The sequence below is a fragment of the Tenrec ecaudatus genome, chromosome 3 (genome assembly GCF_050624435.1).
Source record: "Tenrec ecaudatus isolate mTenEca1 chromosome 3, mTenEca1.hap1, whole genome shotgun sequence".
NCBI classification, from domain to species: Eukaryota; Metazoa; Chordata; class Mammalia; order Afrosoricida; family Tenrecidae; genus Tenrec; species Tenrec ecaudatus.
Window position 1 is genome coordinate 58293027 of NC_134532.1, and position 72089 is coordinate 58365115.

Below are 72089 nucleotides of genomic sequence, written 5' to 3' on the forward strand. Positions count from 1 at the left end.
AGCCTTGACAAGAGTGAAGCCATTATGAGCTGACAGAAGGCACCATGTAAAGTAAATAAAGTAGCTATGAACTGTAAATGAACTAGCTGATATAGGGGAGGTAGGCTGTGCAGATGTGCCCAAGGGAATGTCCCAAAGGATATGGATGCTCAGAAGATTCGCGAGAGCGACCAGAGCAGTCTTTGTTCAACTAAGAATGACTAACTGCAACACCCTGCTTCTCTACTCTGCCTGCTTGCACACCTGCACATTGCAAAAGTATAAAAACCTTTGGACAATTAGACTGGGGCTGCTCAGGAAAAAAAAACTTTTTCTGTTGAACTTGCCAGCGGTCGGAGTAGTTTTCTTTCTGGGAATGGAGAGTGGCTACAACATTTCGAGGTGCACCGAGATCCAATTGCCACTGTCTGGGCTTGCTTAGAAAGGAAACCTCCTTAACAGGAGTGCTCTCCCCAGAACTACGGATTTCTGATTTCTCTAGGCCAGGGGTCCTTAAACTCTTTAAACAGGGACCAGTTCACTGTCCCTCTGATCAGTTGGAGGGCCGAACTATCGTTTCAATAAAACTATGAACAAATTCCTATGCTTCCTGCACATACCTTATTTTGAAGTTTAAAAAAAAAAACACAAACAAACGGGGCACAAACACTCGGCGGACAGGATCAAGGTCCTCGGCTATCCGCATGTGGCTCACAGGCTATTGTTTGAGGACCCCTGCTCTAGGCGCTCACAAAGAGAATGTAGTTTCAGCCCTAAAGCCTGGAGTCTCCGCAATTTGTTTAAAGGTGATTGGACAGAAGGAGTTCCTGATTTGCCCATGCAAGACTCGTTTTCCCTTCCCCTATTTCTCAGAGTTCATAGTTAAGTTTATGGGGAACCAGGACATCCCTATCTGATCCCTAAAATTGATGCGTGGAATGACATTGCCACTAATAAGCCAGCATAAACAAAAGACTTACTTCCTCCTGCAACAGAAAGGGTTCTTGTTTCAAGATTTCAGGAAACATGGCAGGACCAGAAAAAAAATAGACCCAAGGTCCTAAAACCACTAAGGTGGAGGCTGCCCTTCCCCAACCCCTCCCCATACCACTCCGTCTCGGCTTTATTCCTTTTTGCAGGAGGACTCTGGGAGTGGAAGAACTAGCTTACGACCCTTCATTATCACTGCCACCCTGTCAGGTGCATGGGGCTGGAGAGAGAGAAATACTCATAACTCCTTTCTGAGTCCACACCCCAACATACACTAGGGCTGGTATGGGATCTCGACCGCCCCACCCCTCAAGAAGGATGATTCGGCAGCAGCCATTCTACACTCAAGGCAAGCAGCCCCAACACCTGGGGAAGACCCCTGAGTCCCTTTTTGGGTATATATCCCCTTGTATTCCAGTGATTTGTATAATTGGAATCAACAAAATCCCTTTTTCTGACAAAGCAGGTCTGATTCCTTGATAGAAACGGTTTTCCATATGCATTAGCCCACCTCCAGAAATTGCCAGCAACTTCTCCAGGTGCTGTTCACAACACAGGTACAGTAGCCCTGCCAGAGAGAGGCCCAGTAAGCAGTCAATGGACATGATGGTCAGACAGCAGGCACTCCCCATGTGAGGGAAACTCTTTTTGCCACTGCATGAAAAATGTGAGATCCAAACTCCTTGCAAAGCACAGAAGGCCTAACCAGGTATCACCAGTTTCTCTTGCAGGCCCTCAGTGGAACAGCTAGAAAACCTATGAATTTATCTAAGGTCAGTGAGAATTTTCAGGCTCTTACAAGAGAATGTCTGCGTGCCTTTTTAGAGTGACTGATGGAAGCCTACGGGCTTTATATCCCTAACGGCCTGGAGGCCCCGAGAACAGGAGGGCAATAAGTATTGCCTTTATTACTCAGTCTGCCTCAGACATGAAAAAGAAGTGGGAAGGGTTTGACGGGAAAAATCTTAGTGATTTGGTACAAGTGGCTCAGCGGGTGTGTAACAACAGAGATGATCCTACCACGACAGAGACAAAGAAACTAGTTAAAATACTAGTAATTGCCATGAGAGACCCCAGAGACTCAGGAAAAGGAGAGCATGGCCCACTTACGGAGAGACTGACCTGTGGGCACCGCCAAGCCATGGGGCAGGATCAATGTGCCTACTGCAGGAAAGAAGGACATTGGAAAAAACAGTGCCTTGAATACCCCAGGAGAAGCAGACAACCCTCCAATAGAGAGGACGGGCCTCATCCACACCTAGAAAATCCCAAGCAAGAGACAATAATGCTTGAAGAAGCTGAATGAAGGTGTCAGTGCTCTGTTTCACTTGGTCCCCAGGATCCCAGGCTAACTGTCCAAGTAGGAGGCCAGCCAGTCAATTTCTTAGTGGACACAGGGATTACCTTCTCAGGTTCAGAAAAGAGTACAGGCAAATTGTCAAAAGGAAAGATTTGAATTACTGTCAGCATATGATTGCTTCCAAAAATAACTCACACCAGAAGATTTGCATGGAGGTTAGGTGGGTTTCTCAAGACATCATGATAAAAAATATCTGTCTGCCCTTTGTCCCAGTTAGCCATATGATTTTTATGGCACTGGCCCCTGGCTTGGCTGTTGAGCCATGGAAACTGTTTTTGCAGGACGTGAGGCGGTGGCCTGTGGCCATCAGTGGAAGGACAAAATCTCCACAGTGGTCTTCCTGTTTCAATTTGGAGCCACCTATATCACCTCTCGGACATTATTGTTGTCCTGGGCTCAGAATCGCCACCCCAGGTCTAGAAGGCACCTAACAGATCCACACTATTTGAATCAGGCTCTGGTTAGCCCCTATCGATCACTTGGTGACATGGGAGTCTGGACAATGGAGTACCTTTACTTTTCGGATCAGAAAACTAACTCACAAAAACACAGGTGTTGACCCAGAGGCACACAACTGGTTAAAAACAAAGCCAAACTTACAACCATTTTCTGGAGCCAGAGTTCTGAGCCCCTCGTGGCTGTGCCCAGCCGAGCAGTCCCTCTCTCCTGGACACACCAAAGATCTGAGCAGATATTCCCCACAACCCCTCCCAAAGATTTTATTTCAGAGGATAGCATTGAATTTGCATCTCCTGGACAGAGACATTATCTGATCAGAGCACACAGAGATGAAGGGGAGAAGGGGAGAGTGGAGCACATCCTGTCCCACCAGACCTTGAGGATGATGTTCCCACTCAGAGAAGTCAGTTCACATAGAAGACCACATGGCCAGCCCCACGACGAGACACAACGTCCCTCAAAGACCCATAGCCCTAGAGGGGACAACACTGGAGACACAGTGTGGGAATTACCCCCAAACTGATCTCGCTACACCGAGGCATAACACTAAGGGGGTACAGCAGAAGAGCAAGTAAAAGGAGCAGCAAGATCCCAAGGAAATGCTAAAGGTGGACTTTAGGGTCAGGGTTTGGTGCCCCAAAAGACTGGACTAGAAAACACTTCTAAAGGCCAACACATAGTCCTTAAACTATCTATGAGCTTTTCTATCTTGTTGACCTTTGTTTTCTTTTATTGTAATTGGATTTTTGTTGTTTTGTTTATTTTGCTGCTTGGTTTTGTTCTTTCTTGTTTTTGTGCATGTTATTGCCTCTACAGGTCTGTCTAAATAAGATAGGCTGAACGAACAATCTGGAGGAGAAAAAAAAACGGAACTAGCACATCCTGGAGGACATGCGAGAGAGGGAGGTGGGAAGAAAGGTAGTGGTGTTAAGAATTCCAGAGACAAGGGAACAAAAAGTGATGGAATTCGGTGGTGAGGGGGATGCAGGAGGCCTGGTAGGGCGTGATCAAGGGTAATGTAACCAAGAGGAATTACTGAAACCCAAAGGAAGACTGAGCATGACAGTGGGCACAAGAGGAAAATCAAAGGGTATAGAAGAGTGAGCTGGGAAGCAAGGGCCAGTTATAGATGTCTAAATAAAGGCATGTACATATATTTACAAAGGGGCATGGGGAAATAGATCTATGTCCATATGTTTATAGATTTAGTATTAAGGTAGCAGATGGACATAGGGCCTCCGCTCAAGGACTCGTTCATTGCAAGAACATTGTTCTATTAAATTGGCATTAAACGATGCTCACCTTCCCTACACCATCACTGACCACAAAGCGGCTGCATAAGCAAATGTGATGAAGAAAGCCGATGGTGTCCAGCTACCAAAAGATATAGCGTGTGGGGTCTTAAAGGCTTGAAGGTAAAGAAGCAACCATCTAGCTCAGAAGCAACAGAGCCCACATGGAGGAAGCAAACCAGCCTGTGTGATCACAAAGTTTCAAAGGGATAAGGCAACAGGCATCATGAGAACAAAAAAATCTTATCATGGAGAATGAGAGGGGACGGCCGGGTATAGACCCAAAACCTATTTGCAGTGCACTGGACATCCCCTTACAGAAGGATCTCAGAGAGGAGATAAAAGAATACAGGGTATGAGACAGCAAAGAAAAACACAACTTTCCTCAAGTTCTTTTTTTTTTTTGTTTTTTTTGCGCACCCCGCGGGCGCCCAGTGCCGCCCCCTCCCCGGTCCCGCGGCGGCGGCGGCGGCTCGGGGCCGGGGGGGGGCGCCAGGGGAGGGGGCAGACACCAGGGGCAGCGGTGGCGGCGGCGGCTCCCAGCGCCATCTTGGGCTGATCGATGAATTGAACAAAGAGGATCAATTTCCGATCAAGCGAGTTATCAATGGGGGCCGGGGAGTGAGAGGGACTTGTCCCCGAGTCGGCCCCGCTTTCCCCGGCACCCCCCTCCTCCCCTCCGCCGCGGCCCCCCGGCCGCGAGGCAGCCCGGCGCCCCCGGGGAGGCCGCGACCGCCCGCAGCCCCCACCCCCGAGCGAGAGGCCGAGAGAGGAGAAGCCTGACCTGCAGCTGCTGTAAATCAAAGCGCTTCCAATATTGAAACATCGATCACACATTGGCCGCCATCTTGAGACATATTGAGATGGAGTGAGAGGCTGATAGAGAGGGGGCTGGAGTTCAGGAGCCCCCAGGAGGCAGCAGGCGGGTGGCGCCAAAACCCGGCCTGGAGCCGGCCGCCGCCGCCGCCACAGAGGAGCGCGGACTCCTCCTCACGGCACCACTGCCGCCAGGGCAAGCCGAGCCGGCCCCCGCCCCCCCGCCAGCGGCCGAACGAGCGACCCGCCCGCGACCCCCGCCCCTCCCAAACCCCAGCCCCGGCCGGCGGCCGCCCAGCTTGGCGCGGCCCGGCCCCGAGGGGGCGCTGGAGGGCGGCGAGAGGGCAGCCCCGCGGCCCCCCGAGGCCCAGTCCAGGCTCACCTGGCGCGGGGGGGGGGCGCGGAGTGAGGGGGCCCTGGCGGCGGCGGAGCGCAGCCCCCCCGCCCGCCTCTACGCCCGGGCGCTGGGTGCCGGCGACGCGCCGGGGGTCGTCGGTCGTCCTGCTGGGCGCCCGCCCGCCCGCGGAGCCACCGCGACCACCTGCCTGAGCCCAGACCCCCGCACGGCGCAGGCCTCAGCGCACCCGCGCGTGTGCCCGAAGCCTTGACCGTGGGCGGCGGCCCCTCCAACCGGGGCCTCAAGGACCCAGCATCCCAGAGCGCCCTTGCTGGGGGAGGGCAGGGGCGTGGGGAGGCATCAGCCCCTGACCCTCTAGAACTTGCACCCGCCAGCGTCCCACGCCGGGGCCCCAGAGTCCCCGCTCAACACCACCCGGTGACCCAGGGCCCCCGAGCTGTCGCCGCCGACTTGGCACTTAGGAGACATGCTCTCTGGAGGCGGTTGAGGCTTGTCTTGTGGCCAATAATCATCTCCTACGCCTTCCTTTCCAGTCACTAATTTGATGTCTTCACTTAAAGAAATGCCCATAAGTTGAGGTTTCAGAGGAGAGCTCCTTGAGCTCCCCAGACAACAAGGGGGCCGAGTGTCACCGTCATTATCCTGAGCTGGGAGGGAACACTAGTGTTCCGGAGGCTGGGAATCCGTCACTGCCTGCCCACAGCACAGACAGAGCAGGTGCTGGTTATAATTGTTTCTAGACGTCCTGCCATGCTCAGTTGAACGTCAAAGCCATAAACGTTGCCTGACTACAATCAAACTGGAGTACGCAGACATTTCTGCATCATTGCCGGGTGGAAATACACTGAGTGGAGTTGGATGAGATGGCAGCAAGTGCTTAAGGAGGGGGTGCTGTGGGAATACCAACAAGATGACTGAGAGTCTCCGTTTCCTTCTCTCGTCTGCTTTGTGTTTTCTTTCAGGACCAGAAGAAATGATGCATATGTAAGGAAAAAAACTTTTCATTTCCAGAGGAGTTTTCCACCCCACAATCTACCCGCAGCCTCCTTTGAGCAAGCCAGTAAAAGCTTTTTTTTTTTTTTTTTTTTTTAACCTGCCTTCTCACTATGACAATTTCCGGAGCTGCTATGTGGCTGTGTTTAAAAGTCCCCCTCGGGATCCAGAGTGCAATCCATATCACAAAGGCATCCTCCCAGTCCCAAATAGCAATGTGACCTCATTTCAGAAGGTTGTTCTTGTTTCCATAGACCCAGAATGGAGTTTAAGCTGTTGATCCTGACTGTGGTTGTCGACTCAGCCTCTCATGGGCACCTCATGGGCAGTGGAGCAAACTGTGCCAATCTGTGCTACCATCAGGACTGGGAGAGGAAGCCAACAGTAGTGGGCCATAGGTCAATGTGTGGATGGGGATGATCAGGTCTTTCTTCATTATTCTGTTTCAGTCTGGAAACACCACTGAAGCCTCAGTGTCGTAGCAACACACAAACCTTCACTGACAGTCTGGGGCACATTGGCTGCAAATCAAACCCGGGTCTTCCCGGTGAAAGACGATGAGAGGTCTACCACTGAAGCACCGTGGCCCTCACCTCAAACCAGGGCAGTCATTTCCGGAGCTCAAACCAGACCACAATGCAGGATGACTGAGATTGCCACCAGAATCTGATACTGATGCAGAAAAAAACCTAACTACCATTTTATTGACTCCCAATAGGACAAAGATCTGCCCCTTTGGGGTTTTGAGACTTTAAATCCTTACAGCAGGGGTCGCAACCTGTGGGTCGCGACCCCTTTGGGGATCAAATAACCCTTTAACAGGGGTCATCCAATTCATAACGATAGCAAAATTACAGTTATAAAGTAGCAATGAAAATAATTTTATGGTTGCAGGTGACCACAACATGAACTGTATTAAAGGGTGGCGGCATTCAGAAGGTTGAGAACCATTGCCTTACAGAAATAGACAACCTCATATTTCTCCCACGGACGGGCTAGTCAGTTCAAACCCCTGACCTTGCGATTAGCAGGTTAATGCATAGTCCACTACACCACCAGGGCTCCTAATGATATAATAAGAGATACTATTGTTAGATCTCTCGTGGGAGAAATATACCTCAGTCCTTGGCTTCGCGAGAGAAAAATTCACTCCACAGCCTGGATTGTGATCCAAGTGAGTTTTTTGAGAGAAGAAGTTTCAGGTTTACACAGGCACCTCAGGGCCCCTCACCCCTGCACAGCTTGCCTAGAAGCTGCTGGAGAGAAAGTCACTACGTGGGCTCCAGGATCCTGCCTTTTCTTTCTTTTCTTTTTTTTTGAAATCGTTTTATTAGGGGCTCATACAATTCTTATCACAATCCATACATACATCAATTGTGTAAAGCACATTGTACACTCACTGCCCTCATTATTCTCAAAACATTTGCCTCCACATAAGCCCTTGGCATCAATCAAGTCCTCATTTTTACCCCTTCCTCCCCGCTCCCCCATCCCTCAAGAAACCTTGATAATTTGTGAGTGGTGATATTGGGAGGGTAGCGGGAGGGTGGATTGGAAAGAGGGAACCGATTACAAGTATCTACATGTGACCTCCTCCCTGGGGGACGGACAACAGAAAAGTGGGTGAAGGGAGACATCGGAGAGGTCAAGATCCTGCCTTTTCAATTCCTCCATAGGGAGGCATGGTTGATGGTCCTGGTCAACCCCATTGGCTGGATTGAATTCACCTGGCCCAGATGGGCCAATCCAGGTGTAACACCCACCTAGGTTTACCACCCCTTCCTGGCCGGAAGTTTGAACCTGAGCATATGTAAAGGATGACCCAGTCCCTATGCTAAGCTACCTAACAGTATTTGCAAGATGCCGAGCAATGTTCTAAGCTTTTTGTATATAATAATTCAATTATTTCACTTAAGAAGCCTATGTGTGGACTCTATTCTTGCCTCATTTTACAGATGAAAAATCAGTGGCACAGGATGATAAAGTCATGAGCCTATGACCACACAGTGAGGAAGTGGAAAGGAGAGATTTGAACCCAGGCTGCAGAGCCCATGCCTTGGGTGCCTACAGCGCCACATAGGACACAGGAAAGCATGGAGCAGACTCGGCATAAGACCTTAGGGAGTTGGGAGGACTGTGCATGCATGTATATGCTAGGACTGCATGAGAGTAGCTGCTACTCAGATCCAGAAGAGAATACAAGGCTATTGCAAAAATTATTTTTGCCAAAAGAGGGTGGAATTCTGCATCTTGTGCGAAATCCCCCAACCTGCACATGGCACAGCTACTTCAGAAGGTTCCCAACAATGTGTGCTGTGCGGCAAACCAAACTGAGCTCAGGGGGAGCTGGTCTGTGGGTTTTGTTAGCCAGAAGGTGAGCAGTTTGAACTCACCAGCCACCACTCCAAGGGAGAAAGAGGAGGCTTTCTGCTCCCATGGACTTACAGTCTTTGAAGTGGCAGAGAGCATTTCCAAGCGGCCTATGATTAGGATCTAGGAGGGTGAGGGTGGATGGAGTTGGTTGAGACCTGGCTTCAGGGCATTTCCCAGAAGGGCTTCCTGCAGTGACTCTGCCTTCAGGAATGTCTGGTGACCCTGAGGGCAGCAAAGTCCTAAGCACACTCAGGCAGTGGTTCTCAACCTTCCTAATACAGGTCCTCTTGTTGTGGTGACCCCCTGACCATTAAATGATTTTCTTGCTACTTCATCACTGTAATTTTGCTACAGTTATGAATTGGACGAGCCCTGTGAAAGGGTCATATGACTCCCAAAGGGGTCGCAACCCACAGGGTGAGAACCACTGCACTAAGGGTTCCCCTTCCGGGCAGCTCTACCAGTGTCTGATGTGCATAGTTCTGTGAGGTGAGAGAAATGAACTTAGTGTCTGCTTCTGGTGACAGTTGATGTGGGTGGGCTTTCTCCCTATGTCAAATCCCTCTCAAGCCATTTGTCACCACAACAGAGGGAGCCACACACATAAAGCAAGAAGAGGAGGCAGCATAGCAGGACGGTAAGCAGAACAAAGATTGAATAAGCACAATTCACTTCAATCATGAATCGGGTGCCCTTGAGATGTGAGGAAGACCCCAGTCTAGTGACATTAGATCAGGTTTAGGGATTGAGTGACGGGACCCTCTTGGCTCCCCTCAGCCCCTATCTTGCTTTCCCATTGACCCTGCCCCTTACATCGTGATTGGTCCTTATTCCAGCATGATGGTTGGTTTCATAATCACAACATGTGGGAATGTGTTAGTCGATAGGTTATACAGGCACAGTCTCTGGAATGGGTAAGTGAGGAGGTGTGACTGGTGACATGACTGGTGGAATGGATCATGTGAAGTGATTTGAGATCGTTGTTCAGACCTGATAGGTCATCCAGGCCTCTAGTTGATCCTCGCAGTACTCTAGTTTAAGGAAACAGAATGTTAGGCATTTAAGTCATATTTGAGCTTAAATTTTGAGCAATAGGCTGTGGCTCACAGTGAGAGTCTATGTGGAGACCCTAAATCCATTTTGAGGGGCCACACATTCAGCCACCATTGAGTTCTTTCCTACTGCTGACTGGCAGTAGAAAGCTTGTCCATCAGGCAGTGGGCTTGCGTCCAATCCCCGGGCCAGACTCAGCGATATACGGTCGTGTGCACATCCCAATGAAGGTCCCGCTCATGCTCTCACAGGCCCTCCCGCAACTCCATGAATTGATCCGTCTTCAGGGACAGTTTTGTGACAAAGGTGTTTGTTTTCCATGTCTCATTTAAGCTTTCAGGAGCTCAGGTGGTGATGCTGGATAGTGTTGGACTATTAACAGCAAGGTCGCTGGTTCAAAGCCACTAGTCATTCCACAGGAGAAAGATGAGGTTATTGCTTCCTGTAAAGGTAGCAACTTCAGGATCCCTACACAGAGTCACTATGAGTCAGAGTCAGCAGGACAGAATGGGTGTCATTTTATTTAAGTAACTGTGGCTGTGGGTCCTTCCGACACCATTGTGGCCTCATGCGGATGCTCTCCTTCATCCAGAACAGCGGTTTGTGCCTTTTTCTTGTGTAAAACATAGCAAAGGAGTTCCTAATAAAATATAGTTGAATTGGGAGTCTTTTTTCCCTCAAACAAAGTAAATCCATAAATAGAAATGAGACTATGGTGCTAATAACCAGTTGGAGAGTTGAGAGAGCTGAACTCTCAATCCTGGTAGAAACCCATTGTGACTTTAAAAACTTGCTCAAGGTCATCCATAGCCTATGAGGTTGAGTTGAGCAGACACAAAACAGATGTGTTGGGGAGTAATTGTGTACATTAAGTAAACAATTTATCTTTCTAAAGATTCTGTCTAAAACTTACTTTAAATAGTAAGTTTTCCCCTGGGCTAGGGAAAGGTCAGGGAGCTTAACCCCCTAGTATCCACCCCCTCTCAGCATTCATCATGTTAGGCCAGAGGAGCCAAATCACACCCACTACCCAGGGAGCACTGCTTCCAAAAGCCCATTGCCTGTGCCGGGGCAGAGGGCAGGTACCCGGACCAGAAATGCTGACGGAGTGGAACCAGCGGGCTCAGCCCCCAGCTTCCTGAGAGAGCAGCTGTGATGGTTCACTTTTGGACAAATGTCAATGCATGACTTGGGCAGCACGAAAAGCAGATGTGCAGAGGTTGTTCGCTGTATTCCAGAAGTTCACACACTCCCCGCAGGCTCTTTGGCTCAATGGCAGGAAGCCGTTCGTGGCTTCCACCTTCAATCCCAAAAGGCCACTGCCGTCCAGTGGATTCCAACCACAGTGACCCTATATGGAGTTTTCAAGACTGTAAATCTTCATGGGAGCCAGCAGTCTCATTGTCCCCCTTGGGACAGGGAGCTAGCAGCCCGTTTCACCTCCAGGACCCCTTCCTCTCTAATTCTGGATCCAGTCCCTCCAAATATCCTGCCCTGCCCTTATCTAGGCTTCTTAAATGCGTTCCATGCTGCTTATGTTAGTCTGGGTGCCTTAGCAAAACAAATCCACAGAAACGCGTATGTATAAGAGAGAGTTTTATGTAAAGGGTGAGTGCACATCAGGAAAACATGCCCGCATTTGCTTATGCACCCGCTTTGTCTTCAGCGATCATGTCGAGATAGGCTGGTGGCTTCTTCCATGTGGGCTTTGTTGTTTCTTAGCTAGATGGCCCCTTGTTTATCTTCCAGTCTTTAAGACCCTGGACACTATATCTTTTGATAGCCGGGCCCAGGGTGCTTAACCACTACACCACAAGGGTTCATTAGCATGTGACTTATCTCCTGCCATTCACATTAGATGCTCAAAATAGCAGGAAACCAGGTTTCTCCTTTGTGGCCACACCAGATACTGACAGAACCAAGAACAGAGAAATGCTTAGTTATATATCTTGACTATCATTAGCATATTATATGCCTGGCAATCTGTAAGCCTTCGCTCCCCTGACCTCTCACAGCCTCGGTAAAATGAAGCTAATAAAAGTAGTGCTCTCACAAGCTTGGTAGGAGATTAAACAACTCACATAAGGGTACACAGCCTATCAACGTGGAGGCGAGATGAGGCAGTGTGTGGCTGCTGAACCCACACCCTTCACAACACCTCCATTAAAATGACTGAGGATGATGTTCCCAATCAGAGAAGCCAATCCACAGAGAAGACCACATGGGCAGCCCCACGATAGAAACGTCCCTCAAAGACCCTTAGCCTTAGAGGGGACAACACTGGACACACAGTGTGGGAACTGCGCCCGAACAGATCCTGCCACTTCGATGCATGACACTAAGAGAGTGCAGCGGAAGAGTAAGAAAACGGAACATCAAAGTCCCCGGGGAATGCCAAAGGTGGACTTTGTGGTCAGGGTTCGGTGCCCCCACAGACTGGACTGGAAAACACTCCTAAAGTTCACCACACAGTCCTTGTACTTTTCTTTCTGGTTAGTGTTGTTTTCTTTTAGTGTCATTGGATTTGGGTTGGGTTTTGTTTTCATTTTTGTTTGTTTTTTTTTCTTTTTGCTGCTTGGTTTAGCTCAGTCTTGTTTTGTGCATGTTATTACCTTTACAGGTCTGTCTAATTAAGAGAGGCTGGATGAACAATCTGGAGGAGTAAACATGTGACCGGCCCTTTCCATTGGGCATGGGAGTGAGCACGGTGGCGCGAAAGGAAGTGGTGTAAAGAAACCCAGAGACAAGGGTACAACAAGTGATGGAAAACGGTAGTGAGGGGGATGTAGGAGGCCTGGTAGGGCGTGATCAAAGGTAATGTAACCAAGAGGAATTACTGAAACCCAAAGGAAGACTGAGCATGTCAGTGGGCACAAGAGGAAAATCAAAGAGTATAGAAGAGTGAGCTGGGAAGCAAGGGCCAGTTATAGACGTCTAAATAAAGGCATGTACATATGTACATATATTTACAAAGGGGCATGGGGAAATAGATCTATGTCCATATGTTTATAGATTTAGTATTAAGGTAGCAGATGGACATAGGGCCTCCGCTCAAGGACTCCCTCATTGCAATAACACTGTTCTATTAAATTGGCATTCTAAGATGCTCACCTTCCCTACACAATCACTGACCACAAAGCGGCTGCATAAGCAAATGTGGTGAAGAAAGCCGATGGTGTCCAGCTACCTAAAGATATAGCGTGTGGGGTCTTAAAGGCCTGAGGGTAAAGAAACAGCCATCTGGCTCTGAAGCAACAGAGCCCACATGGAGAAAGCATACCAGCCTGTGTGATCACAAAGTTTTAAAGGGATAAGGCAACAGGCATCATGAGAACAAAAAAATCTTATCATGGAGAATGAGAGGGGACTGCCGGGTATAGACCCAAAACCTATTTGCAGTGCACTGGACATCCCCTTACAGAAGGATCTCAGAGTGGAGATTAAAGAATACAGGGTATGAGACAGCAAAGATGAAACACAACTTTCCTCTAGTTCTTAATGCTTTCTCTTGCCCCACTATCATGATCCCAGTTCTACCATACTAATCTGGCCAAACTAGAGAAGGTATTCTAGTACCGATAGGAATTTCAAACACGGGGGATCCAGAGTGGATGGGCCCTTTACCAGTGTTATGAGTGGAGATACTGGGAGGGTGGAGGAAGGGCAGGATGGAAAGTGAGAACCGATTACAAGGATCTTCATTGACCTCAAAAGAAAGGTGGGTGAAAATATGACAAAAGAATTAGTACATTTCCAAGGATTGATGAGGGATGGGTGGCGGGCATTGAGGGGGGAAAAATGAGGAGCTGAGGCCAGGGGCTTGGGTGGAGAGTGGATATTTTGTGAATAAGGAGGGCAATTAATGTACAGATGGGCTTCAAACAGATGATGTATTTATGGATTGTGGTTAGTGTTGTAGGAGCCACTAATGAAAAGATCATAAAAGAAACAAAAATAATCTTGGCAGAGGGCTCATGCAAGGATGATCTCAGGCTGGATTAGACCAGTCAAAACAGCTACTGGAGTCGCCTCACCCTGTGTCTATTACTGAGTCAGCCATGATGCTTAGGACCCACAGCCCCAGCAGCTGGCCAGAGAGGGAGGTGGATCTCTGAGGCCATTCCACAGGGGGAATGGTCCTCTGTCCTGCAGGGCCCACCCTCCTTTGTAAGCATGCTGCCTGGGGCAAGGCTTTCATGGAGTCCACACCATGGGAGCTCTACTACTCATGGGGGATTGGCAGGAAGCCTCTGCTCATGCGCACACACCACCAACTAGCTGGAGGATCTCCGTGAACAAAGCCTGAGGCAGACAACAAGCCCACTAACTGATGCTGTAAGAGATACAATCAGCATCCAGAAACCTGCAACTGGGAGTAAGAGGCAGCATACCTTGGTCCCAGCCCCTCCCACTCTAATCTACAAGGAGTGACATTGCAAAGCAGAGGGTTTTCATAAAGCACTTCCAGGACTGTGGAATGAGCAGCCTCGTTTGTGGACATGGATACTCTGTGATCCAGACGTACTACCTCCTCCCTTACAGTCAGCTGAGACAAAAACCCTTGCAAGCAGAAAGCCATGCATCTGAACAGTATCCACCAGCCACTCATGTGCAGCACAGCTGCCTCCAAAGAGCCTTCCTGAGTGAGAGAGAAATCATGCAGAAGCCTGGTCTGCACTCAAGAGAGTTTTATGAGCGTTAGGGAGGCGTGGTGGGCAAGTCTGGCCGACCCCAGTGGCTGAATTGAATTTACATGGCCTAGATTGGTCAATCCAGGTACAGGAACCACCCAGGTGACCTCCCCTTCATGGCCAGAAATCTGGACCTCTGAGCATGCACAGGGTGCCTCTCCTAACTGGGCTCTTATCTTGGCCCTATGGGCATGCATAACGGATGCCCCAGTCCCTAGTATAGCTACCTAACATTTGCCCCCCTGAAGAGATATGGACCCAAATCTTTGGGGGTACTGGGCGACGACATCTCTAGCTGCTTCCTGCTGGCAAAAGGGGCGAGGTTGGGCTTTGGGTCCATACCCTTCCTACACTGCTGGGAGGGGTTGTCCATTGAGGGCAACTTTATCCAGGATGGATAAGGTTGAGGTGGTCCAGGAGATGGTAGTCGTGGACCTGGCACACTTGGTTCAGAAGCTTTAATCACCCGATAACTTCTGAGAAAAACAAACGGTCTAAAAGGTGAACAGTTTGACTACGACAAGGCTAAGCTTGTGAGGTGGCAGTGGCCTTGAAATTAGGTGAGTGTCACAGGAAACAAAAATAATCTTAGGATTACCAGACATGTGTGTTTGTTCATTGCAAGTACAGGAAGAGGGATAAAAGCATTCACACTTTCCCCTAGGAGGGCACAGGTTTGGGCACTACTAGGTGCAGTCGGATCACTGATTCATTTATGATGCTAAGGTGTTGGACCCGCTGATAAGACCCATCCTTCTTTTTAACCCTATAACGCTTCAATTTTAATTTTGGGAAAAAATTTTCTTTTTGTTGTGGACTTTCATAGTTATAAATATATATATATGTATTAATATATACATTTTTTAATGTTATGAAAACATCATGCTTCGCGTTATAGAGTTAAATGGAAATAATGGGCTAGTGCAGGACGAGTCAAAAGTGACCAAAATAGAGTAACTGCCTAAGTCATTTTGAATTTTCTTGGGTTCAATTGGAGTAAAGGCTTGTAAATTACCCGGGGTCCAAATTCCCATGGTGCCTCCTACAATGGGTAGAATGTTCAGGGATGTTTCAGGGCTGGGAGATTAATAACCCCTAAGTCCAGGATACCTTAGGGCAGGGGTCCTTAAACTGTTTACCCAGGGGGCCAGTTCACTATCCCTCAGGCCTTTTGAAGGAAAGACTATAGTTTAAAAAAACAAATATTACGAACAAATTCATGTGCACACTGCACATCTTGATTTGAAGTTCAAAAAAATAATAAATGGGGCACATACACCCGGCAGAAAGGATCAACGTCCTCGGCTGTCTGCATGTGGCCCACAGGTTGTAGTTTGAGGACCCCTGCCCTCGGCATTCACCAAGAGGATGTGGTTTCAACCCAAAAGCTTGGAGACTCTACAATTTGTTTAAAAGTGATGGGGCAGAAGGAGTCCCTGATTGACCCACGCAAGACTAGTTTTCCCATCCCCTGTTACTAAGAGTTCATAGTTATGGTTAAAGGGAAACAGGATATCCCGATCTGATCCCGTTACTTCAAGTGTGGGCTGACATTGCCACTAAGAAGCCTGCAAATATAAAAGACTTACTCCCTCCCGCAAAGAAAGGGCCCTTGTTTCCAAGGTTTCAGGAAACATGGAAGGACCGGAAAAACAAACGGTCCAAGTTCCCAAAACCACATAGGTGGAGGCCATCCCTCCCCATCACCCTCCCCCACCCTCCCCTCCCCCATCCCTCCCCCACCCCTCCCCTCCCCTGCCCTCCCCATCACTCTCCCCTAATCGGCTTTATCCCATTTTGCAGGAGAACTCTGGGAGTGGGAGAGCTGGCTTCAAACCCTTTCTTTCAACCCCCGCCCTATAAGGTTTCTAGGGTCCAGAAATAGAAAACTTCTAACAGGCCCTTATTGAGTCACTCCCTCCCCCACCGGCCCCCCAAACTCACCCCCACCCCTAACAAGCAGCCCCCCACACACACTAGTACTGGTATGACTTCCATACTCATCAGCCCACCTGGAATGCTTGCCAACAACTTCTCCAGGTGCTGTTCACAACGGAGGAGGGTAGCCCTTCCAGACAGAGGCCCAGTAAGCAGTCAGTGAACCTGATGGTCAGCGAGCGGGCACTCCCCACTTGAGAGAAACTCTTTTGGCCACTACACCAACAATGTGGGATCTCAATTCCTAGCAAGGCCCAGAGGACTTTACCAGGTATCAACCATTGCTCTTACATGACCCTCGGCAGAAGAGCTAGGAAACCTATGAATTTATCTAAGGTCAGTGAGAATTTTCAGGTTCCTATAAGAGAATATCCGCCTGCCTTTCTAGAGTGGCTGAGGGAAGCCTACGGGCTTTATACCCCTAACGGCCCGGAGGCACTGAAAACAGGAGGGCAATAAGTATTGCCTTTATTACTCAGTCAGTCTGCCTCAGACATGACAAAGAAGTGGGAAGGGTTTGAAGGGAAAAATCTTAGCGATTTGGTACAAGTGGCTCATTGAGTGTATAACAACAGAGATGACCCTAGCACGACAGAGACAAAGAAGCTAGCTAAAATAATCGTAATTGACATGAGATACCCCAGAGACTCAGGAAAAGGAGAGCATGGCCCACTCACGGAGAGACTAACCTGTGGGCACCGCCAAGCCATGGGGAAGGACCAATGTGCCTACTGCAGGAAAGAAGGACACTGGAAAAATCAGTGCCTTGAAAACCCCAGGAGAGGTGCACGACCCTCCACTAGAGTGGATGGGCCTCATCTGCAAGTAGAAAGACCCAAGCAAGAGACAATAATGCTTGAAGAAGCTCAATGAAGGGGTCAGGGCTCTGTTTCACTTCGCCGCCAAAAGCCCAGGCTAACTCTCCAAGTAGGAGGCCAGGCAGTAAATTTCTTGGTGGACACAGGGGCCACCTTGTCAGGTTCAGAAAGGAATATGGGCACATTTTCAAGAAGAAAGATGTGAATTACTGTGAGCCTATGATTCCTTCCACAGATAACTCACACCAGAAGGTTTGCATGGAGGGTAGGTGGGTTTCCCAAGACAACAAAATAACAAATATCTATCAGCCCTTTGGCCCAGTTAGCCACCTGGTTATGATATCACTGGCTTCTGGCTCAGCTGCTGAGCCAGTGAAGCAGTTATAGCAGGAGAAGACTAGGTGGCCAGTGGCCATCAACGGAAGGAAGAAATCTCCACAGAGGGCTTCCTGTTTCAATATGGAGCCACGTATGTTACCTGCTGGACACCATCTCTATCCTGAGCTCATAATTGCCATCGCAGGTCTAGAATGCGGCACGCAGGTACACACTATATGAAACAGTCTCTGATTAACCCCTCTCGATAACTTGCTGACATAGGAGTCTGGATAATCCTGTACATTTACTTTGCAGATTTGAAAACTCACTCAAAAACACACGGGAGTTGACCGAGACACACACAACTGGTTAACAACAAAGTCATATTCACAACCAGCGTCTGGACCAAGAGCACGGTGCCCCACAGAACTGTGCCCATCGAGCAGTCAATATCTCCTGGACTCTCAAAAGATCTGAGCTGATACCCACCCCCCCACCCCCACATCCTTGCAGCCCCAAAAGATTGTATTTCACAGGATGGCACCGGATCTGCAGCTCGCGGTGAGGGACATATCTGATCAGAGAACACAGGGCCGGACAAGGGGGAGGAGGGGAGAATGGAGCACATCCTGGCCCAATACACCTTGAGGATGATGTTCCCAATCAGAGAAGCCAATCCACAGAGAAGACCACATGGGCAGCCCCACGATGAGAAACGTCCCTCAAAGACCCATAGCCTTAGAGGGGACAACACTGGACACACAGTGTGGGAACTGCGCCCGAACTGATCCTGCCACTTCGATGCATGACACTAAGAGAGTGCAGCGGAAGAGTAAGAAAACGGAGCATCAAAGTCCCCGGGGAATGCCAAAGGTGGACTTTGTGGTCAGGGTTCGGTGCCCCCACAGACTGGACTGGAAAACACTCCTAAAGTTCACCACACAGTCCTTGTACTTTTCTTTCTGGTTAGTGTTGTTTTCTTTTAGTGTCATTGGATTTGGGTTGGGTTTTGTTTTCATTTTTGTTTGTTTTTTTTTTCTTTTTGCTGCTTGGTTTAGCTCAGTCTTGTTTTGTGCATGTTATTACCTTTACAGGTCTGTCTAATTAAGAGAGGCTGGATGAACAATCTGGAGGAGTAAACATGTGACCGGCCCTTTCCATTGGGCATGGGAGTGAGCACGGTGGGGGGAAAGGAAGTGGTGTAAAGAAACCCAGAGACAAGGGTACAACAAGTGATGGAAAACGGTAGTGAGGGGGATGTAGGAGGCCTGGTAGGGCGTGATCAAAGGTAATGTAACCAAGAGGAATTACTGAAACCCAAAGGAAGACTGAGCATGTCAGTGGGCACAAGAGGAAAATCAAAGAGTATAGAAGAGTGAGCTGGGAAGCAAGGGCCAGTTATAGACGTCTAAATAAAGGCATGTACATATGTACATATATTTACAAAGGGGCATGGGGAAATAGATCTATGTCCATATGTTTATAGATTTAGTGTTAAGGTAGCAGATGGACATAGGGCCTCCGCTCAAGGACTCCCTCATTGCAATAACACTGTTCTATTAAATTGGCATTCTAAGATGCTCACCTTCCCTACACAATCACTGACCACAAAGCGGCTGCATAAGCAAATGTGGTGAAGAAAGCCGATGGTGTCCAGCTACCTAAAGATATAGCGTGTGCGGTCTTAAAGGCCTGAGGGTAAAGAAACAGCCATCTGGCTCTGAAGCAACAGAGCCCACATGGAGAAAGCATACCAGCCTGTGTGATCACAAAGTTTTAAAGGGATAAGGCAACAGGCATCATGAGAACAAAAAAATCTTATCATGGAGAATGAGAGGGGACTGCCGGGTATAGACCCAAAACCTATTTGCAGTGCACTGGACATCCCCTTACAGAAGGATCTCAGAGTGGAGATTAAAGAATACAGGGTATGAGACAGCAAAGATGAAACACAACTTTCCTCTAGTTCTTAATGCTTTCTCTTGCCCCACTATCATGATCCCAGTTCTACCATACTAATCTGGCCAAACTAGAGAAGGTATTCTAGTACCGATAGGAATTTCAAACACGGGGGATCCAGAGTGGATGGGCCCTTTACCAGTGTTATGAGTGGAGATACTGGGAGGGTGGAGGAAGGGCAGGATGGAAAGTGGGAACCGATTACAAGGATCTTCATTGACCTCAAAAGAAAGGTGGGTGAAAATATGACAAAAGAATTAGTACATTTCCAAGGATTGATGAGGGATGGGTGGCGGGCATTGAGGGGGGAAAAATGAGGAGCTGAGGCCAGGGGCTTGGGTGGAGAGTGGATATTTTGTGAATAAGGAGGGCAATTAATGTACAGATGGGCTTCAAACAGATGATGTATTTATGGATTGTGGTTAGTGTTGTAGGAGCCACTAATGAAAAGATCATAAAAGAAACAAAAATAATCTTGGCAGAGGGCTCATGCAAGGATGATCTCAGGCTGGATTAGACCAGTCAAAACAGCTACTGGAGTCGCCTCACCCTGTGTCTATTACTGAGTCAGCCATGATGCTTAGGACCCACAGCCCCAGCAGCTGGCCAGAGAGGGAGGTGGATCTCTGAGGCCATTCCACAGGGGGAATGGTCCTCTGTCCTGCAGGGCCCACCCTCCTTTGTAAGCATGCTGCCTGGGGCAAGGCTTTCATGGAGTCCACACCATGGGAGCTCTACTACTCATGGGGGATTGGCAGGAAGCCTCTGCTCATGCGCACACACCACCAACTAGCTGGAGGATCTCCGTGAACAAAGCCTGAGGCAGACAACAAGCCCACTAACTGATGCTGTAAGAGATACAATCAGCATCCAGAAACCTGCAACTGGGAGTAAGAGGCAGCATACCTTGGTCCCAGCCCCTCCCACTCTAATCTACAAGGAGTGACATTGCAAAGCAGAGGGTTTTCATAAAGCACTTCCAGGACTGTGGAATGAGCAGCCTCGTTTGTGGACATGGATACTCTGTGATCCAGACGTACTACCTCCTCCCTTACAGTCAGCTGAGACAAAAACCCTTGCAAGCAGAAAGCCATGCATCTGAACAGTATCCACCAGCCACTCATGTGCAGCACAGCTGCCTCCAAAGAGCCCTCCTGAGTGAGAGAGAAATCATGCAGAAGCCTGGTCTGCACTCAAGAGAGTTTTATGAGCGTTAGGGAGGCGTGGTGGGCAAGTCTGGCCGACCCCAGTGGCTGAATTGAATTTACATGGCCTAGATTGGTCAATCCAGGTACAGGAACCACCCAGGTGACCTCCCCTTCATGGCCAGAAATCTGGACCTCTGAGCATGCACAGGGTGCCTCTCCTAACTGGGCTCTTATCTTGGCCCTATGGGCACGCATAACGGATGCCCCAGTCCCTAGTATAGCTACCTAACATTTGCCCCCCTGAAGAGATATGGACCCAAATCTTTGGGGGTACTGGGCGACGACATCTCTAGCTGCTTCCTGCTGGCAAAAGGGGCGAGGTGGGGCTTTGGGTCCATACCCTTCCTACACTGCTGGGAGGGGTTGTCCATTGAGGGCAACTTTATCCAGGATGGATAAGGTTGAGGTGGTCCAGGAGATGGTAGTCGTGGACCTGGCACACTTGGTTCAGAAGCTTTAATCACCCGATAACTTCTGAGAAAAACAAACGGTCTAAAAGGTGAACAGTTTGACTACGACAAGGCTAAGCTTGTGAGGTGGCAGTGGCCTTGAAATTAGGTGAGTGTCACAGGAAACAAAAATAATCTTAGGATTACCAGACATGTGTGTTTGTTCATTGCAAGTACAGGAAGAGGGATAAAAGCATTCACACTTTCCCCTAGGAGGGCACAGGTTTGGGCACTACTAGGTGCAGTCGGATCACTGATTCATTTATGATGCTAAGGTCTTGGACCCGCTGATAAGACCCATCCTTCTTTTTAACCCTATAACGCTTCAATTTTAATTTTGGGAAAAAATTTTCTTTTTGTTGTGGACTTTCATAGTTATAAATATATATATATGTATTAATATATACATTTTTTAATGTTATGAAAACATCATGCTTCGCGTTATAGAGTTAAATGGAAATAATGGGCTAGTGCAGGACGAGTCAAAAGTGACCAAAATAGAGTAACTGCCTAAGTCATTTTGAATTTTCTTGGGTTCAATTGGAGTAAAGGCTTGTAAATTACCCGGGGTCCAAATTCCCATGGTGCCTCCTACAATGGGTAGAATGTTCAGGGATGTTTCAGGGCTGGGAGATTAATAACCCCTAAGTCCAGGATACCTTAGGGCAGGGGTCCTTAAACTGTTTACCCAGGGGGCCAGTTCACTATCCCTCAGGCCTTTTGAAGGAAAGACTATAGTTTAAAAAAACAAATATTACGAACAAATTCATGTGCACACTGCACATCTTGATTTGAAGTTCAAAAAAAAATAAATGGGGCACATACACCCGGCAGAAAGGATCAACGTCCTCGGCTGTCTGCATGTGGCCCACAGGTTGTAGTTTGAGGACCCCTGCCCTCGGCATTCACCAAGAGGATGTGGTTTCAACCCAAAAGCTTGGAGACTCTACAATTTGTTTAAAAGTGATGGGGCAGAAGGAGTCCCTGATTGACCCACGCAAGACTAGTTTTCCCATCCCCTGTTACTAAGAGTTCATAGTTATGGTTAAAGGGAAACAGGATATCCCGATCTGATCCCGTTACTTCAAGTGTGGGCTGACATTGCCACTAAGAAGCCTGCAAATATAAAAGACTTACTCCCTCCCGCAAAGAAAGGGCCCTTGTTTCCAAGGTTTCAGGAAACATGGAAGGACCGGAAAAACAAACGGTCCAAGTTCCCAAAACCACATAGGTGGAGGCCATCCCTCCCCATCACCCTCCCCCACCCTCCCCTCCCCCATCCCTCCCCCACCCCTCCCCTCCCCTCCCCTCCCCTCCCCATCACTCTCCCCTAATCGGCTTTATCCCATTTTGCAGGAGAACTCTGGGAGTGGGAGAGCTGGCTTCAAACCCTTTCTTTCAACCCCCGCCCTATAAGGTTTCTAGGGTCCAGAAATAGAAAACTTCTAACAGGCCCTTATTGAGTCACTCCCTCCCCCACCGGCCCCCCAAACTCACCCCCACCCCTAACAAGCAGCCCCCCCCACACACTAGTACTGGTATGACTTCCATACTCATCAGCCCACCTGGAATGCTTGCCAACAACTTCTCCAGGTGCTGTTCACAACGGAGGAGGGTAGCCCTTCCAGACAGAGGCCCAGTAAGCAGTCAGTGAACCTGATGGTCAGCGAGCGGGCACTCCCCACTTGAGAGAAACTCTTTTGGCCACTACACCAACAATGTGGGATCTCAATTCCTAGCAAGGCCCAGAGGACTTTACCAGGTATCAACCATTGCTCTTACATGACCCTCTGCAGAAGAGCTAGGAAACCTATGAATTTATCTAAGGTCAGTGAGAATTTTCAGGTTCCTATAAGAGAATATCCGCCTGCCTTTCTAGAGTGGCTGAGGGAAGCCTACGGGCTTTATACCCCTAACGGCCCGGAGGCACTGAAAACAGGAGGGCAATAAGTATTGCCTTTATTACTCAGTCAGTCTGCCTCAGACATGACAAAGAAGTGGGAAGGGTTTGAAGGGAAAAATCTTAGCGATTTGGTACAAGTGGCTCATTGAGTGTATAACAACAGAGATGACCCTAGCACGACAGAGACAAAGAAGCTAGCTAAAATAATCGTAATTGACATGAGATACCCCAGAGACTCAGGAAAAGGAGAGCATGGCCCACTCACGGAGAGACTAACCTGTGGGCACCGCCAAGCCATGGGGAAGGACCAATGTGCCTACTGCAGGAAAGAAGGACACTGGAAAAATCAGTGCCTTGAAAACCCCAGGAGAGGTGCACGACCCTCCACTAGAGTGGATGGGCCTCATCTGCACGTAGAAAGACCCAAGCAAGAGACAATAATGCTTGAAGAAGCTCAATGAAGGGGTCAGGGCTCTGTTTCACTTCGCCGCCAAAAGCCCAGGCTAACTCTCCAAGTAGGAGGCCAGGCAGTAAATTTCTTGGTGGACACAGGGGCCACCTTGTCAGGTTCAGAAAGGAATATGGGCACATTTTCAAGAAGAAAGATGTGAATTACTGTGAGCCTATGATTCTTTCCACAGATAACTCACACCAGAAGGTTTGCATGGAGGGTAGGTGGGTTTCCCAAGACAACAAAATAACAAATATCTATCAGCCCTTTGGCCCAGTTAGCCACCTGGTTATGATATCACTGGCTTCTGGCTCAGCTGCTGAGCCAGTGAAGCAGTTATAGCAGGAGAAGACTAGGTGGCCGGTGGCCATCAACGGAAGGACCAAATCTCCACAGTGGGCTTCCTGTTTCAATATGGAGCCACGTATGTTACCTGCTGGACACCATCTCTATCCTGAGCTCATAATTGCCATCGCAGGTCTAGAATGCGGCACGCAGGTACACACTATATGAAACAGTCTCTGATTAACCCCTCTCGATAACTTGCTGACATGGGAGTCTGGATAATCCTGTACATTTACTTTGCAGATTAAAAAACTCACTCAAAAACACACGGGAGTTGACCCAGAGACACACAACTGGTTAACAACAAAGTCATATTCACAACCAGCGTCTGGACCAAGAGCACGGTGCCCCACAGAACTGTGCCCATTGAGCAGTCAATATCTCCTGGACTCTCAAAAGATCTGAGCTGATACCCACCCCCCCACATCCTTGCAGCCCCAAAAGATTGTATTTCACAGGATGGCACCGGATCTGCAGCTCGCGGAGAGGGAAATATTTGATCAGAGAACACAGGGCAGAACAAGGGGGAGGAGGGGAGAATGGAGCACATCCTGGCCCAATACACCTTGAGGATGATGTTCCCAATCAGAGAAGCCAATCCACAGAGAAGACCACATGGGCAGCCCCACGATGAGAAACGTCCCTCAAAGACCCATAGCCTTAGAGGGGACAACACTGGACACACAGTGTGGGAACTGCGCCCGAACTGATCCTGCCACTTCGATGCATGACACTAAGAGAGTGCAGCGGAAGAGTAAGAAAACGGAGCATCAAAGTCCCCGGGGAATGCCAAAGGTGGACTTTGTGGTCAGGGTTCGGTGCCCCCACAGACTGGACTGGAAAACACTCCTAAAGTTCACCACACAGTCCTTGTACTTTTCTTTCTGGTTAGTGTTGTTTTCTTTTAGTGTCATTGGATTTGGGTTGGGTTTTGTTTTCATTTTTGTTTGTTTTTTTTTCTTTTTGCTGCTTGGTTTAGCTCAGTCTTGTTTTGTGCATGTTATTACCTTTACAGGTCTGTCTAATTAAGAGAGGCTGGATGAACAATCTGGAGGAGTAAACATGTGACCGGCCCTTTCCATTGGGCATGGGAGTGAGCACGGTGGGGGGAAAGGAAGTGGTGTAAAGAAACCCAGAGACAAGGGTACAACAAGTGATGGAAAACGGTAGTGAGGGGGATGTAGGAGGCCTGGTAGGGCGTGATCAAAGGTAATGTAACCAAGAGGAATTACTGAAACCCAAAGGAAGACTGAGCATGTCAGTGGGCACAAGAGGAAAATCAAAGAGTATAGAAGAGTGAGCTGGGAAGCAAGGGCCAGTTATAGACGTCTAAATAAAGGCATGTACATATGTACATATATTTACAAAGGGGCATGGGGAAATAGATCTATGTCCATATGTTTATAGATTTAGTATTAAGGTAGCAGATGGACATAGGGCCTCCGCTCAAGGACTCCCTCATTGCAATAACACTGTTCTATTAAATTGGCATTCTAAGATGCTCACCTTCCCTACACAATCACTGACCACAAAGCGGCTGCATAAGCAAATGTGGTGAAGAAAGCCGATGGTGTCCAGCTACCTAAAGATATAGCGTGTGGGGTCTTAAAGGCCTGAGGGTAAAGAAACAGCCATCTGGCTCTGAAGCAACAGAGCCCACATGGAGAAAGCATACCAGCCTGTGTGATCACAAAGTTTTAAAGGGATAAGGCAACAGGCATCATGAGAACAAAAAAATCTTATCATGGAGAATGAGAGGGGACTGCCGGGTATAGACCCAAAACCTATTTGCAGTGCACTGGACATCCCCTTACAGAAGGATCTCAGAGTGGAGATTAAAGAATACAGGGTATGAGACAGCAAAGATGAAACACAACTTTCCTCTAGTTCTTAATGCTTTCTCTTGCCCCACTATCATGATCCCAGTTCTACCATACTAATCTGGCCAAACTAGAGAAGGTATTCTAGTACCGATAGGAATTTCAAACACGGGGGATCCAGAGTGGATGGGCCCTTTACCAGTGTTATGAGTGGAGATACTGGGAGGGTGGAGGAAGGGCAGGATGGAAAGTGGGAACCGATTACAAGGATCTTCATTGACCTCAAAAGAAAGGTGGGTGAAAATATGACAAAAGAATTAGTACATTTCCAAGGATTGATGAGGGATGGGTGGCGGGCATTGAGGGGGGAAAAATGAGGAGCTGAGGCCAGGGGCTTGGGTGGAGAGTGGATATTTTGTGAATAAGGAGGGCAATTAATGTACAGATGGGCTTCAAACAGATGATGTATTTATGGATTGTGGTTAGTGTTGTAGGAGCCACTAATGAAAAGATCATAAAAGAAACAAAAATAATCTTGGCAGAGGGCTCATGCAAGGATGATCTCAGGCTGGATTAGACCAGTCAAAACAGCTACTGGAGTCGCCTCACCCTGTGTCTATTACTGAGTCAGCCATGATGCTTAGGACCCACAGCCCCAGCAGCTGGCCAGAGAGGGAGGTGGATCTCTGAGGCCATTCCACAGGGGGAATGGTCCTCTGTCCTGCAGGGCCCACCCTCCTTTGTAAGCATGCTGCCTGGGGCAAGGCTTTCATGGAGTCCACACCATGGGAGCTCTACTACTCATGGGGGATTGGCAGGAAGCCTCTGCTCATGCGCACACACCACCAACTAGCTGGAGGATCTCCGTGAACAAAGCCTGAGGCAGACAACAAGCCCACTAACTGATGCTGTAAGAGATACAATCAGCATCCAGAAACCTGCAACTGGGAGTAAGAGGCAGCATACCTTGGTCCCAGCCCCTCCCACTCTAATCTACAAGGAGTGACATTGCAAAGCAGAGGGTTTTCATAAAGCACTTCCAGGACTGTGGAATGAGCAGCCTAGTTTGTGGACATGGATACTCTGTGATCCAGACGTACTACCTCCTCCCTTACAGTCAGCTGAGACAAAAACCCTTGCAAGCAGAAAGCCATGCATCTGAACAGTATCCACCAGCCACTCATGTGCAGCACAGCTGCCTCCAAAGAGCCTTCCTGAGTGAGAGAGAAATCATGCAGAAGCCTGGTCTGCACTCAAGAGAGTTTTATGAGCGTTAGGGAGGCGTGGTGGGCAAGTCTGGCCGACCCCAGTGGCTGAATTGAATTTACATGGCCTAGATTGGTCAATCCAGGTACAGGAACCACCCAGGTGACCTCCCCTTCATGGCCAGAAATCTGGACCTCTGAGCATGCACAGGGTGCCTCTCCTAACTGGGCTCTTATCTTGGCCCTATGGGCACGCATAACGGATGCCCCAGTCCCTAGTATAGCTACCTAACATTTGCCCCCCTGAAGAGATATGGACCCAAATCTTTGGGGGTACTGGGCGACGACATCTCTAGCTGCTTCCTGCTGGCAAAAGGGGCGAGGTGGGGCTTTGGGTCCATACCCTTCCTACACTGCTGGGAGGGGTTGTCCATTGAGGGCAACTTTATCCAGGATGGATAAGGTTGAGGTGGTCCAGGAGATGGTAGTCGTGGACCTGGCACACTTGGTTCAGAAGCTTTAATCACCCGATAACTTCTGAGAAAAACAAACGGTCTAAAAGGTGAACAGTTTGACTACGACAAGGCTAAGCTTGTGAGGTGGCAGTGGCCTTGAAATTAGGTGAGTGTCACAGGAAACAAAAATAATCTTAGGATTACCAGACATGTGTGTTTGTTCATTGCAAGTACAGGAAGAGGGATAAAAGCATTCACACTTTCCCCTAGGAGGGCACAGGTTTGGGCACTACTAGGTGCAGTCGGATCACTGATTCATTTATGATGCTAAGGTCTTGGACCCGCTGATAAGACCCATCCTTCTTTTTAACCCTATAACGCTTCAATTTTAATTTTGGGAAAAAATTTTCTTTTTGTTGTGGACTTTCATAGTTATAAATATATATATATGTATTAATATATACATTTTTTAATGTTATGAAAACATCATGCTTCGCGTTATAGAGTTAAATGGAAATAATGGGCTAGTGCAGGACGAGTCAAAAGTGACCAAAATAGAGTAACTGCCTAAGTCATTTTGAATTTTCTTGGGTTCAATTGGAGTAAAGGCTTGTAAATTACCCGGGGTCCAAATTCCCATGGTGCCTCCTACAATGGGTAGAATGTTCAGGGATGTTTCAGGGCTGGGAGATTAATAACCCCTAAGTCCAGGATACCTTAGGGCAGGGGTCCTTAAACTGTTTACCCAGGGGGCCAGTTCACTATCCCTCAGGCCTTTTGAAGGAAAGACTATAGTTTAAAAAAACAAATATTACGAACAAATTCATGTGCACACTGCACATCTTGATTTGAAGTTCAAAAAAAAATAAATGGGGCACATACACCCGGCAGAAAGGATCAACGTCCTCGGCTGTCTGCATGTGGCCCACAGGTTGTAGTTTGAGGACCCCTGCCCTCGGCATTCACCAAGAGGATGTGGTTTCAACCCAAAAGCTTGGAGACTCTACAATTTGTTTAAAAGTGATGGGGCAGAAGGAGTCCCTGATTGACCCACGCAAGACTAGTTTTCCCATCCCCTGTTACTAAGAGTTCATAGTTATGGTTAAAGGGAAACAGGATATCCCGATCTGATCCCGTTACTTCAAGTGTGGGCTGACATTGCCACTAAGAAGCCTGCAAATATAAAAGACTTACTCCCTCCCGCAAAGAAAGGGCCCTTGTTTCCAAGGTTTCAGGAAACATGGAAGGACCGGAAAAACAAACGGTCCAAGTTCCCAAAACCACATAGGTGGAGGCCATCCCTCCCCATCACCCTCCCCCACCCTCCCCTCCCCCATCCCTCCCCCACCCCTCCCCTCCCCTCCCCTCCCCTCCCCATCACTCTCCCCTAATCGGCTTTATCCCATTTTGCAGGAGAACTCTGGGAGTGGGAGAGCTGGCTTCAAACCCTTTCTTTCAACCCCCGCCCTATAAGGTTTCTAGGGTCCAGAAATAGAAAACTTCTAACAGGCCCTTATTGAGTCACTCCCTCCCCCACCGGCCCCCCAAACTCACCCCCACCCCTAACAAGCAGCCCCCCCCACACACTAGTACTGGTATGACTTCCATACTCATCAGCCCACCTGGAATGCTTGCCAACAACTTCTCCAGGTGCTGTTCACAACGGAGGAGGGTAGCCCTTCCAGACAGAGGCCCAGTAAGCAGTCAGTGAACCTGATGGTCAGCGAGCGGGCACTCCCCACTTGAGAGAAACTCTTTTGGCCACTACACCAACAATGTGGGATCTCAATTCCTAGCAAGGCCCAGAGGACTTTACCAGGTATCAACCATTGCTCTTACATGACCCTCTGCAGAAGAGCTAGGAAACCTATGAATTTATCTAAGGTCAGTGAGAATTTTCAGGTTCCTATAAGAGAATATCCGCCTGCCTTTCTAGAGTGGCTGAGGGAAGCCTACGGGCTTTATACCCCTAACGGCCCGGAGGCACTGAAAACAGGAGGGCAATAAGTATTGCCTTTATTACTCAGTCAGTCTGCCTCAGACATGACAAAGAAGTGGGAAGGGTTTGAAGGGAAAAATCTTAGCGATTTGGTACAAGTGGCTCATTGAGTGTATAACAACAGAGATGACCCTAGCACGACAGAGACAAAGAAGCTAGCTAAATAATCGTAATTGACATGAGATACCCCAGAGACTCAGGAAAAGGAGAGCATGGCCCACTCACGGAGAGACTAACCTGTGGGCACCGCCAAGCCATGGGGAAGGACCAATGTGCCTACTGCAGGAAAGAAGGACACTGGAAAAATCAGTGCCTTGAAAACCCCAGGAGAGGTGCACGACCCTCCACTAGAGTGGATGGGCCTCATCTGCACGTAGAAAGACCCAAGCAAGAGACAATAATGCTTGAAGAAGCTCAATGAAGGGGTCAGGGCTCTGTTTCACTTCGCCGCCAAAAGCCCAGGCTAACTCTCCAAGTAGGAGGCCAGGCAGTAAATTTCTTGGTGGACACAGGGGCCACCTTGTCAGGTTCAGAAAGGAATATGGGCACATTTTCAAGAAGAAAGATGTGAATTACTGTGAGCCTATGATTCTTTCCACAGATAACTCACACCAGAAGGTTTGCATGGAGGGTAGGTGGGTTTCCCAAGACAACAAAATAACAAATATCTATCAGCCCTTTGGCCCAGTTAGCCACCTGGTTATGATATCACTGGCTTCTGGCTCAGCTGCTGAGCCAGTGAAGCAGTTATAGCAGGAGAAGACTAGGTGGCCGGTGGCCATCAACGGAAGGACCAAATCTCCACAGTGGGCTTCCTGTTTCAATATGGAGCCACGTATGTTACCTGCTGGACACCATCTCTATCCTGAGCTCATAATTGCCATCGCAGGTCTAGAATGCGGCACGCAGGTACACACTATATGAAACAGTCTCTGATTAACCCCTCTCGATAACTTGCTGACATGGGAGTCTGGATAATCCTGTACATTTACTTTGCAGATTAAAAAACTCACTCAAAAACACACGGGAGTTGACCCAGAGACACACAACTGGTTAACAACAAAGTCATATTCACAACCAGCGTCTGGACCAAGAGCACGGTGCCCCACAGAACTGTGCCCATTGAGCAGTCAATATCTCCTGGACTCTCAAAAGATCTGAGCTGATACCCACCCCCCCACATCCTTGCAGCCCCAAAAGATTGTATTTCACAGGATGGCACCGGATCTGCAGCTCGCGGAGAGGGAAATATTTGATCAGAGAACACAGGGCAGAACAAGGGGGAGGAGGGGAGAATGGAGCACATCCTGGCCCAATACACCTTGAGGATGATGTTCCCAATCAGAGAAGCCAATCCACAGAGAAGACCACATGGGCAGCCCCACGATGAGAAACGTCCCTCAAAGACCCATAGCCTTAGAGGGGACAACACTGGACACACAGTGTGGGAACTGCGCCCGAACTGATCCTGCCACTTCGATGCATGACACTAAGAGAGTGCAGCGGAAGAGTAAGAAAACGGAGCATCAAAGTCCCCGGGGAATGCCAAAGGTGGACTTTGTGGTCAGGGTTCGGTGCCCCCACAGACTGGACTGGAAAACACTCCTAAAGTTCACCACACAGTCCTTGTACTTTTCTTTCTGGTTAGTGTTGTTTTCTTTTAGTGTCATTGGATTTGGGTTGGGTTTTGTTTTCATTTTTGTTTGTTTTTTTTTCTTTTTGCTGCTTGGTTTAGCTCAGTCTTGTTTTGTGCATGTTATTACCTTTACAGGTCTGTCTAATTAAGAGAGGCTGGATGAACAATCTGGAGGAGTAAACATGTGACCGGCCCTTTCCATTGGGCATGGGAGTGAGCACGGTGGGGGGAAAGGAAGTGGTGTAAAGAAACCCAGAGACAAGGGTACAACAAGTGATGGAAAACGGTAGTGAGGGGGATGTAGGAGGCCTGGTAGGGCGTGATCAAAGGTAATGTAACCAAGAGGAATTACTGAAACCCAAAGGAAGACTGAGCATGTCAGTGGGCACAAGAGGAAAATCAAAGAGTATAGAAGAGTGAGCTGGGAAGCAAGGGCCAGTTATAGACGTCTAAATAAAGGCATGTACATATGTACATATATTTACAAAGGGGCATGGGGAAATAGATCTATGTCCATATGTTTATAGATTTAGTATTAAGGTAGCAGATGGACATAGGGCCTCCGCTCAAGGACTCCCTCATTGCAATAACACTGTTCTATTAAATTGGCATTCTAAGATGCTCACCTTCCCTACACAATCACTGACCACAAAGCGGCTGCATAAGCAAATGTGGTGAAGAAAGCCGATGGTGTCCAGCTACCTAAAGATATAGCGTGTGGGGTCTTAAAGGCCTGAGGGTAAAGAAACAGCCATCTGGCTCTGAAGCAACAGAGCCCACATGGAGAAAGCATACCAGCCTGTGTGATCACAAAGTTTTAAAGGGATAAGGCAACAGGCATCATGAGAACAAAAAAATCTTATCATGGAGAATGAGAGGGGACTGCCGGGTATAGACCCAAAACCTATTTGCAGTGCACTGGACATCCCCTTACAGAAGGATCTCAGAGTGGAGATTAAAGAATACAGGGTATGAGACAGCAAAGATGAAACACAACTTTCCTCTAGTTCTTAATGCTTTCTCTTGCCCCACTATCATGATCCCAGTTCTACCATACTAATCTGGCCAAACTAGAGAAGGTATTCTAGTACCGATAGGAATTTCAAACACGGGGAATCCAGAGTGGATGGGCCCTTTACCAGTGTTATGAGTGGAGATACTGGGAGGGTGGAGGAAGGGCAGGATGGAAAGTGGGAACCGATTACAAGGATCTTCATTGACCTCAAAAGAAAGGTGGGTGAAAATATGACAAAAGAATTAGTACATTTCCAAGGATTGATGAGGGATGGGTGGCGGGCATTGAGGGGGGAAAAATGAGGAGCTGAGGCCAGGGGCTTGGGTGGAGAGTGGATATTTTGTGAATAAGGAGGGCAATTAATGTACAGATGGGCTTCAAACAGATGATGTATTTATGGATTGTGGTTAGTGTTGTAGGAGCCACTAATGAAAAGATCATAAAAGAAACAAAAATAATCTTGGCAGAGGGCTCATGCAAGGATGATCTCAGGCTGGATTAGACCAGTCAAAACAGCTACTGGAGTCGCCTCACCCTGTGTCTATTACTGAGTCAGCCATGATGCTTAGGACCCACAGCCCCAGCAGCTGGCCAGAGAGGGAGGTGGATCTCTGAGGCCATTCCACAGGGGGAATGGTCCTCTGTCCTGCAGGGCCCACCCTCCTTTGTAAGCATGCTGCCTGGGGCAAGGCTTTCATGGAGTCCACACCATGGGAGCTCTACTACTCATGGGGGATTGGCAGGAAGCCTCTGCTCATGCGCACACACCACCAACTAGCTGGAGGATCTCCGTGAACAAAGCCTGAGGCAGACAACAAGCCCACTAACTGATGCTGTAAGAGATACAATCAGCATCCAGAAACCTGCAACTGGGAGTAAGAGGCAGCATACCTTGGTCCCAGCCCCTCCCACTCTAATCTACAAGGAGTGACATTGCAAAGCAGAGGGTTTTCATAAAGCACTTCCAGGACTGTGGAATGAGCAGCCTCGTTTGTGGACATGGATACTCTGTGATCCAGACGTACTACCTCCTCCCTTACAGTCAGCTGAGACAAAAACCCTTGCAAGCAGAAAGCCATGCATCTGAACAGTATCCACCAGCCACTCATGTGCAGCACAGCTGCCTCCAAAGAGCCTTCCTGAGTGAGAGAGAAATCATGCAGAAGCCTGGTCTGCACTCAAGAGAGTTTTATGAGCGTTAGGGAGGCGTGGTGGGCAAGTCTGGCCGACCCCAGTGGCTGAATTGAATTTACATGGCCTAGATTGGTCAATCCAGGTACAGGAACCACCCAGGTGACCTCCCCTTCATGGCCAGAAATCTGGACCTCTGAGCATGCACAGGGTGCCTCTCCTAACTGGGCTCTTATCTTGGCCCTATGGGCATGCATAACGGATGCCCCAGTCCCTAGTATAGCTACCTAACATTTGCCCCCCTGAAGAGATATGGACCCAAATCTTTGGGGGTACTGGGCGACGACATCTCTAGCTGCTTCCTGCTGGCAAAAGGGGCGAGGTTGGGCTTTGGGTCCATACCCTTCCTACACTGCTGGGAGGGGTTGTCCATTGAGGGCAACTTTATCCAGGATGGATAAGGTTGAGGTGGTCCAGGAGATGGTAGTCGTGGACCTGGCACACTTGGTTCAGAAGCTTTAATCACCCGATAACTTCTGAGAAAAACAAACAGTCTAAAAGGTGAACAGTTTGACTACGACAAGGCTAAGCTTGTGAGGTGGCAGTGGCCTTGAAATTAGGTGAGTGTCACAGGAAACAAAAATAATCTTAGGATTACCAGACATGTGTGTTTGTTCATTGCAAGTACAGGAAGAGGGATAAAAGCATTCACACTTTCCCCTAGGAGGGCACAGGTTTGGGCACTACTAGGTGCAGTCGGATCACTGATTCATTTATGATGCTAAGGTCTTGGACCCGCTGATAAGACCCATCCTTCTTTTTAACCCTATAACGCTTCAATTTTAATTTTGGAAAAAAATTTTCTTTTTGTTGTGGACTTTCATAGTTATAAATATATATATATGTATTAATATATACATTTTTTAATGTTATGAAAACATCATGCTTCGCGTTATAGAGTTAAATGGAAATAATGGGCTAGTGCAGGACGAGTCAAAAGTGACCAAAATAGAGTAACTGCTTAAGCCATTTTGAATTTTCTTGGGTTCAATTGGAGTAAAGGCTTGTAAATTACCCGGGGTCCAAATTCCCATGGTGCCTCCTACAATGGGTAGAATGTTCAGGGATGTTTCAGGGCTGGGAGATTAATAACCCCTAAGTCCAGGATACCTTAGGGCAGGGGTCCTTAAACTGTTTACCCAGGGGGCCAGTTCACTATCCCTCAGGCCTTTTGAAGGAAAGACTATAGTTTAAAAAAACAAATATTACGAACAAATTCATGTGCACACTGCACATCTTGATTTGAAGTTCAAAAAAAAAAAAATGGGGCACATACACCCGGCAGAAAGGATCAACGTCCTCGGCTGTCTGCATGTGGCCCACAGGTTGTAGTTTGAGGACCCCTGCCCTCGGCATTCACCAAGAGGATGTGGTTTCAACCCAAAAGCTTGGAGACTCTACAATTTGTTTAAAAGTGATGGGGCAGAAGGAGTCCCTGATTGACCCACGCAAGACTAGTTTTCCCATCCCCTGTTACTAAGAGTTCATAGTTATGGTTAAAGGGAAACAGGATATCCCGATCTGATCCCGTTACTTCAAGTGTGGGCTGACATTGCCACTAAGAAGCCTGCAAATATAAAAGACTTACTCCCTCCCGCAAAGAAAGGGCCCTTGTTTCCAAGGTTTCAGGAAACATGGAAGGACCGGAAAAACAAACGGTCCAAGTTCCCAAAACCACATAGGTGGAGGCCATCCCTCCCCATCACCCTCCCCCACCCCTCCCCTCCCCCATCCCTCCCCCACCCCTCCCCTCCCCTCCCCTCCCCTCCCCATCACTCTCCCCTAATCGGCTTTATCCCATTTTGCAGGAGAACTCTGGGAGTGGGAGAGCTGGCTTCAAACCCTTTCTTTCAACCCCCGCCCTATAAGGTTTCTAGGGTCCAGAAATAGAAAACTTCTAACAGGCCCTTATTGAGTCACTCCCTCCCCCACCGGCCCCCCAAACTCACCCCCACCCCTAACAAGCAGCCCCCCCCACACACTAGTACTGGTATGACTTCCATACTCATCAGCCCACCTGGAATGCTTGCCAACAACTTCTCCAGGTGCTGTTCACAACGGAGGAGGGTAGCCCTTCCAGACAGAGGCCCAGTAAGCAGTCAGTGAACCTGATGGTCAGCGAGCGGGCACTCCCCACTTGAGAGAAACTCTTTTGGCCACTACACCAACAATGTGGGATCTCAATTCCTAGCAAGGCCCAGAGGACTTTACCAGGTATCAACCATTGCTCTTACATGACCCTCTGCAGAAGAGCTAGGAAACCTATGAATTTATCTAAGGTCAGTGAGAATTTTCAGGTTCCTATAAGAGAATATCCGCCTGCCTTTCTAGAGTGGCTGAGGGAAGCCTACGGGCTTTATACCCCTAACGGCCCGGAGGCACTGAAAACAGGAGGGCAATAAGTATTGCCTTTATTACTCAGTCAGTCTGCCTCAGACATGACAAAGAAGTGGGAAGGGTTTGAAGGGAAAAATCTTAGCGATTTGGTACAAGTGGCTCATTGAGTGTATAACAACAGAGATGACCCTAGCACGACAGAGACAAAGAAGCTAGCTAAAATAATCGTAATTGACATGAGATACCCCAGAGACTCAGGAAAAGGAGAGCATGGCCCACTCACGGAGAGACTAACCTGTGGGCACCGCCAAGCCATGGGGAAGGACCAATGTGCCTACTGCAGGAAAGAAGGACACTGGAAAAATCAGTGCCTTGAAAACCCCAGGAGAGGTGCACGACCCTCCACTAGAGTGGATGGGCCTCATCTGCACGTAGAAAGACCCAAGCAAGAGACAATAATGCTTGAAGAAGCTCAATGAAGGGGTCAGGGCTCTGTTTCACTTCGCCGCCAAAAGCCCAGGCTAACTCTCCAAGTAGGAGGCCAGGCAGTAAATTTCTTGGTGGACACAGGGGCCACCTTGTCAGGTTCAGAAAGGAATATGGGCACATTTTCAAGAAGAAAGATGTGAATTACTGTGAGCCTATGATTCCGTCCACAGATAACTCACACCAGAAGGTTTGCATGGAGGGTAGGTGGGTTTCCCAAGACAACAAAATAACAAATATCTATCAGCCCTTTGGCCCAGTTAGCCACCTGGTTATGATATCACTGGCTTCTGGCTCAGCTGCTGAGCCAGTGAAGCAGTTATAGCAGGAGAAGACTAGGTGGCCGGTGGCCATCAACGGAAGGACCAAATCTCCACAGTGGGCTTCCTGTTTCAATATGGAGCCACGTATGTTACCTGCTGGACACCATCTCTATCCTGAGCTCATAATTGCCATCGCAGGTCTAGAATGCGGCGCGCAGGTACACACTATATGAAACAGTCTCTGATTAACCCCTCTCGATAACTTGCTGACATGGGAGTCTGGATAATCCTGTACATTTACTTTGCAGATTAAAAAACTCACTCAAAAACACACGGGAGTTGACCCAGAGACACACAACTGGTTAACAACAAAGTCATATTCACAACCAGCGTCTGGACCAAGAGCACGGTGCCCCACAGAACTGTGCCCATTGAGCAGTCAATATCTCCTGGGCTCTCAAAAGATCTGAGCTGATACCCACCCCCCCACATCCTTGCAGCCCCAAAAGATTGTATTTCACAGGATGGCACCGGATCTGCAGCTCGCGGAGAGGGACATATTTGATCAGAGAACACAGGGCAGAACAAGGGGGAGGAGGGGAGAATGGAGCACATCCTGGCCCAATACACCTTGAGGATGATGTTCCCAATCAGAGAAGCCAATCCACAGAGAAGACCACATGGGCAGCCCCACGATGAGAAACGTCCCTCAAAGACCCATAGCCTTAGAGGGGACAACACTGGACACACAGTGTGGGAACTGCGCCCGAACTGATCCTGCCACTTCGATGCATGACACTAAGAGAGTGCAGCGGAAGAGTAAGAAAACGGAGCATCAAAGTCCCCGGGGAATGCCAAAGGTGGACTTTGTGGTCAGGGTTCGGTGCCCCCACAGACTGGACTGGAAAACACTCCTAAAGTTCACCACACAGTCCTTGTACTTTTCTTTCTGGTTAGTGTTGTTTTCTTTTAGTGTCATTGGATTTGGGTTGGGTTTTGTTTTCATTTTTGTTTGTTTTTTTTTCTTTTTGCTGCTTGGTTTAGCTCAGTCTTGTTTTGTGCATGTTATTACCTTTACAGGTCTGTCTAATTAAGAGAGGCTGGATGAACAATCTGGAGGAGTAAACATGTGACCGGCCCTTTCCATTGGGCATGGGAGTGAGCACGGTGGGGGGAAAGGAAGTGGTGTAAAGAAACCCAGAGACAAGGGTACAACAAGTGATGGAAAACGGTAGTGAGGGGGATGTAGGAGGCCTGGTAGGGCGTGATCAAAGGTAATGTAACCAAGAGGAATTACTGAAACCCAAAGGAAGACTGAGCATGTCAGTGGGCACAAGAGGAAAATCAAAGAGTATAGAAGAGTGAGCTGGGAAGCAAGGGCCAGTTATAGACGTCTAAATAAAGGCATGTACATATGTACATATATTTACAAAGGGGCATGGGGAAATAGATCTATGTCCATATGTTTATAGATTTAGTATTAAGGTAGCAGATGGACATAGGGCCTCCGCTCAAGGACTCCCTCATTGCAATAACACTGTTCTATTAAATTGGCATTCTAAGATGCTCACCTTCCCTACACAATCACTGACCACAAAGCGGCTGCATAAGCAAATGTGGTGAAGAAAGCCGATGGTGTCCAGCTACCTAAAGATATAGCGTGTGCGGTCTTAAAGGCCTGAGGGTAAAGAAACAGCCATCTGGCTCTGAAGCAACAGAGCCCACATGGAGAAAGCATACCAGCCTGTGTGATCACAAAGTTTTAAAGGGATAAGGCAACAGGCATCATGAGAACAAAAAAATCTTATCATGGAGAATGAGAGGGGACTGCCGGGTATAGACCCAAAACCTATTTGCAGTGCACTGGACATCCCCTTACAGAAGGATCTCAGAGTGGAGATTAAAGAATACAGGGTATGAGACAGCAAAGATGAAACACAACTTTCCTCTAGTTCTTAATGCTTTCTCTTGCCCCACTATCATGATCCCAGTTCTACCATACTAATCTGGCCAAACTAGAGAAGGTATTCTAGTACCGATAGGAATTTCAAACACGGGGGATCCAGAGTGGATGGGCCCTTTACCAGTGTTATGAGTGGAGATACTGGGAGGGTGGAGGAAGGGCAGGATGGAAAGTGGGAACCGATTACAAGGATCTTCATTGACCTCAAAAGAAAGGTGGGTGAAAATATGACAAAAGAATTAGTACATTTCCAAGGATTGATGAGGGATGGGTGGCGGGCATTGAGGGGGGAAAATGAGGAGCTGAGGCCAGGGGCTTGGGTGGAGAGTGGATATTTTGTGAATAAGGAGGGCAATTAATGTACAGATGGGCTTCAAACAGATGATGTATTTATGGATTGTGGTTAGTGTTGTAGGAGCCACTAATGAAAAGATCATAAAAGAAACAAAAATAATCTTGGCAGAGGGCTCATGCAAGGATGATCTCAGGCTGGATTAGACCAGTCAAAACAGCTACTGGAGTCGCCTCACCCTGTGTCTATTACTGAGTCAGCCATGATGCTTAGGACCCACAGCCCCAGCAGCTGGCCAGAGAGGGAGGTGGATCTCTGAGGCCATTCCACAGGGGGAATGGTCCTCTGTCCTGCAGGGCCCACCCTCCTTTGTAAGCATGCTGCCTGGGGCAAGGCTTTCATGGAGTCCACACCATGGGAGCTCTACTACTCATGGGGGATTGGCAGGAAGCCTCTGCTCATGCGCACACACCACCAACTAGCTGGAGGATCTCCGTGAACAAAGCCTGAGGCAGACAACAAGCCCACTAACTGATGCTGTAAGAGATACAATCAGCATCCAGAAACCTGCAACTGGGAGTAAGAGGCAGCATACCTTGGTCCCAGCCCCTCCCATTCTAATCTACAAGGAGTGACATTGCAAAGCAGAGGGTTTTCATAAAGCACTTCCAGGACTGTGGAATGAGCAGCCTCGTTTGTGGACATGGATACTCTGTGATCCAGACGTACTACCTCCTCCCTTACAGTCAGCTGAGACAAAAACCCTTGCAAGCAGAAAGCCATGCATCTGAACAGTATCCACCAGCCACTCATGTGCAGCACAGCTGCCTCCAAAGAGCCTTCCTGAGTGAGAGAGAAATCATGCAGAAGCCTGGTCTGCACTCAAGAGAGTTTTATGAGCGTTAGGGAGGCGTGGTGGGCAAGTCTGGCCGACCCCAGTGGCTGAATTGAATTTACATGGCCTAGATTGGTCAATCCAGGTACAGGAACCACCCAGGTGACCTCCCCTTCATGGCCAGAAATCTGGACCTCTGAGCATGCACAGGGTGCCTCTCCTAACTGGGCTCTTATCTTGGCCCTATGGGCATGCATAACGGATGCCCCAGTCCCTAGTATAGCTACCTAACATTTGCCCCCCTGAAGAGATATGGACCCAAATCTTTGGGGGTACTGGGCGACGACATCTCTAGCTGCTTCCTGCTGGCAAAAGGGGCGAGGTTGGGCTTTGGGTCCATACCCTTCCTACACTGCTGGGAGGGGTTGTCCATTGAGGGCAACTTTATCCAGGATGGATAAGGTTGAGGTGGTCCAGGAGATGGTAGTCGTGGACCTGGCACACTTGGTTCAGAAGCTTTAATCACCCGATAACTTCTGAGAAAAACAAACGGTCTAAAAGGTGAACAGTTTGACTACGACAAGGCTAAGCTTGTGAGGTGGCAGTGGCCTTGAAATTAGGTGAGTGTCACAGGAAACAAAAATAATCTTAGGATTACCAGACATGTGTGTTTGTTCATTGCAAGTACAGGAAGAGGGATAAAAGCATTCACACTTTCCCCTAGGAGGGCACAGGTTTGGGCACTACTAGGTGCAGTCGGATCACTGATTCATTTATGATGCTAAGGTCTTGGACCCGCTGATAAGACCCATCCTTCTTTTTAACCCTATAACGCTTCAATTTTAATTTTGGGAAAAAATTTTCTTTTTGTTGTGGACTTTCATAGTTATAAATATATATATATGTATTAATATATACATTTTTTAATGTTATGAAAACATCATGCTTCGCGTTATAGAGTTAAATGGAAATAATGGGCTAGTGCAGGACGAGTCAAAAGTGACCAAAATAGAGTAACTGCCTAAGTCATTTTGAATTTTCTTGGGTTCAATTGGAGTAAAGGCTTGTAAATTACCCGGGGTCCAAATTCCCATGGTGCCTCCTACAATGGGTAGAATGTTCAGGGATGTTTCAGGGCTGGGAGATTAATAACCCCTAAGTCCAGGATACCTTAGGGCAGGGGTCCTTAAACTGTTTACCCAGGGGGCCAGTTCACTATCCCTCAGGCCTTTTGAAGGAAAGACTATAGTTTAAAAAAACAAATATTACGAACAAATTCATGTGCACACTGCACATCTTGATTTGAAGTTCAAAAAAAAAAATAAATGGGGCACATACACCCGGCAGAAAGGATCAACGTCCTCGGCTGTCTGCATGTGGCCCACAGGTTGTAGTTTGAGGACCCCTGCCCTCGGCATTCACCAAGAGGATGTGGTTTCAACCCAAAAGCTTGGAGACTCTACAATTTGTTTAAAAGTGATGGGGCAGAAGGAGTCCCTGATTGACCCACGCAAGACTAGTTTTCCCATCCCCTGTTACTAAGAGTTCATAGTTATGGTTAAAGGGAACCAGGATATCCCGATCTGATCCCGTTACTTCAAGTGTGGGCTGACATTGCCACTAAGAAGCCTGCAAATATAAAAGACTTACTCCCTCCCGCAAAGAAAGGGCCCTTGTTTCCAAGGTTTCAGGAAACATGGAAGGACCGGAAAAACAAACGGTCCAAGTTCCCAAAACCACATAGGTGGAGGCCATCCCTCCCCATCACCCTCCCCCACCCCTCCCCTCCCCCATCCCTCCCCCACCCCTCCCCTCCCCTCCTCTCCCCTCCCCTCCCCTCCCCTCCCCATCACTCTCCCCTAATCGGCTTTTTCCCATTTTGCAGGAGAACTCTGGGAGTGGGAGAGCTGGCTTCAAACCCTTTCTTTCAACCCCCGCCCTATAAGGTTTCTAGGGTCCAGAAATAGAAAACTTCTAACAGGCCCTTATTGAGTCACTCCCTCCCCCACCGGCCCCCCAAACTCACCCCCACCCCTAACAAGCAGCCCCCCACACACACTAGTACTGGTATGACTTCCATACTCATCAGCCCACCTGGAATGCTTGCCAACAACTTCTCCAGGTGCTGTTCACAACGGAGGAGGGTAGCCCTTCCAGACAGAGGCCCAGTAAGCAGTCAGTGAACCTGATGGTCAGCGAGCGGGCACTCCCCACTTGAGAGAAACTCTTTTGGCCACTACACCAACAATGTGGGATCTCAATTCCTAGCAAGGCCCAGAGGACTTTACCAGGTATCAACCATTGCTCTTACATGACCCTCTGCAGAAGAGCTAGGAAACCTATGAATTTATCTAAGGTCAGTGAGAATTTTCAGGTTCCTATAAGAGAATATCCGCCTGCCTTTCTAGAGTGGCTGAGGGAAGCCTACGGGCTTTATACCCCTAACGGCCCGGAGGCACTGAAAACAGGAGGGCAATAAGTATTGCCTTTATTACTCAGTCAGTCTGCCTCAGACATGACAAAGAAGTGGGAAGGGTTTGAAGGGAAAAATCTTAGCGATTTGGTACAAGTGGCTCATTGAGTGTATAACAACAGAGATGACCCTAGCACGACAGAGACAAAGAAGCTAGCTAAAATAATCGTAATTGACATGAGATACCCCAGAGACTCAGGAAAAGGAGAGCATGGCCCACTCACGGAGAGACTAACCTGTGGGCACCGCCAAGCCATGGGGAAGGACCAATGTGCCTACTGCAGGAAAGAAGGACACTGGAAAAATCAGTGCCTTGAAAACCCCAGGAGAGGTGCACGACCCTCCACTAGAGTGGATGGGCCTCATCTGCACGTAGAAAGACCCAAGCAAGAGACAATAATGCTTGAAGAAGCTCAATGAAGGGGTCAGGGCTCTGTTTCACTTCGCCGCCAAAAGCCCAGGCTAACTCTCCAAGTAGGAGGCCAGGCAGTAAATTTCTTGGTGGACACAGGGGCCACCTTGTCAGGTTCAGAAAGGAATATGGGCACATTTTCAAGAAGAAAGATGTGAATTACTGTGAGCCTATGATTCCGTCCACAGATAACTCACACCAGAAGGTTTGCATGGAGGGTAGGTGGGTTTCCCAAGACAACAAAATAACAAATATCTATCAGCCCTTTGGCCCAGTTAGCCACCTGGTTATGATATCACTGGCTTCTGGCTCAGCTGCTGAGCCAGTGAAGCAGTTATAGCAGGAGAAGACTAGGTGGCCGGTGGCCATCAACTGAAGGACCAAATCTCCACAGTGGGCTTCCTGTTTCAATATGGAGCCACGTATGTTACCTGCTGGACACCATCTCTATCCTGAGCTCATAATTGCCATCGCAGGTCTAGAATGCGGCACGCAGGTACACACTATATGAAACAGTCTCTGATTAACCCCTCTCGATAACTTGCTGACATGGGAGTCTGGATAATCCTGTACATTTACTTTGCAGATTAAAAAACTCACTCAAAAACACACAGGAGTTGACCCAGAGACACACAACTGGTTAACAACAAAGTCATATTCACAACCAGCGTCTGGACCAAGAGCACGGTGCCCCACAGAACTGTGCCCATTGAGCAGTCAATATCTCCTGGACTCTCAAAAGATCTGAGCTGATACCCAGCCCCCCACATCCTTGCAGCCCCAAAAGATTGTATTTCACAGGATGGCACCGGATCTGCAGCTCGCGGAGAGGGACATATTTGATCAGAGAACACAGGGCAGAACAAGGGGGAGGAGGGGAGAATGGAGCACATCCTGGCCCAATACACCTTGAGGATGATGTTCCCAATCAGAGAAGCCAATCCACAGAGAAGACCACATGGGCAGCCCCACGATGAGAAACGTCCCTCAAAGACCCATAGCCTTAGAGGGGACAACACTGGACACACAGTGTGGGAACTGCGCCCGAACTGATCCTGCCACTTCGATGCATGACACTAAGAGAGTGCAGCGGAAGAGTAAGAAACCGGAGCATCAAAGTCCCCGGGGAATGCCAAAGGTGGACTTTGTGGTCAGGGTTCGGTGCCCCCACAGACTGGACTGGAAAACACTCCTAAAGTTCACCACACAGTCCTTGTACTTTTCTTTCTGGTTAGTGTTGTTTTCTTTTAGTGTCATTGGATTTGGGTTGGGTTTTGTTTTCATTTTTGTTTGTTTTTTTTTCTTTTTGCTGCTTGGTTTAGCTCAGTCTTGTTTTGTGCATGTTATTACCTTTACAGGTCTGTCTAATTAAGAGAGGCTGGATGAACAATCTGGAGGAGTAAACATGTGACCGGCCCTTTCCATTGGGCATGGGAGTGAGCACGGTGGGGGGAAAGGAAGTGGTGTAAAGAAACCCAGAGACAAGGGTACAACACGTGATGGAAAACGGTAGTGAGGGGGATGTAGGAGGCCTGGTAGGGCGTGATCAAAGGTAATGTAACCAAGAGGAATTACTGAAACCCAAAGGAAGACTGAGCATGTCAGTGGGCACAAGAGGAAAATCAAAGAGTATAGAAGAGTGAGCTGGGAAGCAAGGGCCAGTTATAGACGTCTAAATAAAGGCATGTACATATGTACATATATTTACAAAGGGGCATGGGGAAATAGATCTATGTCCATATGTTTATAGATTTAGTATTAAGGTAGCAGATGGACATAGGGCCTCCGCTCAAGGACTCCCTCATTGCAATAACACTGTTCTATTAAATTGGCATTCTAAGATGCTCACCTTCCCTACACAATCACTGACCACAAAGCGGCTGCATAAGCAAATGTGGTGAAGAAAGCCGATGGTGTCCAGCTACCTAAAGATATAGCGTGTGGGGTCTTAAAGGCCTGAGGGTAAAGAAACAGCCATCTGGCTCTGAAGCAACAGAGCCCACATGGAGAAAGCATACCAGCCTGTGTGATCACAAAGTTTTAAAGGGATAAGGCAACAGGCATCATGAGAACAAAAAAATCTTATCATGGAGAATGAGAGGGGACTGCCGGGTATAGACCCAAAACCTATTTGCAGTGCACTGGACATCCCCTTACAGAAGGATCTCAGAGTGGAGATTAAAGAATACAGGGTATGAGACAGCAAAGATGAAACACAACTTTCCTCTAGTTCTTAATGCTTTCTCTTGCCCCACTATCATGATCCCAGTTCTACCATACTAATCTGGCCAAACTAGAGAAGGTATTCTAGTACCGATAGGAATTTCAAACACGGGGGATCCAGAGTGGATGGGCCCTTTACCAGTGTTATGAGTGGAGATACTGGGAGGGTGGAGGAAGGGCAGGATGGAAAGTGAGAACCGATTACAAGGATCTTCATTGACCTCAAAAGAAAGGTGGGTGAAAATATGACAAAAGAATTAGTACATTTCCAAGGATTGATGAGGGATGGGTGGCGGGCATTGAGGGGGGAAAAATGAGGAGCTGAGGCCAGGGGCTTGGGTGGAGAGTGGATATTTTGTGAATAAGGAGGGCAATTAATGTACAGATGGGCTTCAAACAGATGATGTATTTATGGATTGTGGTTAGTGTTGTAGGAGCCACTAATGAAAAGATCATAAAAGAAACAAAAATAATCTTGGCAGAGGGCTCATGCAAGGATGATCTCAGGCTGGATTAGACCAGTCAAAACAGCTACTGGAGTCGCCTCACCCTGTGTCTATTACTGAGTCAGCCATGATGCTTAGGACCCACAGCCCCAGCAGCTGGCCAGAGAGGGAGGTGGATCTCTGAGGCCATTCCACAGGGGGAATGGTCCTCTGTCCTGCAGGGCCCACCCTCCTTTGTAAGCATGCTGCCTGGGGCAAGGCTTTCATGGAGTCCACACCATGGGAGCTCTACTACTCATGGGGGATTGGCAGGAAGCCTCTGCTCATGCGCACACACCACCAACTAGCTGGAGGATCTCCGTGAACAAAGCCTGAGGCAGACAACAAGCCCACTAACTGATGCTGTAAGAGATACAATCAGCATCCAGAAACCTGCAACTGGGAGTAAGAGGCAGCATACCTTGGTCCCAGCCCCTCCCACTCTAATCTACAAGGAGTGACATTGCAAAGCAGAGGGTTTTCATAAAGCACTTCCAGGACTGTGGAATGAGCAGCCTCGTTTGTGGACATGGATACTCTGTGATCCAGACGTACTACCTCCTCCCTTACAGTCAGCTGAGACAAAAACCCTTGCAAGCAGAAAGCCATGCATCTGAACAGTATCCACCAGCCACTCATGTGCAGCACAGCTGCCTCCAAAGAGCCTTCCTGAGTGAGAGAGAAATCATGCAGAAGCCTGGTCTGCACTCAAGAGAGTTTTATGAGCGTTAGGGAGGCGTGGTGGGCAAGTCTGGCCGACCCCAGTGGCTGAATTGAATTTACATGGCCTAGATTGGTCAATCCAGGTACAGGAACCACCCAGGTGACCTCCCCTTCATGGCCAGAAATCTGGACCTCTGAGCATGCACAGGGTGCCTCTCCTAACTGGGCTCTTATCTTGGCCCTATGGGCATGCATAACGGATGCCCCAGTCCCTAGTATAGCTACCTAACATTTGCCCCCCTGAAGAGATATGGACCCAAATCTTTGGGGGTACTGGGCGACGACATCTCTAGCTGCTTCCTGCTGGCAAAAGGGGCGAGGTTGGGCTTTGGGTCCATACCCTTCCTACACTGCTGGGAGGGGTTGTCCATTGAGGGCAACTTTATCCAGGATGGATAAGGTTGAGGTGGTCCAGGAGATGGTAGTCGTGGACCTGGCACACTTGGTTCAGAAGCTTTAATCACCCGATAACTTCTGAGAAAAACAAACAGTCTAAAAGGTGAACAGTTTGACTACGACAAGGCTAAGCTTGTGAGGTGGCAGTGGCCTTGAAATTAGGTGAGTGTCACAGGAAACAAAAATAATCTTAGGATTACCAGACATGTGTGTTTGTTCATTGCAAGTACAGGAAGAGGGATAAAAGCATTCACACTTTCCCCTAGGAGGGCACAGGTTTGGGCACTACTAGGTGCAGTCGGATCACTGATTCATTTATGATGCTAAGGTCTTGGACCCGCTGATAAGACCCATCCTTCTTTTTAACCCTATAACGCTTCAATTTTAATTTTGGGAAAAAATTTTCTTTTTGTTGTGGACTTTCATAGTTATAAATATATATATATGTATTAATATATACATTTTTTAATGTTATGAAAACATCATGCTTCGCGTTATAGAGTTAAATGGAAATAATGGGCTAGTGCAGGACGAGTCAAAAGTGACCAAAATAGAGTAACTGCCTAATTCATTTTGAATTTTCTTGGGTTCAATTGGAGTAAAGGCTTGTAAATTACCCGGGGTCCAAATTCCCATGGTGCCTCCTACAATGGGTAGAATGTTCAGGGATGTTTCAGGGCTGGGAGATTAATAACCCCTAAGTCCAGGATACCTTAGGGCAGGGGTCCTTAAACTGTTTACCCAGGGGGCCAGTTCACTATCCCTCAGGCCTTTTGAAGGAAAGACTATAGTTTAAAAAAACAAATATTACGAACAAATTCATGTGCACACTGCACATCTTGATTTGAAGTTCAAAAAAAAAATAAATGGGGCACATACACCCGGCAGAAAGGATCAACGTCCTCGGCTGTCTGCATGTGGCCTACAGGTTGTAGTTTGAGGACCCCTGCTCTCGGCATTCACCAAGAGGATGTGGTTTCAACCCAAAAGCTTGGAGACTCTACAATTTGTTTAAAAGTGATGGGGCAGAAGGAGTCCCTGATTGACCCACGCAAGACTAGTTTTCCCATCCCCTGTTACTAAGAGTTCATAGTTATGGTTAAAGGGAACCAGGATATCCCGATCTGATCCCGTTACTTCAAGTGTGGGCTGACATTGCCACTAAGAAGCCTGCAAATATAAAAGACTTACTCCCTCCCGCAAAGAAAGGGCCCTTGTTTCCAAGGTTTCAGGAAACATGGAAGGACCGGAAAAACAAACGGTCCAAGTTCCCAAAACCACATAGGTGGAGGCCATCCCTCCCCATCGCCCTCCCCCACCCCTCCCCTCCCCCATCCCTCCCCCACCCCTCCCCTCCCCTCCTCTCCCCTCCCCTCCCCTCCCCTCCCCATCACTCTCCCCTAATCGGCTTTTTCCCATTTTGCAGGAGAACTCTGGGAGTGGGAGAGCTGGCTTCAAACCCTTTCTTTCAACCCCCGCCCTATAAGGTTTCTAGGGTCCAGAAATAGAAAACTTCTAACAGGCCCTTATTGAGTCACTCCCTCCCCCACCGGCCCCCCAAACTCACCCCCACCCCTAACAAGCAGCCCCCCACACACACTAGTACTGGTATGACTTCCATACTCATCAGCCCACCTGGAATGCTTGCCAACAACTTCTCCAGGTGCTGTTCACAACGGAGGAGGGTAGCCCTTCCAGACAGAGGCCCAGTAAGCAGTCAGTGAACCTGATGGTCAGCGAGCGGGCACTCCCCACTTGAGAGAAACTCTTTTGGCCACTACACCAACAATGTGGGATCTCAATTCCTAGCAAGGCCCAGAGGACTTTACCAGGTATCAACCATTGCTCTTACATGACCCTCTGCAGAAGAGCTAGGAAACCTATGAATTTATCTAAGGTCAGTGAGAATTTTCAGGTTCCTATAAGAGAATATCCGCCTGCCTTTCTAGAGTGGCTGAGGGAAGCCTACGGGCTTTATACCCCTAACGGCCCGGAGGCACTGAAAACAGGAGGGCAATAAGTATTGCCTTTATTACTCAGTCAGTCTGCCTCAGACATGACAAAGAAGTGGGAAGGGTTTGAAGGGAAAAATCTTAGCGATTTGGTACAAGTGGCTCATTGAGTGTATAACAACAGAGATGACCCTAGCACGACAGAGACAAAGAAGCTAGCTAAAATAATCGTAATTGACATGAGATACCCCAGAGACTCAGGAAAAGGAGAGCATGGCCCACTCACGGAGAGACTAACCTGTGGGCACCGCCAAGCCATGGGGAAGGACCAATGTGCCTACTGCAGGAAAGAAGGACACTGGAAAAATCAGTGCCTTGAAAACCCCAGGAGAGGTGCACGACCCTCCACTAGAGTGGATGGGCCTCATCTGCACGTAGAAAGACCCAAGCAAGAGACAATAATGCTTGAAGAAGCTCAATGAAGGGGTCAGGGCTCTGTTTCACTTCGCCGCCAAAAGCCCAGGCTAACTCTCCAAGTAGGAGGCCAGGCAGTAAATTTCTTGGTGGACACAGGGGCCACCTTGTCAGGTTCAGAAAGGAATATGGGCACATTTTCAAGAAGAAAGATGTGAATTACTGTGAGCCTATGATTCCTTCCACAGATAACTCACACCAGAAGGTTTGCATGGAGGGTAGGTGGGTTTCCCAAGACAACAAAATAACAAATATCTATCAGCCCTTTGGCCCAGTTAGCCACCTGGTTATGATATCACTGGCTTCTGGCTCAGCTGCTGAGCCAGTGAAGCAGTTATAGCAGGAGAAGACTAGGTGGCCGGTGGCCATCAACGGAAGGACCAAATCTCCACAGTGGGCTTCCTGTTTCAATATGGAGCCACGTATGTTACCTGCTGGACACCATCTCTATCCTGAGCTCATAATTGCCATCGCAGGTCTAGAATGCGGCGCGCAGGTACACACTATATGAAACAGTCTCTGATTAACCCCTCTCGATAACTTGCTGACATGGGAGTCTGGATAATCCTGTACATTTACTTTGCAGATTAGAAAACTCACTCAAAAACACACAGGAGTTGACCCAGAGACACACAACTGGTTAACAACAAAGTCATATTCACAACCAGCGTCTGGACCAAGAGCACGGTGCCCCACAGAACTGTGCCCATCGAGCAGTCAATATCTCCTGGACTCTCAAAAGATCTGAGCTGATACCCACCCCCCCACCCCCACATCCTTGCAGCCCCAAAAGATTGTATTTCACAGGATGGCACCGGATCTGCAGCTCGCGGAAAGGGACATATCTGATCAGAGAACACAGGGCAGAACAAGGGGGAGGAGGGGAGAATGGAGCACACCCTGGCCCAATACACCTTGAGGATGATGTTCCCAATCAGAGAAGCCAATCCACAGAGAAGACCACATGGGCAGCCCCACGATGAGAAACGTCCCTCAAAGACCCATAGCCTTAGAGGGGACAACACTGGACACACAGTGTGGGAACTGCGCCCGAACTGATCCTGCCACTTCGATGCATGACACTAAGAGAGTGCAGCGGAAGAGTAAGAAACCGGAGCATCAAAGTCCCCGGGGAATGCCAAAGGTGGACTTTGTGGTCAGGGTTCGGTGCCCCCACAGACTGGACTGGAAAACACTCCTAAAGTTCACCACACAGTCCTTGTACTTTTCTTTCTGGTTAGTGTTGTTTTCTTTTAGTGTCATTGGATTTGGGTTGGGTTTTGTTTTCATTTTTGTTTGTTTTTTTTTCTTTTTGCTGCTTGGTTTAGCTCAGTCTTGTTTTGTGCATGTTATTACCTTTACAGGTCTGTCTAATTAAGAGAGGCTGGATGAACAATCTGGAGGAGTAAACATGTGACCGGCCCTTTCCATTGGGCATGGGAGTGAGCACGGTGGGGGGAAAGGAAGTGGTGTAAAGAAACCCAGAGACAAGGGTACAACAAGTGATGGAAAACGGTAGTGAGGGGGATGTAGGAGGCCTGGTAGGGCGTGATCAAAGGTAATGTAACCAAGAGGAATTACTGAAACCCAAAGGAAGACTGAGCATGTCAGTGGGCACAAGAGGAAAATCAAAGAGTATAGAAGAGTGAGCTGGGAAGCAAGGGCCAGTTATAGACGTCTAAATAAAGGCATGTACATATGTACATATATTTACAAAGGGGCATGGGGAAATAGATCTATGTCCATATGTTTATAGATTTAGTATTAAGGTAGCAGATGGACATAGGGCCTCCGCTCAAGGACTCCCTCATTGCAATAACACTGTTCTATTAAATTGGCATTCTAAGATGCTCACCTTCCCTACACAATCACTGACCACAAAGCGGCTGCATAAGCAAATGTGGTGAAGAAAGCCGATGGTGTCCAGCTACCTAAAGATATAGCGTGTGGGGTCTTAAAGGCCTGAGGGTAAAGAAACAGCCATCTGGCTCTGAAGCAACAGAGCCCACATGGAGAAAGCATACCAGCCTGTGTGATCACAAAGTTTTAAAGGGATAAGGCAACAGGCATCATGAGAACAAAAAAATCTTATCATGGAGAATGAGAGGGGACTGCCGGGTATAGACCCAAAACCTATTTGCAGTGCACTGGACATCCCCTTACAGAAGGATCTCAGAGTGGAGATTAAAGAATACAGGGTATGAGACAGCAAAGATGAAACACAACTTTCCTCTAGTTCTTAATGCTTTCTCTTGCCCCACTATCATGATCCCAGTTCTACCATACTAATCTGGCCAAACTAGAGAAGGTATTCTAGTACCGATAGGAATTTCAAACACGGGGGATCCAGAGTGGATGGGCCCTTTACCAGTGTTATGAGTGGAGATACTGGGAGGGTGGAGGAAGGGCAGGATGGAAAGTGGGAACCGATTACAAGGATCTTCATTGACCTCAAAAGAAAGGTGGGTGAAAATATGACAAAAGAATTAGTACATTTCCAAGGATTGATGAGGGATGGGTGGCGGGCATTGAGGGGGGAAAAATGAGGAGCTGAGGCCAGGGGCTTGGGTGGAGAGTGGATATTTTGTGAATAAGGAGGGCAATTAATGTACAGATGGGCTTCAAACAGATGATGTATTTATGGATTGTGGTTAGTGTTGTAGGAGCCACTAATGAAAAGATCATAAAAGAAACAAAAATAATCTTGGCAGAGGGCTCATGCAAGGATGATCTCAGGCTGGATTAGACCAGTCAAAACAGCTACTGGAGTCGCCTCACCCTGTGTCTATTACTGAGTCAGCCATGATGCTTAGGACCCACAGCCCCAGCAGCTGGCCAGAGAGGGAGGTGGATCTCTGAGGCCATTCCACAGGGGGAATGGTCCTCTGTCCTGCAGGGCCCACCCTCCTTTGTAAGCATGCTGCCTGGGGCAAGGCTTTCATGGAGTCCACACCATGGGAGCTCTACTACTCATGGGGGATTGGCAGGAAGCCTCTGCTCATGCGCACACACCACCAACTAGCTGGAGGATCTCCGTGAACAAAGCCTGAGGCAGACAACAAGCCCACTAACTGATGCTGTAAGAGATACAATCAGCATCCAGAAACCTGCAACTGGGAGTAAGAGGCAGCATACCTTGGTCCCAGCCCCTCCCACTCTAATCTACAAGGAGTGACATTGCAAAGCAGAGGGTTTTCATAAAGCACTTCCAGGACTGTGGAATGAGCAGCCTCGTTTGTGGACATGGATACTCTGTGATCCAGACGTACTACCTCCTCCCTTACAGTCAGCTGAGACAAAAACCCTTGCAAGCAGAAAGCCATGCATCTGAACAGTATCCACCAGCCACTCATGTGCAGCACAGCTGCCTCCAAAGAGCCTTCCTGAGTGAGAGAGAAATCATGCAGAAGCCTGGTCTGCACTCAAGAGAGTTTTATGAGCGTTAGGGAGGCGTGGTGGGCAAGTCTGGCCGACCCCAGTGGCTGAATTGAATTTACATGGCCTAGATTGGTCAATCCAGGTACAGGAACCACCCAGGTGACCTCCCCTTCATGGCCAGAAATCTGGACCTCTGAGCATGCACAGGGTGCCTCTCCTAACTGGGCTCTTATCTTGGCCCTATGGGCATGCATAACGGATGCCCCAGTCCCTAGTATAGCTACCTAACATTTGCCCCCCTGAAGAGATATGGACCCAAATCTTTGGGGGTACTGGGCGACGACATCTCTAGCTGCTTCCTGCTGGCAAAAGGGGCGAGGTTGGGCTTTGGGTCCATACCCTTCCTACACTGCTGGGAGGGGTTGTCCATTGAGGGCAACTTTATCCAGGATGGATAAGGTTGAGGTGGTCCAGGAGATGGTAGTCGTGGACCTGGCACACTTGGTTCAGAAGCTTTAATCACCCGATAACTTCTGAGAAAAACAAACAGTCTAAAAGGTGAACAGTTTGACTACGACAAGGCTAAGCTTGTGAGGTGGCAGTGGCCTTGAAATTAGGTGAGTGTCACAGGAAACAAAAATAATCTTAGGATTACCAGACATGTGTGTTTGTTCATTGGAAGTACAGGAAGAGGGATAAAAGCATTCACACTTTCCCCTAGGAGGGCACAGGTTTGGGCACTACTAGGTGCAGTCGGATCACTGATTCATTTATGATGCTAAGGTCTTGGACCCGCTGATAAGACCCATCCTTCTTTTTAACCCTATAACGCTTCAATTTTAATTTTGGGAAAAAATTTTCTTTTTGTTGTGGACTTTCATAGTTATAAATATATATATATGTATTAATATATACATTTTTTAATGTTATGAAAACATCATGCTTCGCGTTATAGAGTTAAATGGAAATAATGGGCTAGTGCAGGACGAGTCAAAAGTGACCAAAATAGAGTAACTGCCTAATTCATTTTGAATTTTCTTGGGTTCAATTGGAGTAAAGGCTTGTAAATTACCCGGGGTCCAAATTCCCATGGTGCCTCCTACAATGGGTAGAATGTTCAGGGATGTTTCAGGGCTGGGAGATTAATAACCCCTAAGTCCAGGATACCTTAGGGCAGGGGTCCTTAAACTGTTTACCCAGGGGGCCAGTTCACTATCCCTCAGGCCTTTTGAAGGAAAGACTATAGTTTAAAAAAACAAATATTACGAACAAATTCATGTGCACACTGCACATCTTGATTTGAAGTTCAAAAAAAAAATAAATGGGGCACATACACCCGGCAGAAAGGATCAACGTCCTCGGCTGTCTGCATGTGGCCTACAGGTTGTAGTTTGAGGACCCCTGCTCTCGGCATTCACCAAGAGGATGTGGTTTCAACCCAAAAGCTTGGAGACTCTACAATTTGTTTAAAAGTGATGGGGCAGAAGGAGTCCCTGATTGACCCACGCAAGACTAGTTTTCCCATCCCCTGTTACTAAGAGTTCATAGTTATGGTTAAAGGGAACCAGGATATCCCGATCTGATCCCGTTACTTCAAGTGTGGGCTGACATTGCCACTAAGAAGCCTGCAAATATAAAAGACTTACTCCCTCCCGCAAAGAAAGGGCCCTTGTTTCCAAGGTTTCAGGAAACATGGAAGGACCGGAAAAACAAACGGTCCAAGTTCCCAAAACCACATAGGTGGAGGCCATCCCTCCCCATCGCCCTCCCCCACCCCTCCCCTCCCCCATCCCTCCCCCACCCCTCCCCTCCCCTCCTCTCCCCTCCCCTCCCCTCCCCATCACTCTCCCCTAATCGGCTTTTTCCCATTTTGCAGGAGAACTCTGGGAGTGGGAGAGCTGGCTTCAAACCCTTTCTTTCAACCCCCGCCCTATAAGGTTTCTAGGGTCCAGAAATAGAAAACTTCTAACAGGCCCTTATTGAGTCACTCCCTCCCCCACCGGCCCCCCAAACTCACCCCCACCCCTAACAAGCAGCCCCCCACACACACTAGTACTGGTATGACTTCCATACTCATCAGCCCACCTGGAATGCTTGCCAACAACTTCTCCAGGTGCTGTTCACAACGGAGGAGGGTAGCCCTTCCAGACAGAGGCCCAGTAAGCAGTCAGTGAACCTGATGGTCAGCGAGCGGGCACTCCCCACTTGAGAGAAACTCTTTTGGCCACTACACCAACAATGTGGGATCTCAATTCCTAGCAAGGCCCAGAGGACTTTACCAGGTATCAACCATTGCTCTTACATGACCCTCTGCAGAAGAGCTAGGAAACCTATGAATTTATCTAAGGTCAGTGAGAATTTTCAGGTTCCTATAAGAGAATATCCGCCTGCCTTTCTAGAGTGGCTGAGGGAAGCCTACGGGCTTTATACCCCTAACGGCCCGGAGGCACTGAAAACAGGAGGGCAATAAGTATTGCCTTTATTACTCAGTCAGTCTGCCTCAGACATGACAAAGAAGTGGGAAGGGTTTGAAGGGAAAAATCTTAGCGATTTGGTACAAGTGGCTCATTGAGTGTATAACAACAGAGATGACCCTAGCACGACAGAGACAAAGAAGCTAGCTAAAATAATCGTAATTGACATGAGATACCCCAGAGACTCAGGAAAAGGAGAGCATGGCCCACTCACGGAGAGACTAACCTGTGGGCACCGCCAAGCCATGGGGAAGGACCAATGTGCCTACTGCAGGAAAGAAGGACACTGGAAAAATCAGTGCCTTGAAAACCCCAGGAGAGGTGCACGACCCTCCACTAGAGTGGATGGGCCTCATCTGCACGTAGAAAGACCCAAGCAAGAGACAATAATGCTTGAAGAAGCTCAATGAAGGGGTCAGGGCTCTGTTTCACTTCGCCGCCAAAAGCCCAGGCTAACTCTCCAAGTAGGAGGCCAGGCAGTAAATTTCTTGGTGGACACAGGGGCCACCTTGTCAGGTTCAGAAAGGAATATGGGCACATTTTCAAGAAGAAAGATGTGAATTACTGTGAGCCTATGATTCCTTCCACAGATAACTCACACCAGAAGGTTTGCATGGAGGGTAGGTGGGTTTCCCAAGACAACAAAATAACAAATATCTATCAGCCCTTTGGCCCAGTTAGCCACCTGGTTATGATATCACTGGCTTCTGGCTCAGCTGCTGAGCCAGTGAAGCAGTTATAGCAGGAGAAGACTAGGTGGCCGGTGGCCATCAACGGAAGGACCAAATCTCCACAGTGGGCTTCCTGTTTCAATATGGAGCCACGTATGTTACCTGCTGGACACCATCTCTATCCTGAGCTCATAATTGCCATCGCAGGTCTAGAATGCGGCGCGCAGGTACACACTATATGAAACAGTCTCTGATTAACCCCTCTCGATAACTTGCTGACATGGGAGTCTGGATAATCCTGTACATTTACTTTGCAGATTAGAAAACTCACTCAAAAACACACAGGAGTTGACCCAGAGACACACAACTGGTTAACAACAAAGTCATATTCACAACCAGCGTCTGGACCAAGAGCACGGTGCCCCACAGAACTGTGCCCATTGAGCAGTCAATATCTCCTGGACTCTCAAAAGATCTGAGCTGATACCCACCCCCCCACATCCTTGCAGCCCCAAAAGATTGTATTTCACAGGATGGCACCGGATCTGCAGCTCGCGGAGAGGGACATATTTGATCAGAGAACACAGGGCAGAACAAGGGGGAGGAGGGGAGAATGGAGCACATCCTGGCCCAATACACCTTGAGGATGATGTTCCCAATCAGAGAAGCCAATCCACAGAGAAGACCACATGGGCAGCCCCACGATGAGAAACGTCCCTCAAAGACCCATAGCCTTAGAGGGGACAACACTGGACACACAGTGTGGGAACTGCGCCCGAACTGATCCTGCCACTTCGATGCATGACACTAAGAGAGTGCAGCGGAAGAGTAAGAAACCGGAGCATCAAAGTCCCCGGGGAATGCCAAAGGTGGACTTTGTGGTCAGGGTTCGGTGCCCCCACAGACTGGACTGGAAAACACTCCTAAAGTTCACCACACAGTCCTTGTACTTTTCTTTCTGGTTAGTGTTGTTTTCTTTTAGTGTCATTGGATTTGGGTTGGGTTTTGTTTTCATTTTTGTTTGTTTTTTTTTCTTTTTGCTGCTTGGTTTAGCTCAGTCTTGTTTTGTGCATGTTATTACCTTTACAGGTCTGTCTAATTAAGAGAGGCTGGATGAACAATCTGGAGGAGTAAACATGTGACCGGCCCTTTCCATTGGGCATGGGAGTGAGCACGGTGGGGGGAAAGGAAGTGGTGTAAAGAAACCCAGAGACAAGGGTACAACACGTGATGGAAAACGGTAGTGAGGGGGATGTAGGAGGCCTGGTAGGGCGTGATCAAAGGTAATGTAACCAAGAGGAATTACTGAAACCCAAAGGAAGACTGAGCATGTCAGTGGGCACAAGAGGAAAATCAAAGAGTATAGAAGAGTGAGCTGGGAAGCAAGGGCCAGTTATAGACGTCTAAATAAAGGCATGTACATATGTACATATATTTACAAAGGGGCATGGGGAAATAGATCTATGTCCATATGTTTATAGATTTAGTATTAAGGTAGCAGATGGACATAGGGCCTCCGCTCAAGGACTCCCTCATTGCAATAACACTGTTCTATTAAATTGGCATTCTAAGATGCTCACCTTCCCTACACAATCACTGACCACAAAGCGGCTGCATAAGCAAATGTGGTGAAGAAAGCCGATGGTGTCCAGCTACCTAAAGATATAGCGTGTGGGGTCTTAAAGGCCTGAGGGTAAAGAAACAGCCATCTGGCTCTGAAGCAACAGAGCCCACATGGAGAAAGCATACCAGCCTGTGTGATCACAAAGTTTTAAAGGGATAAGGCAACAGGCATCATGAGAACAAAAAAATCTTATCATGGAGAATGAGAGGGGACTGCCGGGTATAGACCCAAAACCTATTTGCAGTGCACTGGACATCCCCTTACAGAAGGATCTCAGAGTGGAGATTAAAGAATACAGGGTATGAGACAGCAAAGATGAAACACAACTTTCCTCTAGTTCTTAATGCTTTCTCTTGCCCCACTATCATGATCCCAGTTCTACCATACTAATCTGGCCAAACTAGAGAAGGTATTCTAGTACCGATAGGAATTTCAAACACGGGGGATCCAGAGTGGATGGGCACTTTACCAGTGTTATGAGTGGAGATACTGGGAGGGTGGAGGAAGGGCAGGATGGAAAGTGGGAACCGATTACAAGGATCTTCATTGACCTCAAAAGAAAGGTGGGTGAAAATATGACAAAAGAATTAGTACATTTCCAAGGATTGATGAGGGATGGGTGGCGGGCATTGAGGGGGGAAAAATGAGGAGCTGAGGCCAGGGGCTTGGGTGGAGAGTGGATATTTTGTGAATAAGGAGGGCAATTAATGTACAGATGGGCTTCAAACAGATGATGTATTTATGGATTGTGGTTAGTGTTGTAGGAGCCACTAATGAAAAGATCATAAAAGAAACAAAAATAATCTTGGCAGAGGGCTCATGCAAGGATGATCTCAGGCTGGATTAGACCAGTCAAAACAGCTACTGGAGTCGCCTCACCCTGTGTCTATTACTGAGTCAGCCATGATGCTTAGGACCCACAGCCCCAGCAGCTGGCCAGAGAGGGAGGTGGATCTCTGAGGCCATTCCACAGGGGGAATGGTCCTCTGTCCTGCAGGGCCCACCCTCCTTTGTAAGCATGCTGCCTGGGGCAAGGCTTTCATGGAGTCCACACCATGGGAGCTCTACTACTCATGGGGGATTGGCAGGAAGCCTCTGCTCATGCGCACACACCACCAACTAGCTGGAGGATCTCCGTGAACAAAGCCTGAGGCAGACAACAAGCCCACTAACTGATGCTGTAAGAGATACAATCAGCATCCAGAAACCTGCAACTGGGAGTAAGAGGCAGCATACCTTGGTCCCAGCCCCTCCCACTCTAATCTACAAGGAGTGACATTGCAAAGCAGAGGGTTTTCATAAAGCACTTCCAGGACTGTGGAATGAGCAGCCTCGTTTGTGGACATGGATACTCTGTGATCCAGACGTACTACCTCCTCCCTTACAGTCAGCTGAGACAAAAACCCTTGCAAGCAGAAAGCCATGCATCTGAACAGTATCCACCAGCCACTCATGTGCAGCACAGCTGCCTCCAAAGAGCCTTCCTGAGTGAGAGAGAAATCATGCAGAAGCCTGGTCTGCACTCAAGAGAGTTTTATGAGCGTTAGGGAGGCGTGGTGGGCAAGTCTGGCCGACCCCAGTGGCTGAATTGAATTTACATGGCCTAGATTGGTCAATCCAGGTACAGGAACCACCCAGGTGACCTCCCCTTCATGGCCAGAAATCTGGACCTCTGAGCATGCACAGGGTGCCTCTCCTAACTGGGCTCTTATCTTGGCCCTATGGGCATGCATAACGGATGCCCCAGTCCCTAGTATAGCTACCTAACATTTGCCCCCCTGAAGAGATATGGACCCAAATCTTTGGGGGTACTGGGCGACGACATCTCTAGCTGCTTCCTGCTGGCAAAAGGGGCGAGGTGGGGCTTTGGGTCCATACCCTTCCTACACTGCTGGGAGGGGTTGTCCATTGAGGGCAACTTTATCCAGGATGGATAAGGTTGAGGTGGTCCAGGAGATGGTAGTCGTGGACCTGGCACACTTGGTTCAGAAGCTTTAATCACCCGATAACTTCTGAGAAAAACAAACAGTCTAAAAGGTGAACAGTTTGACTACGACAAGGCTAAGCTTGTGAGGTGGCAGTGGCCTTGAAATTAGGTGAGTGTCACAGGAAACAAAAATAATCTTAGGATTACCAGACATGTGTGTTTGTTCATTGGAAGTACAGGAAGAGGGATAAAAGCATTCACACTTTCCCCTAGGAGGGCACAGGTTTGGGCACTACTAGGTGCAGTCGGATCACTGATTCATTTATGATGCTAAGGTCTTGGACCCGCTGATAAGACCCATCCTTCTTTTTAACCCTATAACGCTTCAATTTTAATTTTGGGAAAAAATTTTCTTTTTGTTGTGGACTTTCATAGTTATAAATATATATATATGTATTAATATATACATTTTTTAATGTTATGAAAACATCATGCTTCGCGTTATAGAGTTAAATGGAAATAATGGGCTAGTGCAGGACGAGTCAAAAGTGACCAAAATAGAGTAACTGCCTAATTCATTTTGAATTTTCTTGGGTTCAATTGGAGTAAAGGCTTGTAAATTACCCGGGGTCCAAATTCCCATGGTGCCTCCTACAATGGGTAGAATGTTCAGGGATGTTTCAGGGCTGGGAGATTAATAACCCCTAAGTCCAGGATACCTTAGGGCAGGGGTCCTTAAACTGTTTACCCAGGGGGCCAGTTCACTATCCCTCAGGCCTTTTGAAGGAAAGACTATAGTTTAAAAAAACAAATATTACGAACAAATTCATGTGCACACTGCACATCTTGATTTGAAGTTCAAAAAAAAAATAAATGGGGCACATACACCCGGCAGAAAGGATCAACGTCCTCGGCTGTCTGCATGTGGCCTACAGGTTGTAGTTTGAGGACCCCTGCTCTCGGCATTCACCAAGAGGATGTGGTTTCAACCCAAAAGCTTGGAGACTCTACAATTTGTTTAAAAGTGATGGGGCAGAAGGAGTCCCTGATTGACCCACGCAAGACTAGTTTTCCCATCCCCTGTTACTAAGAGTTCATAGTTATGGTTAAAGGGAACCAGGATATCCCGATCTGATCCCGTTACTTCAAGTGTGGGCTGACATTGCCACTAAGAAGCCTGCAAATATAAAAGACTTACTCCCTCCCGCAAAGAAAGGGCCCTTGTTTCCAAGGTTTCAGGAAACATGGAAGGACCGGAAAAACAAACGGTCCAAGTTCCCAAAACCACATAGGTGGAGGCCATCCCTCCCCATCGCCCTCCCCCACCCCTCCCCTCCCCCATCCCTCCCCCACCCCTCCCCTCCCCTCCTCTCCCCTCCCCTCCCCTCCCCTCCCCATCACTCTCCCCTAATCGGCTTTTTCCCATTTTGCAGGAGAACTCTGGGAGTGGGAGAGCTGGCTTCAAACCCTTTCTTTCAACCCCCGCCCTATAAGGTTTCTAGGGTCCAGAAATAGAAAACTTCTAACAGGCCCTTATTGAGTCACTCCCTCCCCCACCGGCCCCCCAAACTCACCCCCACCCCTAACAAGCAGCCCCCCACACACACTAGTACTGGTATGACTTCCATACTCATCAGCCCACCTGGAATGCTTGCCAACAACTTCTCCAGGTGCTGTTCACAACGGAGGAGGGTAGCCCTTCCAGACAGAGGCCCAGTAAGCAGTCAGTGAACCTGATGGTCAGCGAGCGGGCACTCCCCACTTGAGAGAAACTCTTTTGGCCACTACACCAACAATGTGGGATCTCAATTCCTAGCAAGGCCCAGAGGACTTTACCAGGTATCAACCATTGCTCTTACATGACCCTCTGCAGAAGAGCTAGGAAACCTATGAATTTATCTAAGGTCAGTGAGAATTTTCAGGTTCCTATAAGAGAATATCCGCCTGCCTTTCTAGAGTGGCTGAGGGAAGCCTACGGGCTTTATACCCCTAACGGCCCGGAGGCACTGAAAACAGGAGGGCAATAAGTATTGCCTTTATTACTCAGTCAGTCTGCCTCAGACATGACAAAGAAGTGGGAAGGGTTTGAAGGGAAAAATCTTAGCGATTTGGTACAAGTGGCTCATTGAGTGTATAACAACAGAGATGACCCTAGCACGACAGAGACAAAGAAGCTAGCTAAAATAATCGTAATTGACATGAGATACCCCAGAGACTCAGGAAAAGGAGAGCATGGCCCACTCACGGAGAGACTAACCTGTGGGCACCGCCAAGCCATGGGGAAGGACCAATGTGCCTACTGCAGGAAAGAAGGACACTGGAAAAATCAGTGCCTTGAAAACCCCAGGAGAGGTGCACGACCCTCCACTAGAGTGGATGGGCCTCATCTGCACGTAGAAAGACCCAAGCAAGAGACAATAATGCTTGAAGAAGCTCAATGAAGGGGTCAGGGCTCTGTTTCACTTCGCCGCCAAAAGCCCAGGCTAACTCTCCAAGTAGGAGGCCAGGCAGTAAATTTCTTGGTGGACACAGGGGCCACCTTGTCAGGTTCAGAAAGGAATATGGGCACATTTTCAAGAAGAAAGATGTGAATTACTGTGAGCCTATGATTCCTTCCACAGATAACTCACACCAGAAGGTTTGCATGGAGGGTAGGTGGGTTTCCCAAGACAACAAAATAACAAATATCTATCAGCCCTTTGGCCCAGTTAGCCACCTGGTTATGATATCACTGGCTTCTGGCTCAGCTGCTGAGCCAGTGAAGCAGTTATAGCAGGAGAAGACTAGGTGGCCGGTGGCCATCAACGGAAGGACCAAATCTCCACAGTGGGCTTCCTGTTTCAATATGGAGCCACGTATGTTACCTGCTGGACACCATCTCTATCCTGAGCTCATAATTGCCATCGCAGGTCTAGAATGCGGCGCGCAGGTACACACTATATGAAACAGTCTCTGATTAACCCCTCTCGATAACTTGCTGACATGGGAGTCTGGATAATCCTGTACATTTACTTTGCAGATTAGAAAACTCACTCAAAAACACACAGGAGTTGACCCAGAGACACACAACTGGTTAACAACAAAGTCATATTCACAACCAGCGTCTGGACCAAGAGCACGGTGCCCCACAGAACTGTGCCCATTGAGCAGTCAATATCTCCTGGACTCTCAAAAGATCTGAGCTGATACCCACCCCCCCACATCCTTGCAGCCCCAAAAGATTGTATTTCACAGGATGGCACCGGATCTGCAGCTCGCGGAGAGGGACATATTTGATCAGAGAACACAGGGCAGAACAAGGGGGAGGAGGGGAGAATGGAGCACACCCTGGCCCAATACACCTTGAGGATGATGTTCCCAATCAGAGAAGCCAATCCACAGAGAAGACCACATGGGCAGCCCCACGATGAGAAACGTCCCTCAAAGACCCATAGCCTTAGAGGGGACAACACTGGACACACAGTGTGGGAACTGCGCCCGAACTGATCCTGCCACTTCGATGCATGACACTAAGAGAGTGCAGCGGAAGAGTAAGAAACCGGAGCATCAAAGTCCCCGGGGAATGCCAAAGGTGGACTTTGTGGTCAGGGTTCGGTGCCCCCACAGACTGGACTGGAAAACACTCCTAAAGTTCACCACACAGTCCTTGTACTTTTCTTTCTGGTTAGTGTTGTTTTCTTTTAGTGTCATTGGATTTGGGTTGGGTTTTGTTTTCATTTTTGTTTGTTTTTTTTTCTTTTTGCTGCTTGGTTTAGCTCAGTCTTGTTTTGTGCATGTTATTACCTTTACAGGTCTGTCTAATTAAGAGAGGCTGGATGAACAATCTGGAGGAGTAAACATGTGACCGGCCCTTTCCATTGGGCATGGGAGTGAGCACGGTGGGGGGAAAGGAAGTGGTGTAAAGAAACCCAGAGACAAGGGTACAACACGTGATGGAAAACGGTAGTGAGGGGGATGTAGGAGGCCTGGTAGGGCGTGATCAAAGGTAATGTAACCAAGAGGAATTACTGAAACCCAAAGGAAGACTGAGCATGTCAGTGGGCACAAGAGGAAAATCAAAGAGTATAGAAGAGTGAGCTGGGAAGCAAGGGCCAGTTATAGACGTCTAAATAAAGGCATGTACATATGTACATATATTTACAAAGGGGCATGGGGAAATAGATCTATGTCCATATGTTTATAGATTTAGTATTAAGGTAGCAGATGGACATAGGGCCTCCGCTCAAGGACTCCCTCATTGCAATAACACTGTTCTATTAAATTGGCATTCTAAGATGCTCACCTTCCCTACACAATCACTGACCACAAAGCGGCTGCATAAGCAAATGTGGTGAAGAAAGCCGATGGTGTCCAGCTACCTAAAGATATAGCGTGTGGGGTCTTAAAGGCCTGAGGGTAAAGAAACAGCCATCTGGCTCTGAAGCAACAGAGCCCACATGGAGAAAGCATACCAGCCTGTGTGATCACAAAGTTTTAAAGGGATAAGGCAACAGGCATCATGAGAACAAAAAAATCTTATCATGGAGAATGAGAGGGGACTGCCGGGTATAGACCCAAAACCTATTTGCAGTGCACTGGACATCCCCTTACAGAAGGATCTCAGAGTGGAGATTAAAGAATACAGGGTATGAGACAGCAAAGATGAAACACAACTTTCCTCTAGTTCTTAATGCTTTCTCTTGCCCCACTATCATGATCCCAGTTCTACCATACTAATCTGGCCAAACTAGAGAAGGTATTCTAGTACCGATAGGAATTTCAAACACGGGGGATCCAGAGTGGATGGGCCCTTTACCAGTGTTATGAGTGGAGATACTGGGAGGGTGGAGGAAGGGCAGGATGGAAAGTGGGAACCGATTACAAGGATCTTCATTGACCTCAAAAGAAAGGTGGGTGAAAATATGACAAAAGAATTAGTACATTTCCAAGGATTGATGAGGGATGGGTGGCGGGCATTGAGGGGGGAAAAATGAGGAGCTGAGGCCAGGGGCTTGGGTGGAGAGTGGATATTTTGTGAATAAGGAGGGCAATTAATGTACAGATGGGCTTCAAACAGATGATGTATTTATGGATTGTGGTTAGTGTTGTAGGAGCCACTAATGAAAAGATCATAAAAGAAACAAAAATAATCTTGGCAGAGGGCTCATGCAAGGATGATCTCAGGCTGGATTAGACCAGTCAAAACAGCTACTGGAGTCGCCTCACCCTGTGTCTATTACTGAGTCAGCCATGATGCTTAGGACCCACAGCCCCAGCAGCTGGCCAGAGAGGGAGGTGGATCTCTGAGGCCATTCCACAGGGGGAATGGTCCTCTGTCCTGCAGGGCCCACCCTCCTTTGTAAGCATGCTGCCTGGGGCAAGGCTTTCATGGAGTCCACACCATGGGAGCTCTACTACTCATGGGGGATTGGCAGGAAGCCTCTGCTCATGCGCACACACCACCAACTAGCTGGAGGATCTCCGTGAACAAAGCCTGAGGCAGACAACAAGCCCACTAACTGATGCTGTAAGAGATACAATCAGCATCCAGAAACCTGCAACTGGGAGTAAGAGGCAGCATACCTTGGTCCCAGCCCCTCCCACTCTAATCTACAAGGAGTGACATTGCAAAGCAGAGGGTTTTCATAAAGCACTTCCAGGACTGTGGAATGAGCAGCCTCGTTTGTGGACATGGATACTCTGTGATCCAGACGTACTACCTCCTCCCTTACAGTCAGCTGAGACAAAAACCCTTGCAAGCAGAAAGCCATGCATCTGAACAGTATCCACCAGCCACTCATGTGCAGCACAGCTGCCTCCAAAGAGCCTTCCTGAGTGAGAGAGAAATCATGCAGAAGCCTGGTCTGCACTCAAGAGAGTTTTATGAGCGTTAGGGAGGCGTGGTGGGCAAGTCTGGCCGACCCCAGTGGCTGAATTGAATTTACATGGCCTAGATTGGTCAATCCAGGTACAGGAACCACCCAGGTGACCTCCCCTTCATGGCCAGAAATCTGGACCTCTGAGCATGCACAGGGTGCCTCTCCTAACTGGGCTCTTATCTTGGCCCTATGGGCATGCATAACGGATGCCCCAGTCCCTAGTATAGCTACCTAACATTTGCCCCCCTGAAGAGATATGGACCCAAATCTTTGGGGGTACTGGGCGACGACATCTCTAGCTGCTTCCTGCTGGCAAAAGGGGCGAGGTGGGGCTTTGGGTCCATACCCTTCCTACACTGCTGGGAGGGGTTGTCCATTGAGGGCAACTTTATCCAGGATGGATAAGGTTGAGGTGGTCCAGGAGATGGTAGTCGTGGACCTGGCACACTTGGTTCAGAAGCTTTAATCACCCGATAACTTCTGAGAAAAACAAACGGTCTAAAAGGTGAACAGTTTGACTACGACAAGGCTAAGCTTGTGAGGTGGCAGTGGCCTTGAAATTAGGTGAGTGTCACAGGAAACAAAAATAATCTTAGGATTACCAAACATGTGTGTTTGTTCATTGCAAGTACAGGAAGAGGGATAAAAGCATTCACACTTTCCCCTAGGAGGGCACAGGTTTGGGCACTACTAGGTGCAGTCGGATCACTGATTCATTTATGATGCTAAGGTCTTGGACCCGCTGATAAGACCCATCCTTCTTTTTAACCCTATAACGCTTCAATTTTAATTTTGGGAAAAAATTTTCTTTTTGTTGTGGACTTTCATAGTTATAAATATATATATATGTATTAATATATACATTTTTTAATGTTATGAAAACATCATGCTTCGCGTTATAGAGTTAAATGGAAATAATGGGCTAGTGCAGGACGAGTCAAAAGTGACCAAAATAGAGTAACTGCCTAATTCATTTTGAATTTTCTTGGGTTCAATTGGAGTAAAGGCTTGTAAATTACCCGGGGTCCAAATTCCCATGGTGCCTCCTACAATGGGTAGAATGTTCAGGGATGTTTCAGGGCTGGGAGATTAATAACCCCTAAGTCCAGGATACCTTAGGGCAGGGGTCCTTAAACTGTTTACCCAGGGGGCCAGTTCACTATCCCTCAGGCCTTTTGAAGGAAAGACTATAGTTTAAAAAAACAAATATTACGAACAAATTCATGTGCACACTGCACATCTTGATTTGAAGTTCAAAAAAAAAATAAATGGGGCACATACACCCGGCAGAAAGGATCAACGTCCTCGGCTGTCTGCATGTGGCCCACAGGTTGTAGTTTGAGGACCCCTGCTCTCGGCATTCACCAAGAGGATGTGGTTTCAACCCAAAAGCTTGGAGACTCTACAATTTGTTTAAAAGTGATGGGGCAGAAGGAGTCCCTGATTGACCCACGCAAGACTAGTTTTCCCATCCCCTGTTACTAAGAGTTCATAGTTATGGTTAAAGGGAACCAGGATATCCCGATCTGATCCCGTTACTTCAAGTGTGGGCTGACATTGCCACTAAGAAGCCTGCAAATATAAAAGACTTACTCCCTCCCGCAAAGAAAGGGCCCTTGTTTCCAAGGTTTCAGGAAACATGGAAGGACCGGAAAAACAAACGGTCCAAGTTCCCAAAACCACATAGGTGGAGGCCATCCCTCCCCATCGCCCTCCCCCACCCCTCCCCTCCCTCACCCCTCCCCTCCCCCATCCCTCCCCCTCCCCTCCCCTCCCCTCCCCTCCCCATCACTCTCCCCTAATCGTCTTTATCCCATTTTGCAGGAGAACTCTGGGAGTGGGAGAGCTGGCTTCAAACCCTTTCTTTCAACCCCCCGCCCTATAAGGTTTCTAGGGTCCAGAAATAGAAAACTTCTAACAGGCCCTTATTGAGTCACTCCCTCCCCCACCGGCCCCCCAAACTCACCCCCACCCCTAACAAGCAGCCCCCCACACACACTAGTACTGGTATGACTTCCATACTCATCAGCCCACCTGGAATGCTTGCCAACAACTTCTCCAGGTGCTGTTCACAACGGAGGAGGGTAGCCCTTCCAGACAGAGGCCCAGTAAGCAGTCAGTGAACCTGATGGTCAGCGAGCGGGCACTCCCCACTTGAGAGATACTCTTTTGGCCACTACACCAACAATGTGGGATCTCAATTCCTAGCAAGGCCCAGAGGACTTTACCAGGTATCAACCATTGCTCTTACATGACCCTCTGCAGAAGAGCTAGGAAACCTATGAATTTATCTAAGGTCAGTGAGAATTTTCAGGTTCCTATAAGAGAATATCCGCCTGCCTTTCTAGAGTGGCTGAGGGAAGCCTACGGGCTTTATACCCCTAACGGCCCGGAGGCACTGAAAACAGGAGGGCATTAAGTATTGCCTTTATTACTCAGTCAGTCTGCCTCAGACATGACAAAGAAGTGGGAAGGGTTTGAAGGGAAAAATCTTAGCGATTTGGTACAAGTGGCTCATTGAGTGTATAACAACAGAGATGACCCTAGCACGACAGAGACAAAGAAGCTAGCTAAAATAATCGTAATTGACATGAGATACCCCAGAGACTCAGGAAAAGGAGAGCATGGCCCACTCACGGAGAGACTAACCTGTGGGCACCGCCAAGCCATGGGGAAGGACCAATGTGCCTACTGCAGGAAAGAAGGACACTGGAAAAATCAGTGCCTTGAAAACCCCAGGAGAGGTGCACGACCCTCCACTAGAGTGGATGGGCCTCATCTGCACGTAGAAAGACCCAAGCAAGAGACAATAATGCTTGAAGAAGCTCAATGAAGGGGTCAGGGCTCTGTTTCACTTCGCCGCCAAAAGCCCAGGCTAACTCTCCAAGTAGGAGGCCAGGCAGTAAATTTCTTGGTGGACACAGGGGCCACCTTGTCAGGTTCAGAAAGGAATATGGGCACATTTTCAAGAAGAAAGATGTGAATTACTGTGAGCCTATGATTCCTTCCACAGATAACTCACACCAGAAGGTTTGCATGGAGGGTAGGTGGGTTTCCCAAGACAACAAAATAACAAATATCTATCAGCCCTTTGGCCCAGTTAGCCACCTGGTTATGATATCACTGGCTTCTGGCTCAGCTGCTGAGCCAGTGAAGCAGTTATAGCAGGAGAAGACTAGGTGGCCGGTGGCCATCAACGGAAGGACCAAATCTCCACAGTGGGCTTCCTGTTTCAATATGGAGCCACGTATGTTACCTGCTGGACACCATCTCTATCCTGAGCTCATAATTGCCATCGCAGGTCTAGAATGCGGCGCGCAGGTACACACTATATGAAACAGTCTCTGATTAACCCCTCTCGATAACTTGCTGACATGGGAGTCTGGATAATCCTGTACATTTACTTTGCAGATTAGAAAACTCACTCAAAAACACACAGGAGTTGACCCAGAGACACACAACTGGTTAACAACAAAGTCATATTCACAACCAGCGTCTGGACCAAGAGCACGGTGCCCCACAGAACTGTGCCCATTGAGCAGTCAATATCTCCTGGACTCTCAAAAGATCTGAGCTGATACCCACCCCCCCACATCCTTGCAGCCCCAAAAGATTGTATTTCACAGGATGGCACCGGATCTGCAGCTCGCGGAGAGGGACATATTTGATCAGAGAACACAGGGCAGAACAAGGGGGAGGAGGGGAGAATGGAGCACACCCTGGCCCAATACACCTTGAGGATGATGTTCCCAATCAGAGAAGCCAATCCACAGAGAAGACCACATGGGCAGCCCCACGATGAGAAACGTCCCTCAAAGACCCATAGCCTTAGAGGGGACAACACTGGACACACAGTGTGGGAACTGCGCCCGAACTGATCCTGCCACTTCGATGCATGACACTAAGAGAGTGCAGCGGAAGAGTAAGAAACCGGAGCATCAAAGTCCCCGGGGAATGCCAAAGGTGGACTTTGTGGTCAGGGTTCGGTGCCCCCACAGACTGGACTGGAAAACACTCCTAAAGTTCACCACACAGTCCTTGTACTTTTCTTTCTGGTTAGTGTTGTTTTCTTTTAGTGTCATTGGATTTGGGTTGGGTTTTGTTTTCATTTTTGTTTGTTTTTTTTTCTTTTTGCTGCTTGGTTTAGCTCAGTCTTGTTTTGTGCATGTTATTACCTTTACAGGTCTGTCTAATTAAGAGAGGCTGGATGAACAATCTGGAGGAGTAAACATGTGACCGGCCCTTTCCATTGGGCATGGGAGTGAGCACGGTGGGGGGAAAGGAAGTGGTGTAAAGAAACCCAGAGACAAGGGTACAACACGTGATGGAAAACGGTAGTGAGGGGGATGTAGGAGGCCTGGTAGGGCGTGATCAAAGGTAATGTAACCAAGAGGAATTACTGAAACCCAAAGGAAGACTGAGCATGTCAGTGGGCACAAGAGGAAAATCAAAGAGTATAGAAGAGTGAGCTGGGAAGCAAGGGCCAGTTATAGACGTCTAAATAAAGGCATGTACATATGTACATATATTTACAAAGGGGCATGGGGAAATAGATCTATGTCCATATGTTTATAGATTTAGTATTAAGGTAGCAGATGGACATAGGGCCTCCGCTCAAGGACTCCCTCATTGCAATAACACTGTTCTATTAAATTGGCATTCTAAGATGCTCACCTTCCCTACACAATCACTGACCACAAAGCGGCTGCATAAGCAAATGTGGTGAAGAAAGCCGATGGTGTCCAGCTACCTAAAGATATAGCGTGTGGGGTCTTAAAGGCCTGAGGGTAAAGAAACAGCCATCTGGCTCTGAAGCAACAGAGCCCACATGGAGAAAGCATACCAGCCTGTGTGATCACAAAGTTTTAAAGGGATAAGGCAACAGGCATCATGAGAACAAAAAAATCTTATCATGGAGAATGAGAGGGGACTGCCGGGTATAGACCCAAAACCTATTTGCAGTGCACTGGACATCCCCTTACAGAAGGATCTCAGAGTGGAGATTAAAGAATACAGGGTATGAGACAGCAAAGATGAAACACAACTTTCCTCTAGTTCTTAATGCTTTCTCTTGCCCCACTATCATGATCCCAGTTCTACCATACTAATCTGGCCAAACTAGAGAAGGTATTCTAGTACCGATAGGAATTTCAAACACGGGGGATCCAGAGTGGATGGGCCCTTTACCAGTGTTATGAGTGGAGATACTGGGAGGGTGGAGGAAGGGCAGGATGGAAAGTGGGAACCGATTACAAGGATCTTCATTGACCTCAAAAGAAAGGTGGGTGAAAATATGACAAAAGAATTAGTACATTTCCAAGGATTGATGAGGGATGGGTGGCGGGCATTGAGGGGGGAAAAATGAGGAGCTGAGGCCAGGGGCTTGGGTGGAGAGTGGATATTTTGTGAATAAGGAGGGCAATTAATGTACAGATGGGCTTCAAACAGATGATGTATTTATGGATTGTGGTTAGTGTTGTAGGAGCCACTAATGAAAAGATCATAAAAGAAACAAAAATAATCTTGGCAGAGGGCTCATGCAAGGATGATCTCAGGCTGGATTAGACCAGTCAAAACAGCTACTGGAGTCGCCTCACCCTGTGTCTATTACTGAGTCAGCCATGATGCTTAGGACCCACAGCCCCAGCAGCTGGCCAGAGAGGGAGGTGGATCTCTGAGGCCATTCCACAGGGGGAATGGTCCTCTGTCCTGCAGGGCCCACCCTCCTTTGTAAGCATGCTGCCTGGGGCAAGGCTTTCATGGAGTCCACACCATGGGAGCTCTACTACTCATGGGGGATTGGCAGGAAGCCTCTGCTCATGCGCACACACCACCAACTAGCTGGAGGATCTCCGTGAACAAAGCCTGAGGCAGACAACAAGCCCACTAACTGATGCTGTAAGAGATACAATCAGCATCCAGAAACCTGCAACTGGGAGTAAGAGGCAGCATACCTTGGTCCCAGCCCCTCCCACTCTAATCTACAAGGAGTGACATTGCAAAGCAGAGGGTTTTCATAAAGCACTTCCAGGACTGTGGAATGAGCAGCCTCGTTTGTGGACATGGATACTCTGTGATCCAGACGTACTACCTCCTCCCTTACAGTCAGCTGAGACAAAAACCCTTGCAAGCAGAAAGCCATGCATCTGAACAGTATCCACCAGCCACTCATGTGCAGCACAGCTGCCTCCAAAGAGCCTTCCTGAGTGAGAGAGAAATCATGCAGAAGCCTGGTCTGCACTCAAGAGAGTTTTATGAGCGTTAGGGAGGCGTGGTGGGCAAGTCTGGCCGACCCCAGTGGCTGAATTGAATTTACATGGCCTAGATTGGTCAATCCAGGTACAGGAACCACCCAGGTGACCTCCCCTTCATGGCCAGAAATCTGGACCTCTGAGCATGCACAGGGTGCCTCTCCTAACTGGGCTCTTATCTTGGCCCTATGGGCATGCATAACGGATGCCCCAGTCCCTAGTATAGCTACCTAACATTTGCCCCCCTGAAGAGATATGGACCCAAATCTTTGGGGGTACTGGGCGACGACATCTCTAGCTGCTTCCTGCTGGCAAAAGGGGCGAGGTGGGGCTTTGGGTCCATACCCTTCCTACACTGCTGGGAGGGGTTGTCCATTGAGGGCAACTTTATCCAGGATGGATAAGGTTGAGGTGGTCCAGGAGATGGTAGTCGTGGACCTGGCACACTTGGTTCAGAAGCTTTAATCACCCGATAACTTCTGAGAAAAACAAACGGTCTAAAAGGTGAACAGTTTGACTACGACAAGGCTAAGCTTGTGAGGTGGCAGTGGCCTTGAAATTAGGTGAGTGTCACAGGAAACAAAAATAATCTTAGGATTACCAAACATGTGTGTTTGTTCATTGCAAGTACAGGAAGAGGGATAAAAGCATTCACACTTTCCCCTAGGAGGGCACAGGTTTGGGCACTACTAGGTGCAGTCGGATCACTGATTCATTTATGATGCTAAGGTCTTGGACCCGCTGATAAGACCCATCCTTCTTTTTAACCCTATAACGCTTCAATTTTAATTTTGGGAAAAAATTTTCTTTTTGTTGTGGACTTTCATAGTTATAAATATATATATATGTATTAATATATACATTTTTTAATGTTATGAAAACATCATGCTTCGCGTTATAGAGTTAAATGGAAATAATGGGCTAGTGCAGGACGAGTCAAAAGTGACCAAAATAGAGTAACTGCCTAATTCATTTTGAATTTTCTTGGGTTCAATTGGAGTAAAGGCTTGTAAATTACCCGGGGTCCAAATTCCCATGGTGCCTCCTACAATGGGTAGAATGTTCAGGGATGTTTCAGGGCTGGGAGATTAATAACCCCTAAGTCCAGGATACCTTAGGGCAGGGGTCCTTAAACTGTTTACCCAGGGGGCCAGTTCACTATCCCTCAGGCCTTTTGAAGGAAAGACTATAGTTTAAAAAAACAAATATTACGAACAAATTCATGTGCACACTGCACATCTTGATTTGAAGTTCAAAAAAAAAATAAATGGGGCACATACACCCGGCAGAAAGGATCAACGTCCTCGGCTGTCTGCATGTGGCCCACAGGTTGTAGTTTGAGGACCCCTGCTCTCGGCATTCACCAAGAGGATGTGGTTTCAACCCAAAAGCTTGGAGACTCTACAATTTGTTTAAAAGTGATGGGGCAGAAGGAGTCCCTGATTGACCCACGCAAGACTAGTTTTCCCATCCCCTGTTACTAAGAGTTCATAGTTATGGTTAAAGGGAACCAGGATA